At 40.0% G+C, this 72,089-nt stretch overlaps 1 protein-coding gene across 1 annotated transcript; it reads right to left on the minus strand.

Annotated features, from left to right (window-relative positions):
* Positions 1-5,395: 5,395 nt before the first annotated feature.
* On the minus strand, positions 5,396-52,783 carry Nt5e (5'-nucleotidase ecto). Its single transcript, XM_026411278.2, has 9 exons — positions 52,405-52,783; positions 34,689-34,911; positions 32,247-32,435; positions 13,712-13,909; positions 12,907-13,061; positions 11,310-11,415; positions 10,359-10,508; positions 8,848-9,048; positions 5,396-7,312 (listed from the first exon to the last, which is right to left on the minus strand). The coding sequence occupies exons 1-9, from the start codon at positions 52,741-52,743 to the stop codon at positions 7,149-7,151; spliced, it is 1,725 nt and encodes a 574-aa protein (XP_026267063.2). The 5' UTR covers positions 52,744-52,783; the 3' UTR covers positions 5,396-7,148.
* Between the last annotated feature and the right edge of the window lie 19,306 nt (positions 52,784-72,089).

The following is a 72,089-nucleotide window of genomic DNA, read 5'->3' on the forward strand; positions in this document are numbered from 1 at the left end:
CTTTTAAAAAAAAGGAAGGGGGAAAAAAAAGTACAAACTACAGAAAAGCAGTAATGGAGTTGGCTTCAGGACTTACTCAGCACTTAAATAGTATAGTATCAGGTTTCCCTGAGGACATATGCCTAGTACTTGTTTCAGCTTTGTTTTGTTGGCTGTCATTTCATATGTCTTCATGTGGGAAGGACAGTTACACACAGTGGTAGAATCACACAATGATACACGGGTGGGGGGGAGAGTTTGTGTCTCTCTGCATTTATAAACAAATAAAAGCTTGTTGAAGGATTCTTACTGTCTTGACAGGTCACCTGCCTATCCTTGGGCCAATAACTTGGACCAAGGATATAATCCTTAGGGCTTGGTCAGATTGTAATTAGTCAATCTGCCAGAACTATGTGGGCTAGGAGAGGCATAGTATCTCCTAAAGTAAGAGTGTGACTCTTCCCAGAGTGAGGGGAGAGAGTGGAGACTATTAATTTTTTCTTCCAAGGTTTCAAAAAATACTTATGAGGTGCTATGAATTTTTGGAAAGTTTTCTAATAGTTCTCTTATCTTTTAAAATATTTTAAAATTAAAAATGTGTACAAGTTTCATAGTGCTTTAATATAGACAAATAGTCACATGGATTTGTACTTGGGGAGAATATTAATTTAGTTATCTGTCTCTTCTACTCAGTTGTGAACACTCTTAAGTGCAGGGATGTGTATTATTCATCCTTGTATCTTCTGTTTATGGCTTAGCAGTACCTGGCAAAAGAAAGTGATAGATACAATAAGACTGTTTTGGGGATGTTAGCTAAGGGAAAATGTACAAGAAGATATTAGGAGGCAGGGGTGTGGTCCGTAATGGAGGTCTCTCACCTTTTGTATAGCTTTTACCAAAATGAAAGAAATGAAGAGACCATGGCACTCACCTCTAGCCATGGTCCTGAACCATTCTACAGGTAAGGTGATCAGTCAGTTCACCCTGGGATACCACTCACTCACCTTGGGATACCACTCGCTCGTGCTTGTCCTTCCAGGTACCAAAACCAGAGGAATAAAGAGGCATATCAGGAAAATAAGAGCAGCAGAAATGGATGATGGGAGAGAGAAAGGAAAAGGGACTGTTACGTATAACCACTGAAAAATTATGAGGGGGCTTAAAGACTGGTTGGAGGTTTGACTTATTTGTTTTCCAGTGTATACATGTTTCAAAACATCATGTTTTATACTATTAATATATACATTTTTAAATTTATCAATTAAAATTAAAAATTTAAAATACAAGTATGTTTTTATTTTATTTTACTTTTGGGGGGGTACCAGGGATTGAATTCAGGGGCACTCTACCACTGAGCCACATCCCCAGCACTATTTTATATTTTATTTAGAGACAAGTCTCACTTAGTTGCTTAGTGCCTCGCATTTGCTGAGGCTGGCTTTGAACTTGCAATCCTCCTGCCTCCACCTCCAGTTTGGTGGAATTACAGGCTTGTGTCATTGCACCTGGCCAAAAGTATATTTTTAGATAGAACAAGAAAACGTGTATGATACATCAAGCTCATTTCAAAACAATAGAGTACATGAAAGTGAGGGAAAAAATTAAAAACTTAAAAATGTCTAAAAAATAAAAGGTGGGTATTGGTCATTTTTGTTTGTTTTTTAACTCTATTTAATAATGCAAGGAAGGCAAGTGTAAAGAGATGTGGCTGTGTGGACCCTGACAAATATAAATTAGGTTAAGGTGGTCAGGGAAGCTGAACCTTAGGAGGGAATGGCATTTCTAAAGCACTGGGGTTTGTCAAATTACACTAAGTGCTCATTGGTACTCTTTGTCTTCATTTTCTGTATTAGAAGTTGAAAATATTCATATAGTCTTAATAATGATCTTTCACAAATGTGTATTCATGTCATTTTTACAGTGTATTAATACTTCTAATAAGCATTTTTCTCCCTCAAGTAGGTACGCCTGGCATTAAGCTTATGGCTAGTACCTGATGGACGTTAGCAGTTGTTTCAGCTTTAATATTGACTCATATCTTGATTTATTTCAAACTGGGTGACAATCTATTACAGGTGATAAAATTTAAGTATGGAAGTGTCTGTGTGATTCATTTTTCTATCCAAGAAATTATTTTCTAACATATTTAAAATGTGAATATTATTGGCTTCCACATGAGCTCTGTAACACCAGCCTCACTTACCTGCATTGTTATGGGCTTACCTTAATGGGACAGGGAGGAGTAGAGTTAAGTGTTGATAAGCTATTCAAGAAAGCAGTGGCCTGTATTCTCCATGCTGCAGTTCCAGAGAAACAGTGACAGGTTACATTGCTAGTTCCTTCATTATGACTTTATTCTACAGTAATGCCTGGGATCTCAGATTTTTTAACCTCATGTTTTCAGTTTTATCCAGAGATAGATTTTCAATGAGGAATAACATAAGGCTAGATGAAGAAAAGTTGAGCAGAGTAATAATATTATCTGTATTGTAGAAGAGCAGGAATGAGTATAAATATTTCTTAGTTACGACACAAAAGTTGCAATCGTGCAATCAAAGTTTAACAGTGTGATAAGTTATGTGAGGTTTTTCAGGAACATTATTTGTATTTATGCTAATATGTAGATTATGATATTTTAAATTTTTTTTAGTTGTAGTTGAACACAATACCTTCATTTTATTTATTTATTTTTATGTGGTGCTGAGGATTGAACCCAGCACCTTGCATGTGCTAGGCAAGTGCTTTATCATTAAGCCACAATTCTAACCCCAAGATTACAATTTTATCAGTAAAATAAAGTGTTTATTCTTCAAATTATTAAGTTTATTTACTTAATCTGTATGACTTAGTTTTTAGAAATCCAATTAAAAACAAGCTCAATTAAAATTTTTATTTTTATTACAAAATAATAATTTAAATATCCTAAAGGATAATTTTATTACTCAAACACAAATTATAGTTCTTTTTTTTTAACCAGATAAAAAAAAGGCATGTTTGGCATTCATGAAAATCTGGATGTCACACATATGAATATTTACATAGTTGGGGAGAAAGTTAAGAACTCAATAGTGTTTTCAAGGCAGAAGTTAATGTTTTTTGTTTTTATATCATTTTATACATATTTTTGTACATGAAAATTCTTTAGAGTATTCACATTCCAATTTTGATTGTCCAGAATTAGAACATCAGAAGCCCATGGTACTTCGAAGAGGGGCTGTTAGTTTCCACTATGGAAGCTAAAAGGCCAGAGTTAATTTGTCAGATGTCTACCTTATGAAAGGCATTCTGGGCCTGAATCAGGTTCAACTAGTTTAAATGTTTCCATCTGGATGGAAACAAGATAGCAAGGCACAAGGGCAGTCAAGGCCCCTCCTAGGTTTCCCTGCATTGGAGGTGAGCCCTGCAGCACTGTAACCTTGGTCCAGGACTTTCAGTGCAGGGGTGTGTGTATACCAGGACCATACCTGTGCCAGGATTTTAGCTATGACTCACTTCTTTTCTTGTTGGCTATTTTTTAGGCTGGCTGTCTATGCTTTTTGATGATTTTTGAAAACTAGCTAATATCCTGTCTCTGCTTACAGAGATTTGTGTTTGTTTTTGCATCTACCTGTCCAAATGAATAATAATTTTCATTGCTGTTTGCTGTTTTCAGTATGCCAGGCATCTTTGTCACAGGTGAATTCATTGTTTACATGCCCTAGCTAACTTATTGGTTAACTGAATTTTTTTTTGTGTGTGAATTGTTTAGGTTCTTAGATTCTCAGAAACATGACTCACTAGATATTTGAATTCCTCCAATTTGTTATTAAAGTCGAAAGCTCCTCTTCTTGACTGCATTAAATAAGAAAACTAGTTCCTTTTGTTTTTGCCGGAGTGGAGCCAAAGGAACCTAAAATGTATCCTGTTTTGCCAGTACACACACAAAAATTAAATATAACCTTTCATTTGCAAAATATTTAGGACACAGAATCCGTTGGTTGGTTCAGGAGTGTTGTAGCTGATCATTCTGGGAAGGATTATGGATTGAGTTGTGTCTATCCAAATGATGTGGAAAGTTCTATGGCAGGAGTTCAGTCTAACCCTAGCTACTGTGAATGTAACCTTAATTGGAAATAGGTTTATGCAGATAATGAAGATGAAGTCATTAGAGTGGGTCCTCATCCAGTCTGACTGATGACCTTATAAAAAGTGGAAGTTTGGGTAGAGACAGACATGAGGGAGGAGGATGTAAAGACATGGAGACAATAGGATCTATAAACCAAGGGTTCTTGGGGCTTCCAGATGCTGAGGGAGAGCCATGGAACAGATTCTGTCTGAGAGCTCTCAGGAGGAACCAACACCGCCAACTTGATCTCAGACTTCTAGGCTCCAGAACTGTGAGACAAAGTATTTGTCATTTAAACCATCCAGTTGTGGTCCTTTGTTGTAGCAGCCCAGGAAAATAATACTAATAAAGGAACATTTTCCTAATTTGGGCCAATAGTTATGGTTGCTTGCCAAACCATACATCCATCAAAAGTCATACTCCCCGAAGGAGCAACTTTTTCTAATTTAACAATCTAAACTTCCTTCTGAGACACCCACCTTACTTTTTTTGTGGCAAACTGCTGAATGAATGTTTTTTATCTGCAGTCAGAATGTTTGCATCACTACAAGATTCACTATTACTAATAACATTGTAGCATTAGGTGGTTGGGCCTTTGGGAGATGGGATAAATACCCACAAAAAGGACCCTTGAGTTGGCTTGCCTCTTCTATTATGTGAGAACACAGTGAGTGAGTGCCATCTGTGAAGCAGTAAATGAGCCCCTTACCAGACACCAAATCTGCCAGCACCTTGATCTTGGACTTCCCTGCCTCTAGAACTGTGAGAAATAAATTTCTGTTGTTGTTAAACTATTCATTCTATGGTATTTGTTATAGCAGTGCAAACAGATTAAGATAGCTACCAAATGTTTGTTTTTTAATTTTTATTAACTCTAAGTTGTTTTAATATGGCTGATAGAGGTGTTAACAAAGTCAGTCTACTGCATTACTGGAATTTTTGAGAAAGATTCTTAGGCATATGACCAGTTCATTTAAGTTAACTATAATCCACACCACTAGCTCAGACATTTTATTTTTAGGAAATCATGTACAGGCCTCAAAACCATTTCTTTATTAGATTCTGTAAACAAAACCAGAAAACACAGTAGTCTTCCTTTAAAAATTACTTTTCTCTCTTAGAAATGGCATGCATTTTTCTTCTCATTTTTGGAGTGGAAGGAGGGAAAGAAGGGTTATCAGATGGCGAAGAGCTTATGATAAGAAAAATGATACCAGTGAAAAATTTTCAAGAGTTTTTCTTCGATCTGTTGTCTTGGGTTACAGGTATCTGAGAAGAAATAACCACCAAAGACGAAGGAGCATATTTCAATTTTATTGTTTGGAATCTACAATTACAAAGTGGTCCAAGGTCATTTCTCATACCCCACTGCACAATACATATACACATATTTAGAAAACTTACAAAAATGTTCTTTACAAAAATGTGCTCTAATACTTATCGTAGTTTACTGGCCAAGCATAAAAAATATACCCCAAATGCACCTTTCTCTATTTTTTTTTGTACATTCTTATTGATATTTATTGATCTATAGCTAATCTTATATGCACAGAACTAAGGGCATTATTTTACTGCAACAAACTTTATAAAAAGGTTATAAAGTTTAAAAGTACTTAATATTTGTAAACACTGAGAAACAAACATACTCCCTCTCCAAATTTCCAGCTGTCCTGTGCTCACTATTTTTAAGGTGAAGGTTCCCATTGCTTGTTGAATTAATGATGCCATGCTAAGCAGGCTCACCTGCACCCACTACCACCTTAGGGAAGTATTTGTTCTTTCATCAGTATGGGTATTTGCTGAGCATCCAGTCTGGGGCCCCCTAACTGCAGATGTTCTCATATCTGGACTTGAGAGTGACTTACAGTGATTGTTTATTTTTTGAGGCAGAGTGACTTCAAATATCTTGTGTACACAATTTTTAAAATCAGTTGTCTTCCAGAACTCTGGATTTTCCATAATGTGTGTAGTGTGACTAGAGTAAGTACAGTGCTGGTATCTTGGGGAGGGACAGGTGCAGGTTTAGAATTAGTTTATTTTACAAAGTTCTCTTCTCATGACACTCATGTTAAGAAGAAAGAAGGAAAGAGCACAGAGGCAGAGCTGATGGAATCTCATAAAATTAATAACAGCCAATACTGTTTGTCAAGCACCATGCTGATCCTCTCTGGCAAATATTTATCTAACATCTAAATGCCCTTTATAAAGCTCTTTCTTTTCTGTAATCTAAGTCAGTCTTGGCATCCTGTTCTTCCCTCCCCTTTATCTCCTGTCCCTTGACTGCCTTTTGAAACCTCTGGTCTTTCCCATTACCTGCTTCACAGTTTGTTTGCTGACTCATCAAAGGTACATAGTGATGAGACAGAGAGTGCTATCCTGTGTTTACTCATTGAACTTGCTACTACAGCAGGAGGAAAAATGGGCGTGGGCTGGGGCCAGTTGAGACCAGAAGTAAAGACTTTTCATCCATGAACTTGGGGCCATTGATAGTCAGAAAGAGGAGACTATTGAGTATCAGACTGAACAGCAACTTGATGTAGTTGAAATAGCATTGGATTTTAGGTCCGGTCTTGGATGTGTCCCTTAGCCTCCATCAAGTCAACCCTTTTCTGAGCTTCTGTTTCCTCATGTGTCAAATGGGGAAAACCCCCCAAAGAAAGTAATGGGTATTAAATGAGACCATGTATTTAAAACTTCCTTATAAATTATTAAGTTCTATGTAAACATAAGTTGTTGGATGGATTAGAAATGGATATAAAGGAAAAAATAATTTTTATGGTTTAAAGTTCTATAGTTTAAATTTTTATTAATATTTGGATATGTAACTAAATATGGTTAGGTTTTTCCTGATAAAGCCCTATTTATTTTCTTTCTCTATCTGTTCACTAAGTTGCTGATCCTGAGTGATGATATCAGTCTCTTGTGTTCATAATGCTCTAAGCTTCAGCTTCTAGGAGCCCACGGGTAGGTCTGTGCTATCACAAAGCCAGGTCCTAAGAGGCAGGTCTGAAAATCTCTCAGAAAAAAAGTCAGTTTCACATTAATGGCAAGGAGATTTTGTTGACTATTGGTATAAAACAAGGATCACTGCCCAAAATGAAAGAAATATTAAAGAAGAACTTCCATGGCAATGACTTCCTGCAGAAAACTTGATCCGACCTTCAACTGCTGGATAAATTACTTTCATTTTTAAGATGTATTGAGAAACCACGTTGATATCTTGGTCACCTGGAAAAATACATATTTTTTTAATCTATAGAGAAAGTAATTATCAATTTACAGAGAAAAGGGATATAAAAATATATTTCTTTAAAAGCCCTTTGTAATTATAAAAGGGAAGTTAATTCCAGCAATAATATGTCATAGAAAAGAACACTGATGATTATAAATGCAAAGGATTTGGTGTTGATGTTCCAGATGTGAAATGTGCCTGTTGGTCAATGTTGGGTAACTGGGAGAAGGAGAGATATCTCAGATCTAAGATGTCTCAAGAGAGATCATGACATATCCTTTGAACAAAGGGCATTAGGGAACTGGGTCAGGAGCAAATAGTTGAGAAATAAAAGTGGTTTCCTTTTGCTTGCCTACTCAAAATTATTTTCACAGAATTGATGAGATGGTGGAGGTTTCATTTCCAAAAGAGGGAAGAAATAATAAAGAAATACTACTTTATAGCTATAACATACCCATGGAAACCCAAATTTATCTAGAAATGAGCACTCCCAAACGTAAAGAACTCTCTGAGTGGTTCTCACCCCTGGGTCATTACATTACAATTGCTGGAAGATTGTAATTTAACCTAGTTAAATTTGAATCTCTTAAGAGCTGGGTCTAGGGCATTGGTATTTAATTTAAAATGCTCCTCAAGCTACTCTAATGTGTAGAAAACCCTTAGGTCCCAGAGCTTCCTGGCCTTCTGTAATTCTTCCAACAGCCATCAGTGTGGAGCCCAGTAATGCACAGCCAACATCCTCTTTGTGTCATGTGAGGCTTTGAAGCCTGCCTTTCAATCTTCTATCAAGGAACAGATAGAAGGGGACACACCTTTTCTCCCACAAAGGTTGCCTCCTTTGGCCTGCCTCTGCTTTTACCCTCCATTTCCTACTCTCCTCAGAATAAACAACTAAAATGGCAAGCCCACCATAGTAAAGCTAAGGAGAAACCTGGGTGAACTTCCCAGAGAGGTAAAGAAGCTGTATGTGTGTCGTGAGTGTGCTGCTCTCTGCCCTAGGAAAAGGAAGGGGAAATGTGTTTTATGTCAGTGGACTTCAGGAACGTGGGATGGCTCTCAACTGGATTTCCAAGAATGGGGCTGGTGTATAAAGATACTCAATGAGAAAAATGTCATCTAACATCAGGTATGGGTTGTTCTTATAATTTCCTTTAATCCACTGTGCTGAAGAGAGGGACTTACCCATCCTCTCCTACTTGACCTGTTCACAGTGAAAGCTAATTAAAGAAAGAAAATTTAGATTATTTAATATGATGGTCTTCCATGTCAAATCTAAAGTTCCAGAGATGTGATAGTGGCTTAGAGGTAGTTAAAAGTTTAAAGCATTTCTGTTTTAAAAGTAGGTTTTCCCTGGGTTTGAATGGATATGTTTGCCTTCCTCAATGCAGTGATGCTGTTTTCCAACAAACAAAGCAAACCAAGAGGGAGTCAGCAACATAGCAAAGCACCACAAGTAGCTCCCCTTCCCAGCCCAGTTCTGTAGTTCCTGAGTACCTCTGGGATAAGGAGAGGAAGAGGCAGGTCTACTTACCAGAGTCATGTTTCAATAATTCATCCTTTATCATCTGGAATCCATCTCCACCAGTGGCCAAGTAGTTTGGGAGGGTCACCTTATATACCTCATCCATTTTAAGAGGCTCGTAACTGGGTACTCGACACTTAGTGCAAAGGACATCTAATTGGACCACTCTGTCCCCAGGTTTTCGGGAAAGATCATATACCACATGGATTCCTAGAAAATAAATGAATCTATATGTTTTCACGGGATCCAACCAGAGACTTTTATTAACTAAGAAGGGGATTTTGGCCTACATCTGGAATTTGGAACTAGGCTTCGTTCTCCATTAGTTCAAACTTAAGTGAAATTTCATCAAGGGAATGGATGTGACACTGCCGTTGCCCTTTCTTGGTTAGCTTCATCCTTGATACCCTCTAGGAGACGTGAGAACCACAGGAAGGGAAAATGGCTCTAGATTAGAATGGGCAGGGTTGATTCTGCAGGGAGAAACCACAACTCTTTCCTCACCCCCAGTTTTTAAATATTGAGTAATTGTTCCAGTAACTTGTGGCTTGGAAAATCAGAAACATATGAGAGGCACAGAGTATTCATAATAATTTTGAAGACTAAAATGTAATAAATAGGGATTGGGTGATTTTCACAAAAGAATGTAGCTACCCAGCACTTTGCCAAAACTATCAGACCTGCTGTTTCCTTAGCTCCCTCCTGGGAAAATGCCTGGATGTCAGGTTACCCTATAGACAGCGGGCCAGGACCCCATACTGCAGCTGCTCAATCCTGCAGCAACTTGTTCTGCAAAGGGAAGACTCGCCAAAGCAAGTCAAGTGGGGCCACTGTGACCTAAAGGCAAAAACTGGGTGCAAAATATGGTCTTGGAGTAAAATAAGATGATTAAGGATTAATTCACTGCTCTGTGAAATTAATTATTGGAGAAATCATTTCAGAAACCCTTAATGATATGACAAGCATTTATTTCTGTTCAATATTCAGTGTAATCCAAGAGAATAGTGAGACAGTTTTTCTCATTGCACTTGATACTTGAGGACTTGCCAGGTCATAGTAGGATTAGAGTCAGGTTCCAGTGCCTGTGCAGGCTTCCCCTCCCAGAAATCATCCTTATTAACACTGATTGACACTGCATTCCTATGAGCCTCCACATGGTTCCAGGCAATTAATGACTAGAATAGAGGAGAGTATTTTTTTAACAAAGAATATTGAATATTTAAACAACTAAGATTTTAATAGACCTTAAGGCAGCAGACCTGCTTCATGTTTAGTGGGTCAGTTCCTGTGGAGGGCCCATCTAAGATCCAATTCAGATTTAGCAAATATTGCCTATTGTTTGGGGGCTTTGATCCTAGCCTAATCTCAGTGGTCTAAGAGTCCATAACCATTGAAAAATGAGGTAAAGGTGTTGGGTGGGGAAACCCCAAACAAGCCTGGTCACAGAGGTCCTGTCTTGGTGAGCACAAAACTGAGCCAACCATCAAGAAATCCTGTATCACCTTGGATGGGTGACTTACCGCCCACCTGTAGGAACTCTCCTGTGGACTGGCCGTAGCGATACACGCTGTGCTCAAAAGCCTTCTTCAGGGTGGAGCCTTTTAATTGGACCAAGTCAAATGTGCCTCCAAAGGGCAACACAGCAGCCAGGTTCTCCCAGGTAATCGTGCCTGAAGGCAATCCCAGATGAGGGAAGAAGGAAAGTAGCTTGAGAAAACTCTTTACCCTAAGACAAATTTCTCAGGGTCAGCAGAGGAGGTTAGGGGGATATGAGGCTGTTAGAGCAACAACTATGGAAGGAATGGACTGAAAAGCCTTTATTCTACAGTCCACACTGAGCAGGGGTGGAGCTCACTAACAGCTGTGGCTCAGCCTTGGATATCCGGGTTTAGGGCTGTATCTCTAGTAGGTTGTTATCCTTTGCTCAGTTTCTCTGGACAGGCAGTATGTCCCTGCCACCTGTCTCTGTTTGACAATGAAATGAGCTCCGGGTCTTACACTAATAATGATTGGATTTGACAGTATATCAAGAGTGTCATGGATATATCTGTCTTGTCAATTTGTTTTACCATATGATATAATCTTGGATATCTGTAAATATGCTAAAATACCAACTTAAACCAATTGTATATCTTTTCTAGCACAAGAGACTGGTAGTTATATCTTTCTCTTTCCAGATGCCAAGGTGGAGGCTGTCAATAATTTGCATAAATCAGCAGCAATTAGTATTTAGCTTTGCAAGTCAGAAATGTAGACCAAGCTTGGGTTCTGCTAACCCTCACTGCTGTGTCTATGTGTGAATACATATGAGAATGCATGTGTGTATCTTTTGGACTCACAGCTAACCCAAACCAAGACACTGACATTTTGGTACATGGCCGACTGCACAGGTGAGCAGAGGAGTATCAGTGCAGGGACCTCGGAAGGGAAGTGGGTCAGAAAGCCAGGGATGCTGGTCCTGGAGAGCATACCATTGTTCTGTTCATCAATTGGTGACCGGATGCCACCTCCATTTAAAATGCACATGGACACATGATTCCAGAACATTTCATCTGGGTGTCTAAGGTTGTTGTTAATCTGCAATAATAGCAAAAATATTCATTAGTTGTTTTGAGTCTTCTTCCTCAGGATCAGTTCCAGGAATCTGGTTAGTTCTCCTGAGAAAATAAAACTGTTCTTTCCCTGCTTCTCTGTTCCCTAAGATTCCTCAACTGTCATTAGTCAGAACTAGTTTTATGCGCTATTAGTCATAAAACAATTATTAAACTACTTATCTTCAACTAGTTTATTTATCCTCTGTTAATCAGAAGCAAAAATATGATGTTGTGACCAGTCCCATTTTAGACTCTTAGGAATGGGAAGCTCTTGGCCCCCTCTCCTAAAACCCCTGTCCTTTCAGGCTGGTGGGCCTTAGCAAAATGGTCTCTCAAGGTGTAGCCCTGGTGTTGAGATGGCTCTAGTGTGGACTGGCCTGCAGTGCTGCTCCTCATAGTCTCCTTCAGGACAGGCAGGGACCTCAAGCCCGCTCCGTACAAGACTTCATGCCTATCAGAAACCAGCCTCCATGTGTATGTCCCCAGCCAGGTCCCAACCTGGCAATTTTGGAGACACAAAGAAAGTGTTCTAAAAAAGGAAAATCAGATCCATTGTGACTTTTATTTTATAAAATGTATGTTTAATTTTATAAAATATGTTTAGTTACAAGAAATAAAATGATTTAAAAAAAATACAGCCCAGAAAGTAAAAGTTCTCTTATATTTGCCCCTGCCTTTTTAACAGAGAGGTAAGCACGGCTAACAGACTGGGGTGCTTCTTTAGATTTTTCTCTAAACATGTACAAACTGGCTTCCCTATGGTTCTCATCTTTAAAAGCATGAATGTTGTCATTTACTTGGCAAACCTTTATTGGGTGTGATTATATTCTAGGCACAGGGCAGTGGGCACTACATGCTGATCCCTGACAAAGGAACAACCTCCTGGGTGCCCCTGTGAACCTGTGGGAGTGGTGTATCTGACCTGGGAGACCTCAGTTCAGCATGACTCCCAGGAAGCTACCAAGGCCAGTCTGCCCCCACACAAATGCTCCTCAGGGGTAATCTTGTTCCATTCATGGTAAAGGACTTATTATTATGATAATAATTGTGCTGTCATTTGGGGAAAGAGTTTTCAGAGACACAAGGTCAGGTTCTCTGGAGCCAAGTAAACAGATCAGAGAAAACCAGTCTTGCCAAGTTAGGGCCAAACAGATGTGTTTTATCTCTCTTCAGGTTGGCTGAGTTTATCTGTGTCTTTGGCTCATCTTACAGAAAGAAAATAATACCCCAAATTCAGACATTCAAGAAGGACACCTTAAAATAGAGGTTTTAATTTTTGTAAAGTAATTGTCACCCAATGTGGTCCAGGCACCTTGCCACCTTACTCAGTGCAAAATCAGCCAAGCTTTTGTCTTTTTTTTTTTTTTTGTAAAAGAAAGCCCCAATTCTGCAACTATCAGTTTGTCCCTAATTGCATCTTCCTTCCTCTCCCCATCTTCCTTCCCTCCCTTCTCTGCCCCTGCAGTGGACTCACCATAGCATCACAGATCAAGTTGCCCATGTTACACTCTTTACGGCGGCATGATTGAGTAGAGCCATCCAGATAGACAATCGTTCTCCCCAGTTCTTGGGTAGAATAATTATCCAATTTTATTCTCCATTTGTTAATGTCTGCTTTGATGCTTGCATCTAGAAGAATTGAAAAGAAGGATTGAAGGAGGGAGGGGGGTGAGGGAGGATGCCTGTAGTTAAAGCAGATCTCACAATGGGGAAATTCTGGAGGAGGAATCAGATTTTATCCAGCTTACCTACTGTGAGTACACATTTCTTAACCATATGTGTATACGTTTTGGGTTGGCCATGAAATTTCCTTAGGAACATCTATTTTGTTTCTGAGTCCCAGACAAAAAAATTAAGAAAGACACAACTTCATCTGATGAATAAAGAAACTGAGGACCACTGGACCTGGGCATCTTGCCCATGGCACACAGCCCCTTACTGGATGGGGTGCCAGGATTTGAGCCCTGCTCTTCACCAGTTGAAGCCCTTTGGTTTAATAATTAGCTCTTCTCTGAGCTGAGAGTAGCTTTTGCTTGTCAGAATCAAGCTTTTTAAAAGGCAGAAGAAGCCATGAAGTACAAAGTCTGATGTTGAAAGGACTTGAATAAGCAAATGGGGATTTTGGCCTTTGGGAGTTTTAAATTTCCTTATCTATAAAGGGTAAACTCAAGGAAGAAGCTAGATTTTTCTATTCTCCTGAAAACATTAAACAAAGAAAGGGTAAAATCTAGCCACCTATTTTTTTGAACTGGTGGAATATTCCTCTGAATTTTACATACCTTCAGGAATGCTGCTATTCAGAAGAATAGGATTTCCATGTGAAGTGATGACATCTCCCTTTTCATCAAACTCAACCTTCAAATAGCCTAGGTATTTGCCAAAAGCATAGGCCTGGACCACAGGAACCTTCCGCCCATCATCGGAGGTGACTATAAATGGGTACTTCCCAACAGGCACCTCTGTACAAGGTGCAGCGCCTGAAATAAAAGAGCCAAAGCTGATCAAGTTAGTCCTTGTATGCGGCTGGCTGCAGGCCAGCAGGCCCCTGGCAGATGACAGTGAGTTTTAAATTGATGATTCACCAGCTGCTGTTCCACATAGCTGTTCTTTCAGAGCCCTGCCTGGGTATTTGCCCATTTCTGAATGCCCCTTTTGGCACATGAATTTTTCCATTTTCAACTCACCAGGCATTTACTAAGCTCTTCCTAAGTCTAGGGCATTGTGCTGGGAGCTCTGGGGCCCCAAAGATGGAATATTGCTAAAATGATCCTACCTCCTTTCTGGCTCTGGCTCCATTCCCCCTAGCTAGATAGATGAGCCACACCACCTCACTTTACTGCACTTTCTTTGCCTGTAAAGTGGGCAAAATAATAATTCTTATTTCAAGAATCATTGAGGGCTGTTGAGACTCAAAATATCAAAGCTTCCTAGCATGGTGCCTGGCGGCATAGTGGATACACAACACAGTTCTTTCCCTTAGAAAGTGATGGCAATTTCTAGAAACTCTGGGCACAGGATCAAGAGCTTAGAATCATTCATGGAAGATGAGCAGAAATGGCAAAGACCATCTTGGGTTTTGTTAAATTCTCCATCCCCTCAGATGCTGTTTGGAAGAGCCGTGTTCAGTAAGTGCTGTACTCTTTCTTTCCCAGCTAAACCCTCACACCTATTATATTTTGTAGGTGTTTTGTCTCAAAGGGGGACCAAGGAGAGCTTGGAAGCTGTCAATCACCAGAGGCTTCCTACACATGGACTTGCAGGAGGGTAAGTGTGGCCATGTAGGGAGCTTGGGGTGCCCAGCATCTCATCGCTTGGCACATTTAAATTCTTTAACTACACCCCTCCTTAATGCACATGGTAGTTCATATCTTACCTCCACAGAAGTAATGACATAGCTGGATCTTCTTGGAGACTATAAAGATACCCTTGACCCCACTGCTGTTTCTGTTACCTTCCTTATCACACCCACGACTAGTCTTTCCTACTAGATGTTTACAGAGGGTCTAGAGAACTTCAGCATATGTTGGTTACACACATGCCCCAGTTCTGAGAATGGGCCATGTGCCAAGCCCTGGGCTATATCTCATTTAGTCCTCCAACTTTCCCATGAAGCAGGTCCTATAATAAGCAGGTCACAGACGAGAAAACTGTCATAGGTGAAGAGCTCAGTGTCACACAACTGGTATGTGATAGGAAGCTGATTGAAAACCAGAGCTATCAGACACTATATCTTATGTTTTCTCCATAACCCAACACAGCCTACCATGTGTTATTTGTATAAAGTCTGCAAGTTGATTGCCAAATGTCACTTACAAAATCACAAGCAAACCCAGCTTTGCACCTTCGTGTCCCCAGCTCTTTTTCTTCACCTAAGACACACTGGCGTGGCAGCCCCCTTCCAGGGTAATAACCATGGGGCACATGGTTATACTCTGTCTACACAGAGCCACATCTTTGTCTCTGGAAACCTGACTCATCTTCTGGGCAGGAGTGAAACTGTCCACCAGATCCTGTTCCAGTCATCTAGCTAATAACTACTCCAGGAACCAAACAGAGAAGTGGTGGAGCTGTGGACTGACATCTGGAGTTGGGAAAACAGGCGTATGGTAGGAAAGTGCAGTGTTTGAAGGAACCTCAAGGCATCCTGCCCTGGGAGCCTGTGATCTGCACAACTGTCTTGGTATCACATGGTAACAGACAGAGGTACCAAGGGACAGACAATTGCAAATTACCAGCACCTCACTAACAAGAAACAGCTGTTGCTAACTTCGAAGTCCTGTTATCTTGCTTCCTCTGTGAAGAAAAGATGAATCAAGAAAAGTCTTGGAACTTTACTTTTAAAAAAAGGCGCCCAACTGGAGATCAGTGAGAACCTCGTTCCATTTCCTCAAAGCGGACAGGAAGATGTTGGCTGTGACAGTAGCAGGTGACCTGATGTATGGGAGAGGAGAAGGGAAGATGAAAATTTTAATTGTCCTCATTCTGTTTGTCCTGTTTTCCTTTAGGTCAAAGCTGGGGTCTGCTCTGTATTTCAGGGGGTCAGGGGGTTGGTCTTTCCTTTTCTGAAGGCAGGTATTTAGAAAGGTGTAGTTCCCCAAACTTCCACAAGGTGGCGGAGAACGCCCCTTCCAAGAGGGAAAAAGTGTAGTTGTTAAAATCAGTCTGGCAGTTTCCTGGAAACCCCAAAGAATGGCAAGCCTGACTATTTTTTAGTCTTTATTTTTCTGTCTTCCATAGAAGTATCTGAACTTAAACAGAATGTAAAAGTTATGAATCTGAAATTTGGTCAAGTACCTCATCAGCTCATCATGCAAACAGGAGTTAGCAAACCCAGCTCCCATCGGACTGGCAACATTCTCTAGTTACAAAAGACCCTGATGTTCCTCTTATTAGAAAAAAATATGTTCCCTCAGTATCTTAAAAAGACCTAATCAGGAATAAGGAGGATGCTTCCTGTGTGGCTGAGGCAATAGCAGGTCTAGTTTGGCTAATCTCAGACTCCTCCATAGCAGAGCCCTGTCTGCTTCGTACATTTGACAATCTCAGAAAACTACTGGCAGAGAAAACAATCCAGGGCTTCACATTTTCCACACCATTCCATGCCATTCTGCCAAGGATTCTTACATCCAAAATACTCTGTCTACACAGAGCCACATCTTTGTCTTTGGAAACCTGACTCATCTTCTGGGCAGGAGTGAAACTGTCCACCAGATCCTGTTCCAGTCATCTAGCTAATAACTCCTCCAGGAACCAAACAGAGAAGTGGTGGAGCAGTGGACTGATATCTGGAGTTGGGAAAACAGGCATATGGTAGCAAAGTGCAGTGTTTGAAGGAACCTCAAGGCATCCTGCCCTGGGAACCTGTGATCTGCACAACTGTCCTGGTATCACGTGGTAACAGAGGTACCAAGGGGCAGACCTTTGATGTGGTTTTCAACTGCCTGAATTATAAGATGATTTAAGGAAGTCTGTGCTATTGTAGCAGAATGATTTGGGGAGACATTTTAAAACAAAATTATTTCCTCTAATTCCCTTGGAAAGATATTTTTCTTACATTGATTTTCTCCTCTCACAACCTTTCCCTAATCTATTCCCTCATCTTTAATATTCCTTACTTATGGTACTCTAAATTCTTTAAAAAAAAAAAAAAAAAGCCCTCTCCTGTCCTCAGCTCAAGAGGTAACATCAAAAAAGAAAATGCAGATGCTGATTCCAGGAGGTCAAGATTCCCTTTGATGTGTTAAGGAGGCAGTGGAGACTCTCACTGAGAGGCTGAGGGGTTCTTGGGAAGAAGATGAATTCTACGAATTTCCCGTCTTTTTTTTTTTAATTTAAGTTGTTGATAGACCTTTATTTATTTATATGCGGTGCTGAGAATTGAACCCAGTGCCTCATACATGCCAGGCAAGTGCGCTACTGCTGAGCCCCAGCCCCAGCCCAAATTTCCAGCCTTTTGTCCACTTTTCCCCTCTCCTCAAAGTTGTCCATTCCCTTGAGCCCATGAAGATGGAGATTTGAGACAGGGAGGTCTCCTCTGTCCTCCTCCAGGCTGGCTTTGAGTCAAACCTGTTTCTCATCAGCACTCACCCCCTGGGTTGTAGGGGAGCATGACTAGTGTGACCTGTGTGATCTGCGATGAAGCCTTCCTCCTGCACACTGTGGCTTTGACACATGTGAGAACCAACTCGATGACTTCTGAATTGGGGCCCTCATAAAAAGGACTGGATAAAAACAATGGTAATCAACCTATTTCAAATCATTGTTTCTAAGAGCCTCAAGCTTCTCTTTTACACACCTCAGAAGGGCTCACTCCCATCACACACTGCTTTCCCATTACACACCGCTTTCATCAGTCTCCTTGCCATCATCTCCCCACCTAAGCCAGAGTCTTGGCCACTCTTATCTCCTGACAGGGCTACTGCCAGCGCTTCCTCGCTGGCCTCTTCTTTGCTTCTTTCTAATCCAGTCCCCACACAGTAGCCTGAGTGATCCTTCTAAAACACACATATGATCATGTACAACCTGGTTCAGATATTCCCTACTGGCCACAGGAAAAACACTGACCATAATACGAATACCATAAACTGTAAGGCCTAGACAGGGTGGCCTTTTCTTATTTCACAGCTTCTTCTAGAACATTGACTCTGCCCTTCAGCAATCTTGTCCTCTTCCTATTCCTGGACCATACCCAACTGCCCAAGAGCCTTCACACAGAAAGTAAGACTGGAGCCAGAGGCCCATGGGTGAATTAGTCACTTCTTTTCCCTTCAACTTATTAATCATGGGGAAGATGGAAAAAAGTAACAATACTCAACCTTACAGGGTTATTTGGTGGATTAAAGAAGATAATGCAGCAGGAGAAGCCTGACTCAAGGTAAGTGCTCAATAAAGACTAATGATGATTATTCACCCTTGGGGTTTGTCTTTCTGATCATGGTCCTAATGTCAGTTCCTCAGGGAAACACTCACTGGTAATTCTCTTGGTCAGATTCTCCTAGGGTAGGCTCTCACAGCATTTCTTTTTTTGCCATGCTGGGGATTGAACCCATGCCAGGTAAGCGCTCTACCACTGAGCCACACCCCTAGCATCTTGTACTTCTCTCTTCACAGCATACTTTGTAATCACATATACCACAATTTATTTAATTATTTGCATAATTATGCATTAAAAATGTGACCAAGGTCAGTATCCCCTTCAAGATAGGTTCCATGAGGGCAGTGGAAACAGTGTCCCCAGGGTTTGCCTAGCACATAGTATGTGTTCAGTAAGTATTTGTTGAATGATTGCTATGATTTGAATGTCTCCCCTGAAGTTCCTATGTTGGAAACGTAAGCCCCAAGGCAACAGTGTTGAGAGGTGGGACCTTTAAGAGGTGATCAGGGCATGAAGGCTGGCCCTCCTGTGGCTGGAGCTTGTTATATAAGTGAGTGCAGCTGCTCTTGCTCCCTCCTGCACATTCTGTTACCGTGTAATGTCTTCTACCAGGTTAGGATGTAGCAAGAAAGCCCTCAGCAGGTGGAGCCCCTCAGTCTTGGACTTTCCAGCCTCCAGAATCCTGAGCCAAATAAACTTCTATTCTTTATAAATTATCCGCTCTATGTCTTCTGTTATAGTAGCACAAAATGGACCAAGACAATGACTAGACTTAAGTACCAAATGCTTTTCCATAGATTAAACAAGCATTTTGTTGTTGTTGTTGTTGGTGGTGGTGGTGGTTGTGGTGGAGGGGGGTGTATGTTGGCAGTGCTGGGGATTAAACCCAAGTTCTCATGCATCCTAACATTGGAGATTTTTATGCTTCTTTCCCTGTGATAAAATCCATGTGTAGGAGTTATCAATGCCTGAGTACCAACCCTGCTCCTTAACCCCTCTCAGTTCAATTTTCTCAACTCATGGAGTCTGGGGGTGGAGGACTAGTGAAGAGGAGCCTGAGTCAGGGGTTGGAAAACTAGAAAGGGTTTGGTGCTACCTCAATCTCCCCTCTTGATTTTGGGAGATCAGCCTCTTGGGACTAATTTTGTTTCCTAAATTTATAAAACAAAATGTTTGATTGATGGCTTCAAATAACAATGCTTTAACTTTTTCTCTTTTAAAGTTATGAGTATCTTTCACACACAAGAAACCCTCTGTGCCAAAGCAAGCCATTGAGCAGGAGAGCTGAACTGCTCAGGCCAAAGCTACTGCTGGGGGCCAGAGTCCAGCTCTAGGTTCCCTGCCACACAGGAGCATTGGGGCCTCTGAGACCAGCTCCTCTTGGGCTCTTGTTACCCAGCTGCCACTTCTGCTATGTCTCACCTAGGAGCAGATCCAGGTGTTAAAGAGGCAGCCCTCTGTCATCATCACAACCCATGAAAGAGGCTCCAGCAACTAGTGTCAGTCACTGTCTCTTTAGCCATCTCTGTACCACATTGTCCCATCTCCTTCAGGGACTTCAAGGGATCATGAACTACTTATTACTCATAACAAAACTATGTTACTAATACACATCTCAATTTACTGCTCAAATTTTTACCCTGGCCTTTCAAATACAACTGGGAGGTCACAAAGATATTATGCATTTTCCAGCAGTACCCAGAATGGGTACAGACCCCTCATGAAATGCAATTCAGGCTGTTTGCATGTCCCAAAGCCTGCCTGACAGGGTCAAAGCAGGCAAAACTGTTCCCCCATCAGGTAGGAACAGTCAGGCAACGCAGCTCATCCCTCACTCAGCCAGACCTTGCCGAGCTCCAAGGAGCTCCCAAAGTTCTGGATTTCCACTCCCTGGCAGGGCCAGGCCTATGGTATGTACTTCATCTTTATGAGGCCAGGAGGCTACTCAGTGGAGACAGAACAGAGAAATAGTGCAAAGCCGCCTCTTTCTGCTACCCTTTTGTCTCCATATGGAACAGTAGTATTCCATGGCACAGTAGTATTTCAGATACCTGATTTCCCATTCTCTCTTTACATTATAGAGCAGAGGTCTATATAACAAGTGAAAAAAAAATTAAACCACAGCAACACAGATCTCCTCTGGCTCCATCACTAAGGCCTGTTCACATGCAGAATTTAAACGAAAGGGAAGAAAGACAGAGATTGAGCTTCATCTTCACAGCCAGTTCCATTTATTATCAATGCTCTTTTCAGAAGTAGTAACTTTTTGTCAAGATTAAAAAGGTTAGTGTGACTATAAATTCATGTTTTTTTTTTTAAAGTGAAAATACACATTAGTCAGAGAAAGTATTCCCAGAGTGGCTTTCTATAGTATGAAATGCTGTGTTAGTCACTGAGAGGGCTTAAGGGCTAATTCCAGTCCTGCAGGTGAGCAAAGGGGTGTGGTACACACCCTCTAACTAGCAGAACCCCAGAACCCAGAGAACATCTGGGATGGAGGGCACAGCTCTGACTACACATTATGGCTGACTACTGGGATATTCTCTTACTGATAAACAGTTACCAATCTCCACCCACAAATGTTTTTGGTCTGGGAAGAAATTAATAGCCTAAAAGCAAGTAAATGAGAGAAGCATCATTAGGCTGCTTGGTTTAAACCAGTATACCCCCAGTTTCTTATCGTTTAAAAGGAAGAAGATTCATTTAGAAAATTCGGGTCAGATTTTCAAATTTGGGAGAACTTTTTAAAAAAAATTTAATAACAATATAGTAGTTCAGGTTTGGGATTAATGGTTAAATTTACAGGTTTTAGAGAGTTTTTTAAAAAATTTTATTATAAAAAATAAAACTAGCATTACAAAACATTTGGTAAATGAAGCAAAAAATTATTCATAGGCTCAATTGCCCTTAAAATTTCACAATCTTAAGAAAAAAAAAGTGTGCCACATTAGATTGGATAGAGAGAAAGGATGGGAAAGGAGGGGAGGAGTAGGGAGGATGGGAAGGGCAGCAGAAGAATAGACAATATGATTGATGTATGTACATTCCATTTATGTATTATATGTCAAATTACATTCTACTGTCATGTATGACTAAAAAAAATAAATAAAAATTTTAAAAAAATTCACAATCTTAAAAATACATGAGTAGCAATAAGAGGGAAATTGGTGGCAGAATATATTTTAGGGAGAAATCATTCATTTAGTAAAATACTTAGAACATGTGTATTAGTCAGGCTTCTCTTAGTTCCTATAACAATTTTCAGAAGTAGCTACATAGCTGTTTCCATCTTTTGAAAAAGAAAGCTCAAGCTCAGGGTATTTAACAAGTTCAAGGTCAGATGACTAGCAGTGAGGAGCCAAGGAGGGAACTGTCTGCAGAGGTCAAAGTCCCCAAGTTGTTTTCCTACAAAGTCAAAGGAATGCTAACTTTTGCAGAAAATCACCAGGCAGCAAAACTAAGGAATCATCAACTCCCATCTTCTGGATATCCAGTGTCTGTCCCATGGTCCCAGGATTTCACAATGGTTGTCATCAACTTTCCTCATACCTCAGCCCTGCCAGTGGGTCTTAACTATCATTTGTTTTACAGTCAATCTTTTTAGATTTTGGCTTTGAATAGTCTCATTTCATCTGAGAAAGCAAGGTTGGTGTTAATGTGCCTACAAAAATCTCTGGCTTTGCTCTGTAAAGGAAGCAAATACTGAGGCTGGGCTAGGACTGCAGGTCTACTGAATGCCCTGAATGGGTGACCAATGGAACAAGGAAGTCCCAGTGCTTATCTCATTCAAAAAGACTGAGGGAAATCATCTTTGAAGCTTTAGCCACACCTCTGCTCTTTGCTGATACTCCAGCTTACTTAATAAACCACAGATGTCAGCAGTCCCTATCAAATGCCCAAAGGAAACAGTTCTTTGTTGGACAATATTTCCTTGTCCTGTGAATACGGTTTTCTAAAAATAATATGTTTTCTAATTTTGTTGTTTGCAAGCATTGTTTATCTGCCTGTGAATTTCCACCGCTGGAGTTTCGATAATCATGCTTTTTATAACAAAAGTCTTTTGCCCTCCCCACTTATCCTAATGCAGCAGGGAAGCATCTGCTCCTTATAGAGTCAAGAGCATGCAGCAGGTTCTTCTAGTCTGTCTTCTTTATAATTACAACGTCAACTCCTTTTGTTTACAGAACAAAATTCTGTAGTTATCAATGTAATTTCTGCTCTTTAAATGAAAAAAATTTGAGTTTCATATTCAACAAATGTGCTTCTGAATCCAGAAGTGATGAATATTAGATAATTAATTTTAAAAACCTAACAATCGAATTTTTAAAAATTAAACTTTGAAAGGCTCTCTGTTAACATTCATTTGGCAACAATACTGGACACCTGCCTCCTGTGTGTCCATCATGGCATGATTAAGAATATAATGATTCTAAATTGGCGGCACCAATTTGCAGTCCCACCAGCAATGTACAAGTGTACCCTTTTCCCCACATCCTCGCCAGCACTTGTTGTTGTTTGACTTCATAATGGCTGCCAATCTTACTGGAGTGAGATGGTATCTTAGGGTGGTTTTGATTTGCATTTCTCTGACTGCTAGAGATGGTGAGCATTTTTTCATGTACTTGTTGATTGATTGTATGTCCTCCTCTGAGAAGTGTCTGTTCAGTTCCTTGGCCCATTTGTTGATTGGGTTATTTGTTTTCTTATTGTTTAATTTTTTGAGTTCTTTGTATACTCTGGATATTAGGGCTCTATCTGAAGTGTGAGGAGTAAAGATTTGTTCCCAGGATGTAGGCTCCCTATTTACCTCTCTTATTGTTTCTCTTGCTGAGAAGAAACTTTTTAGTTTGAGTAAGTCCCATTTGTTGATTCTAGTTATTAACTCTTGTGCTATGGGTGTCCTATTAAGGAATTTGGAGCCTGACCCCACAATATGTAGATCGGAGCCAACTTTTTCTTCTATCAGACGCAGTGTCTCTGATTTGATATCAAGCTCCTTGATCCATTTTGAGTTAACTTTTGTGCATGGCGAGAGAAAGGGATTCAGTTTCATTTTGTTGCATATGGATTTCCAGCTTTCCCAGCACCATTTGTTGAAGATGCTATCCTTCCTCCATTGCATGCTTTTAGTCCCTTTATCAAATATAAGATAGTTGTAATTTTGTGGATTGGTCTCTGTGTCCTCTATTCTGTATCATTTGTCCACCCGCCTGGAGATTTCTTGGAAAGCTGGGAATGGAACCACCATTTGACCCAGCTATTCCCCTTCTCGGTCTATTCCCTAAAGACCTAAAAAGAGCATAGTACAGGGACACTGCTACATCGATGTTCATAGCAGCACAATTCACAATAGCAAGACTGTGGAACCAACCTAGATGCCCTTCAATAGATGAATGGATAAAAAAATGTGGCATTTATACACAATAGAGTATCTCTACATTAAAAAATGACAAAATCATGGAATTTGCAGGGAAATGGATGGCATTAGAGCAGATTATGCTAAGTGAAGCTAGCCAATCCCTAAAAAACAAATGCCAAATGTCTTCTTTGATATAAGGAGAGTAACCAAGAACAGAGTAGGGAGGAAGAGCATGAGAAGAAGATTAACATTAAACAGGGACGAGAGGTGGGAGGGAAAGGGAGAGAGAAGGGAAATTGCATGGAAATGGAAGGAGACCCTCATGGTTATACAAAATTACATACAAGAGGAAGTGGGGGGAAAGGGAAAAAAATTTAAAAAATGAATTACAGTAGAGGGGGGAGAGTGAGAAGATGGGAGGGGAGGGGAGGGGGATAGTAGAGGATAGGAAAGGCAGCAGAATACAACAGACACTAGTATGGAAATATGCAAATCAGTGGATGTGTAACAGATGTGATTCTGCAATCTGTATGCGGGGTAAAAATGGGAGTTCATAACCCACTTGAATCAAAGTGTGAAATATGATATGTCAAGAACTATGTAATGTTTTGAACAACCAACAATAAAAATTAAAAAAAAAACAATAAAATTCCTCTCGAAAACTTAAAAAAAGAATATAATGATTCTACTGTCATGTATAACTAATTATAACAAATAAAAATAAATATTAAAAAATTTTTCCTATGGAAGACCCCCCCCCCAAAAAAAAAGAATATAATGAATGCTTCCAGGCTAGGAAGGAGAGATGAGAAGACTGCTGGATTGACAGGGAAAGAGGAGTTCAAGACTGAAGGATTTGCAAATGCTAAAGCCCAACTCTGGAGAACTCTAGAAATAGGAGGGCAAAAGAGTTGGAGAGTGGAGTTTTGGAGCAACATTGGCAATGACCAATTTTCAGTCCTTTGCTTCAGAAGTGAAATTTTTACAATGGAGTATAGGGGACAGTCACTGGGTAAGAGAATCAAGGAAACATGAATCTCATGAATGCATCAGCCATCTATATGGACACCCCACCAGAAGGGAGGCAGGAGCTGGAAAGGAGAAGACAGAAAAGCCAGTGCTTAGTTGTTGGTGATGTGAGAGTGTGCTTAGAGGCCATTAGCTGATAGTGATAAGAAGGGGACAGGATATGAGCCTCAGAGGGGTTAGAGGAGAATTAAGTTCATTGAAGTAGCCTAAGGAAGTTACAAATTGTTCTACCAAAAATTTTATCTCCTCAAATCTTGAAAAGTAAACAATCAAGCTCTATGCATGGATGAGTTTCTAGAGGGGAAGCCATTAACAGCACTAACAATTCTAACCACCTCTGTAGATACAGAAACTGACCCTAGGCCACAGTTCACCAGATTGATTAGTAGAACCAAAACTTTAGTTAAAATATTGGTGGCAATCAGGAAGACAGCATCTTATGAGTTCCTTGAAGAGTTTCCAGGGGAACAGATTCCCTTGGTGTACCTGCTGCAGGTTTCAACTTGCACTCCCTTTACTACATTTTTCTCCAAAGGCCTCTGGGGTCCACTGAAGGACTCCAAGATTTAAGCTCCTTTAGAGAAAGCATTTGCATTCTGGCCTTGTCATTGCAGCCTTAACATTATGTAAGCTTGGCGGGGGTGGGGGTGGCGGGGGGGGGGATTCCTCTTCTCTCTGATGTGAGATGGTCAGGCAATGGCCAGGTGATTTTAGCAGAGGAGGACAGTTGAAGGAACCTTGAATGACTTTCAGCATTTGAAGAGAAGCAGGTCATGAGCTGTATTAGTCATACATCGTTGAGAGCTGAGATTTTTAAAAATAGGGCTAGCTACAATACAATAAAACTAGTACGTGGTGATGGATATTTAAAAATTAAATAATAGAACAAAAAATAGTGGAGGGCCATCTAGGTACTTGGGAAAATTTTCTTTCCGGCTTGTGTGTGCATGTGTGCATGCACATGTACATTGAGATGGTTCTTAACAAGAATTAAATTTCTGAGGGATGTATTAATTTGGCTATATTAACTAAACATGATTAACAGATTCATTATCTTAACTTCCTGTGAATTCCATAAAATGATTTGGAGGAGTTTTTTTTTTTTTTTTTTAAGGCTGGGAAAATGTATTTAAATGGGCAAAAATGCCCTAGCATTGCCTTTCATTGTTAGGTTCCATCCTCAAAACCAGTGTTGAACAGAAGAGTTTCAGAACAAGTTTAATCTTGGTAAGCCATTAAGAAATGTGAAATCAATGACTAAGACTCAGTCATGCCAGTTTTCTCAGAAACTGTAATTATTTACTTCAAGATTTAGAGATAAACCAAGTATAATTTTTATCCTCAAATCTCTCTTTCATCCTATGTTGTAGGATTTCTTTGGCTGGGATAACAATGACAAGAGCAGGAGGGTAGGCTGCAGGATTCATGGGAGGCAGGTGTGTCACATAGCCCTTTCAGAGCAGCAGAGCTCGCTATAAACTGCCGCTTGCCTTAGGCTGTCCTATTGGTGCTCTAAATGGCATTAAATAAGATGGCATGGAGATAAGACAGGGACCCAGGGATGACTTCAGCATATGAAGGAGGGGTGAGACTCCTTGGATGGTTCATGGTCTGCTTCATGCTTCATTTAAAGCTGAGGCTTTTTCTTTTTTTAAAGCTGAGTTTTTCAAAAATATTCATTAGCTACAATCCAAGGAAATTAATTTAATGAGTAGTAACTAATATTTTTAAAAAACTGAAACCAGAGAACAGAAAATCAGATTGCATTCTGTGAAAGTTTCATATCACTTACGTGTGTGAATGTGTGTCTTTGTATGTGAATGCACATGCACAATATGTACATGTGTGTGTTGGGTCTTTCTGTAAAATGTCATTCTTTTTATGGATCACAGACAAAAATGTTTTAGAATACTTCTCTAATGTGAAGAGACAGGAGACATAACCAGCTCCTGCATGTCCTAGGAATCTGACAGTGTCTCAGAAAAACTGAGAAAAGCCTTGGGGAAGGGTGTTTCAAACAAAAATGTTATTAGTGGTGCATATTAATTGCACAAGATAATTATTTCATTTTGAAATCTCCAAACATGTGTATAACATGTTTTGATGGTATCCACCCTGTTACTCTCTCTGCCAAACCCTTCCCTACTAGCCCTCCTAATACTTTTATCTTTCCCCATCCCTTAGCTTCCATAGAAGAGAGAAAATATGCAATATTTGTCTTTTTGTGTCTTGCTTTTGCTTTACATGAGCATCTCCAGTTCCATCAGTTTTCCTGCAAATGACATGATTTTATTCTTCATAGCTGAATAACACTCAATTGTGTATATATGCCACATTCTATTTATCCATTCATCTGCTGATGGACATCTAGGCTAGTTTCATAGCTTGTTTATTGTGAATAGTGCTGCAATTGTGTGGGTATGCTGACTTTGAGTGCCTCAGGTATATACCCAGGTTTGGTATAGCTGGATCATATGGTAGTTCTATATTTGTTTGCAGGGGGGGGGACCCCTAACCTGTTTTCCATAGTGGCTGTACTAAGTTACAGTCCTACCCACAGTGTGTAAGTATTCCTTTCTTCCCCTCTCCTACTCTTCCAGCTTCACCAGAATTTGTTATTTTTTTCTTGCTAATTGCAATCCTGATGGGGGTGAGATAGAATTGCAATATAGTTTTGATGTGCATTTCCTTGACAGCTGAAGATGTTGTACATTTTTTCATATATTTATTGTCCACTTGTACTTCTTCTCGGAAGTGTCTGTTCAAATTGTTTACTCATTTATTGATTGGATTACTTGGGTTTTTTTTGGTGTTGAATTTTTTTAGTTCTTTACATATTATGGATATTAATCTTCTGTCAGATGAATAGCTTGCAAATATTTTCTCCCATCCTGTAGGCTCTCTCTTCACTGTTGATTATTACCTTCACTGTGCAGAAGTTTTTTTAATTTGAAGTGGTCTTATTTGTCAATTCTTGCTCTTGTTTACTCTTATTACATGGGAGTCTTATTCAGGGAATCATTGTCTATACCAGTCTACTGAATTATTTCCTCTGTGTTTTCCTATAGCAGTTTTCAAAGTTTCAGGTCTTACATTAAGGTCTTTGATCCATTTGAGTTGATTTTTGTATAGAGTGAGAGATAGAGGTCTAGTTTCAATCTCTACATGTGGCTATCCAGTTCTCCTGGCACCATTTGTTGAAGAGGCTGTCTGTCCTTTCTCTAATGTATGTTTTTGGCTCTTTGTTAAGAATCAGATAGCTGTAGATGAATGGATTTATTCTCGGATCTTCTATTCTATCTCATTGGTCTATATGTCTATTTTTTATGCCAATAAATGCTGTTTGTGCTATATTTTGAAATCAGGCATTGCAGTGATGCCTCCAGTATTGTTGTTTTTGCTAAGGATTATTTGGCTATTCTGGATCTTTTGGGTTTCAATATGAATTTTAGAATTTTTTCTAGTTATATGAAGAATGTTTTGGGCATTTTGATGAGGGTTATGCTGAATCTGTATATCACTCTGGATAGTAGGGTCATTTTAACAATATTAATACTCCAAATTTGTGAATGTAGGCAATCTTTCCATATTCTAGTGTCTTCTCCAATCTCTTTCTTTAGAGTTTTATAATTGTCATTGTAGATGTCTTTCACTATCTTAGTTGGGTTTATTCCTAATTTTTTTTAAAGGCTATTGTGAATGGGATTATTTTGCTGATTTCTTTTTCAGAAAGTTCATTATTGCTGTGTAGGAAAATGATATATTTGCATATTGATTTTTTATCCTGCTACTTTGTTGAATTTATCAGTTCTAAGAGATGTTTGGTGTACTCTAGAGTTTTCTAGAAACAGACTGATATCATCTGCAAACAAGAGATAATTTTACTTCTTGTTTTTCTACTTTTCTACTTTTTATTTTATATATATATATATATTTTATTTATTTTTCTTTCTTGATTTCTCTGGCTAAAGCTTTCAGTGCTATACTGAATAAGAGTGATAAGAGTGGACACCTTGTTTCATTTCTGATTTTAGAGTAAATGCTTTCAGTTTTTCCCCCATTCAGTGTGATTTTGACTGTAGATTTGCTATAGATAGGATTTATTAGGTTTAAATATGATCCTTCTTTACCTACCTTATTCAGGGCTTCTAGTATGAAAGGATGTTGAATTTAATAAAGGCTTTTTCTGCATCTATTGAGATGATCATGTGATTTTTATCCTTCATTCTAATTATGTGCTGTGTTGTATGCATTGAATTGTGTATGGTGAACCAAACTTGCATCCCTGAAATGAAGCCAACTTGATTATGGTATATGATCTTTTTAATATGATACTAATTGAACTTAAAGTATTTCATTGAGGATGTTTGGATCTGTGTTTATCAAGAATATTGGTCCATAGTTTTCTTTTTTGTTGTTGCTGTGTCCTTACCAGGTTTTGGTAGCAGAGTAATAGTAGTTTCATAGAATGAGTTTGTAAGAGCTGTGTGGAAGTATTAGCCCTGTTCTGAGGCTTCTGTGGTTAAATGTGGTTTGCCCCCTCATGGTTCATGTGCTAGAAGCTTGGTCCCTAGTGCAGCAATGCTGAAATGTGGTGGAACCTTTAAGAAGTGGAGCCTAAGCCAAGTGTGGTTCAAGGACAATGGTAGCAACTCAGCAAGATTCTATTCTCAAACATCTGGAGATGTAGCTCAGTGGTAAAGTGCCCCTGGGCTAAATCTCCAATACTGGAAGAGGAAGAGAAAGAGAAAGGGGAAGAAGAAAGAGAAGGGGAAGAAGAAGTAGAGCCTAGTGAGAGGGAATGAAGTCATTGGGGCATCATTTTTGGAAGAGATTAATGCAGCTGTTGTAAGGCACCAGATAGTTCTGGAGAAGTGGGTTCTTAGAAAGCGAGGCCACCCCACTACTTGGCCTCTTCTGCATAGGGCCATTTCCCTTTTTCCTTCTCTGCCATGTTATGATACAACCAAAAGGACCTTGTCAGAGGCCAAACTGATAAGGTTGGCTTATCTTGGATTTTGAGCCTCCAAAACTGTACATAAAATAAATTTCTTTTTTTTTATAAAGTTTCCAGCTTGAGGTCTTTCATGATACAAGTGGAAAAAGACTAAGACAGATGCTATTTACCTACATCCATTCATTACATGTATTAAAATCCCAACAAGCCTTTATATGGGTACTCTTTTTACCACCCTTATTCTACAGATGAGGGAAAAGAGGCACAAGCAGGATTCCACCATTAGATAGTGGTGGGGTTAGTAGGACTTCAGAGTCATAACTTCTGCCCAGGGACCTGCTGGGATTTTCCCTGGTCTTGAATCTCTTAGTCTATGTAATACTTCTGGAGCTACTAAAGTGACTCTTAGATGGTATGATGGTACCTACCCCAAGAAGTTCCTATCACTGCCAGGTTCAGTGGCACATGACTATAATATCAGCAACTCAGCAGACTGAGGCAGGAGGATTGCAAGTTCAAGGCCAGCCTGGGCAACTTAGTGAGATCCTCTCTCAAAATAAAAAATAAAGAGCCAGGAATGTAGCTCAGTAGTAGAGTAGCCCTGGGTTCAATCTCCAACACCAGAAAAAAGAAAAAAGTTCACAGCACTGTCTATCACCATCTCTGTCACACTTACTGATTGCCTGCCATGTGCCTGGGGCTAGTCTCACCATTTAATACACTTCTTTTCCTGTGTAACAATATTTATCCTTCTTACAAACAATGTAAGTGCCAAGTCTATTTTAGTCCAGTCTATTTTTAAAAAAGCTACGTGTCATAAGCTACCAAATTGCTTTTAAAACCACTAATGGGTAAAGCTCAGTTTGAAATTATTCTTTAACTGTAACTACAAAAAGATAAAATAATACATGTGAAGGGGTTGACTTAGCACAACATGAATATTGGCATTATGTTCTTAAGTGAAGGCCAGTCCTAATTTGTGAGTCCTAATTTTAATTGACATATTTTTACTGGTAAGCAAAAAATCACATCCATTTCACTGCATCCAGGGCATAGCTACATACAGTTTAAAAAGCACTCTCATATCCCACCTCACATGATTTTCACCACAATGCTGCACCTCAAAAGTTATCATCCCCATTTTGAAGCTAAGGTAATCAGGAATGAGGATTTCTGACTCAATATTGTCTGTCTGTCCCTCCCTTGACTCCCTCCCCTCCCCTCTCTTCCTCTCCCTCATTTTCTGATTGCAAAAGTAACATATCCAGAATCTGAAAAAACTTACAAGTACTATAAAAAATAAAAATTATTGTCTTGATGATAACCACATTTAACATTTTCTGATATTTCCTATTATTTGAATATTTTGAGTTTTGCAAAATTATAAAAGCAGGATGCCTTTATATAGTCCACCTAAGTCTCTCCAAGGGGAGACCAGCTGCTGATGAACATGCTGTTTACTAGCCAGACCTCCTCTTCCTCCTTTTCTTGTGTGCTCTTCAAAGATCAATGTAATTCAAGGTACAGGTGGGAAAGACGGAACCAGCAGATTCAAACATTTTGGGAGACCATAGGTTCAAAATGGAAAAAAAAACAAAACAAAACAAAAGTTTTTATAACTAGAATTTCTGAGTAAAAAGCTGGGACAGTTAGGTCAGTGGTGAGAACACATCTCCCTCTGAGCACTAGGAGCCACAAAGGGTTTCCAATTTTAACATGGCAGTTGATAACTTGGTCTGTTCATTTGAGGATGATGTCAGCACTAGAGCATTATTGATATATGCACTGAATAGAGACCTCAGTCCTGGCATTCAGGAGAGCAAGAACCCAAACCCAGAGTTTCAGTCTCTGCTACCTGTGCAACCTACAAATCCAATTCTGTCACCATCAGCAATACAAGCCCTACTTACATTATTTTGTTTATGCTTAACATTTTAAAAAAATTTTTTTAGTTGTTAATAGACCTTTATTTATTTTATGTGGTGCTAAGAATCGAACCCAGTGCCTCATACATGCCAGGCAAGTGCACTACTGCTGAGCCCCAGCCCCTAACATTTTTTAATAAGGATAAAAGCGGAGAAATCCCATGAAAATAGAAGGGAGACCAGTAGAATAGAGGAAGGGGATGGAAGAGAGGGAAAGAGGAGATACTAGGGAACAAAACTGACCAAGTGATATTGTTCTACATGTTCACGTATGAATATGTAAAGCTGAATCCCATTGTATTAATTATAATGTACCAATAAAAAATTTTTAAAAATTTATATGACATATTGACTTTAGATATAAGTCTATCCATAAACTGACTTTTGCATGGGGTTTGGTAATCTTTTTATATGTGTGTTTTGTATGTATTTATACATAAATAAATGGAATTAATAATCATAAAACCAATAAATTCTTGGAATGCCTCTGAGTAAAAATGCCTACATACCTATTCCATATCTACTGCATATACACAATGTATTATAGATTATAAAATACATATTGCATATTAGATAACAATAGAAATAAAAAATAGCAGTTATGAAGGCCAAAAAGACAAAGTAACTTATCTGGACATCCTGGCCTATGCAAGTCTTTTGAAACAGTTACCTGTGTAGAGAAAAGTATTGGAGTGTCCTCCCACCACGACATCCACACCCTTCACTTTCTGAGCGATGAGTTTATCCATTTCAAAACCAGAGTGCCCCAGTGCAATAATTTTGTTCACATTTAGAGTTTTTAGCTTATCTACTTCAGGTTGCAATGCAGCAATTTCATCTTCAAATACTAAATTCGCTCCTAAGAGACAAAATAAATAGTTTTGATTATATTCTTATTTTACATACTAACATGCTAAGTATATACATCTTAATTTATTTTATTGTTTTATTTCTCTGTTTAGTGGTACTGAGGGATTGAACTCAGGGCTTGCTCTACCATTGAGCTATAATCCCAGCCCTTTTTATATTTTCATTTTGAGACAGGGTCTCATTCAATTAACTAGATTGGCTTCAAACTGGTGATCCTCCTGTCTCAGCCTCCTAAATTGCTGGAATTACAGGTGTGTACCACTGTGCCTAGTGGACAACTTAATTTGTTAAATCTCTTCAATTAAGACTAAAATGTATTTATACATTACTGACAAATCCCGTAGGAAGCTAAAAAAAAACTTCAAATCCACATTCCCAGTTACTTTTACTTAATGTTGCATTAGTTTAAAATTGAGCTCAATCCCAAACTATGAGGAGAGCACAGACATGGTTTGTTTATCTCTTTTTATATGTAAACTTCCATAATGTCAATGCAGAAATGTCTGAGCATATAAACCTGATGTATATAGAAGCAGCTCCATGGCTGTGTTTGGAAACTTGGGATAATTAGCCTTCAAACATAAATCTATCAGCAAGCAGTCCTTGGATGCTAATTTTAACATGGCAGTTGATAACTTGGTCTATTCATTTAAGGATGATGTCAGCACTAGAGCATTACTGACATATGCATTGAACAGGGATCTCATCTAAACATTGCTGGCACTGGAAGTGTGTACATTCTTCACTTGCTGCTTATGCCTACACTCGGTGGTAATAAACAATCTCTTGTTGGTAAGTATGGGTCTGGCTGCTCAACCTGGTGCACTTTGGCTTCAAGATGACCAGTTCCTTAGTCTCTGTAGCTGAACCTCAACAAGTTCTGAGTTATTTGGCTCTGACTAGCATGAAGGTCACTGAAAATGCTGACACACTGCCCTAATGTTGAACCCAGTTCTCTGCTGCAAGGCAGTCCTCTAGTTGATCCAGACTCCTTACCCTAATTTCTAAGAACCAGCACTAAAATTAAAATGCCAAATTGAGAAAAAAAAGATTATGAAGTAAAAGAACATCCCATAAAGAAGTTTCAAAATGAAAGTCTGCAAATTCCAGCTTGAAAAATGTTTTTCTCCAAAGAGCAACAAGACTATTAAAAATGCATCCCTTGTTACATCTCCTTACACTGTGATGTTCAGGAGTTTCCATATGCTTCTGTGGAGTCCTAACGCCATGTCAATTCTACATGTGCAAATTATCATTGAAGATAAACGACACTACTGACATCATAACCAGACAATCTGAAAATTAGCCACTCAAAGTTGGTTTGGACTTGCTGTGTTTTCATAACTTATAAGCAACATTTAAAAATCAAGAGTTGCATCTGGGTGTGGTGGTGCACACCTGAAATCCCAGTAGCTCGGTGGGGAGGTGGGTGTTGCTGAGGCAGGAGGATTTCGAGTTCAAAGCTGGCCTCAGCAAAATCTAGGTAATAAGCAACTCAGTGAGGTCCATCTCTAAATAAAATACAAAATAGGGCTGGGGATGTGACTCAGTGATTTAGTGCCCCTTAGTTCAAACCTCAGTACCCACCTACCCCCACCCCCCCCCAAAAAAAAATCAAGAGTTGCAACAGCTTTGCCACCATAGTCTAACATGAGAAGCCTGCTTCTTGTTGATTACCCTAAGAAGCCCAAGGTTCTTTGGTCAGCCCTCTCTTAAGTCTCTCTCTGGGAGTCCCTTTAAAATGACAAGGTATATGCTCCTGCCCACACCTGCCCTCTCCTTCCTGCTCCATTTTCTCCACTGCCTTACCATTTTATGACACATTAAACATCTTCCTTATTATCTCACAGGCAGAATTACATTGCAGGAATTCCATTGCCTAATTAAAATAATTAAATGTGCTAGAAATACAAATTATATATCTGTAGATGCCTGGGTCACTAGGACTAGAAAAATTTGGCTTGATTAGGGGCCAGAGATCTATAGGAACAGCCCCTGCCAGACTTCACTTCTAGTTTTGAATGCACTGAATTAAACAAAGATACTTTCTATGTCAACAAAGCGTTCACTGAGCAGAAGGCATTATGTCTTTAAGAAGTAACTTAGAACATAGACTCAATGTCATCCTAAGTGCATCATTTGCCCAGTTGTTCTTATTTTTCCTACAATCCATAAAAATACTACCAAGGTCTGATTTAACCCATCTATTTTCAAGCCACATGTGCATAAAAGTAGAAAGTACCTGGATTTGAAAGAAAAGGGGTTTCTTTTGAAGTGTATCCAACAATTCCCACGGATTCACCACCAACAGAAAGTATTTTATATGGCAAATAAAGTCCTGCTATTTGAGATGCCAATGGCCCCTTTGCCTTAATGTTTGCACTAAGAATTGGAAAGTTGACCTCCTTGAGGAGTGGATTCATTAGTCCTTCTACGCCATTATCAAATTCGTGATTTCCCAGTGCCTAGATAAAAGGGGGAAAAAAACCAAAAAGAATTAGGTATTCTGGAATTTCCAATAAAAACATACTTTAAAAATATTATAGCCTAGTGGTTCCCCAAACTACCTAGGTTCTATGAGACAGACCCAGCAGCCAGATACTTCCAAGATTTCACTCAGGGATCCTGGAATGGACCAGGGACACTCAGATCATGAGCAAGTCTATCATTGCTCCCCCAGGTCTCAGCCCATCAATGAAGGTGCCATCAAAGTGCCCAAGGGTCACTGGAGAGCTAGTTGAAGCTGTCTCGCCAGTGCCTGATCTGAGGGGGCTCCAGAGTCTGCCTATGCCTGTCTCTGCCCTGCCTTTTCGTGTTCTGTTTTCTCTCATAGAACCACATTTCAGACCTAGCCCTTAACACGAACAGGACTCATCAAGAGGCAACTCAAAGGAATTGTCAGCAGAGACCCGTAGCCTCCTTCCTGGTCACACCTCTCAGGCCTTCATTCCCCCAGGTTCCCACAGCTGCTTCTTCCCAGGGACTTCCATGGTCCTCTAGTTCTGGGAAGGAAGCAGGATCCAGCATCCCCACACTTTACTGTGTGCCACTGGCTTCTTCCTTCCATCAGCTCTAGGCCACCCTTTCTTCCGTTCTCAGCAGCTTCACCTTGAGAATGAACTTCATGCTGAAATGACCATGTGACCTTCAGCAGGTTCTGGACCCACGCTGAGCACAAGGCTTCACAGGGAGCAGGGATGATTTCAAGCACCCTCTCCATACAGGGTCACATTCATGAAACATGACATGCCTCCTGCCTTTCCCAGAGCACTCAACACTCTCCTCCACTGCCTGCTGGATACACCCATCTCCCCTGGGCACTCACATGCTTGCTCAGACTATTCTGCTGACTTAGTACTCAAACCAGACAATCTCAAACTTTATAAATATCACATCCAAGTTTGCTTGTCTTTGGGTGTCAGCTGGGCAGAGCCTGGAGGCACTGGCTGGCTAGCAATCCCTTAAGCTAACAAGGCCAGAGTATATTCTTTTCAGCCTCACCCATTTCTTCCTAGCAAATTTCACACCCCACAATGGTATGTTTGTAGAGTTATTCTTTTACATCTGTCTCCTGGCTGGACCGGGTGCTGAGCCACCGTGGTCCACCCTCTCTGTCCTGCTCAGCACTATAGTCCCCTCTTGTGGCATGCAGGCATCCAATGACTACCAGTGACTTAAAGGGTTGTGCAGACATTCCCATGGGTGTATGTTTCTGCAGAGAAAGCAACACAACATCTGTACATTCCCACACAGCTGCCTCCCCTAGTAAATTCTGAATTTTTGAACTTGCCTTTTCCCTCATCTCTGATGACCTACTGATTTTTATTTCTCTTACTCTTACCTAATTAAGTTCCTTTCTAAAAACTGATCTAGACTTAAGGTTCTCCTAGCATTAGGAAATTGGTTTTGGGGGGAGGGTTGTTTGTTTATTTTTTTCTTCTGGTGCTCTCTTTGCACAGAAAATTTTCTCCCCATGGTGGAATAAATCTTCTTTGTTATAGTATAGTAATTATGTTGCTTAACTGTATGGTTGTTCTGTTTGCAGTGAATGTTTCTACTGTTCTTCATAAAAGATTATCCAACCTGTGAGTAACATTATATTCCTAGCATTTGAAATGGCTGAAGTTACACTTTTCACTTGTTTGTTACTTATTTAATGACTTCTCCTCACCACCCTACTAGAGTACAAGTCTCCTGGAAATAATGACTTTGATTGTCTTTTTCCTCCTAAACTCGTGGGGAGAGGAGCCCTGATCCATGGTGCTCCATGATGTGGACAGAAAGACTAAATGATCTCATTCACATTCACACCTTCAACCTCCAAAGTAAATTCTCCAGTCAGATTTTTTTTTTCCAATTTCTGGATTTGTATGTCAACTGACTATTTCCCCTCAGTGACTCCAAAGTACCCCAAACTTGCCAAGATCAAAGCCCCTTCTGGGTCCAAGATGCCATTGTGCACCCAGTCAACAAAGCCATAAAGCCTGGAGCAACTCATCTCTCCTTCTCCCTCCTCTCTTTCACCTCCTATCTGCTTCCTTCCCCTGCCCTAAATGCTCCTGTTTCTGTCCATCCCATTGCTCCTGCCTCACTGTAGTCAGTGCCTTTTCCCCCTGGTCTAAGGCAATGACGTCCTCGCTGGACTTTCAGCCATCCCCATTCCCTTCTCTAAACCACTCTTATTGCTGCTAGAATAATCTTTCTAAACTGCAAATCTGAGTTTGTTGATTTTCATCTGAAGGTCCTACAGAGGCACCTGTAGGATGAAATCCAACATCCAGAGGCTCAGAGGCTCTCTGAGCTCTGGTCTCGCCTTCCCCTGCAGGCTATCTCTAACACCTGCCTCCTAATGTGTGAGGCAACCAGGCAGAGCTGCTTTACTACTTATGAACAGTGAGTGGCCTGGGGCACATTCTGGCAGTTTCTTCTGAATGGGTAATGAATGAATAAAACGAAAGTGGTAATTAAAGTGAACTAGCATTCACTAGACACTTGCTGCATGCCAGCATAATGAAAAGTGATCTGGGCTGGGGGTGTGTCTCAGTGGTGGAGCACTTGCCTAGTAGGCAGGAGGACCTGGGTTCAATCTTCAGCACTAAAACAACAACAATAACAAAAGGTTTTCTACAGAAAGGCTGGTTTTGTGTGAGGTTGGTACTGCTATTGCCAGGCTCATTTTACAGATGAAGAAATTGAGACTTAGAGAAGTTAAAGGAACTGTTGGAGGTCACACAATTGTAAGTGGTGGAGCTGGGGCTAGAACCACTTCTGTTCCATTCCATTTATGAACCTCCATACTTGTCCAGAAAGGGCTTTGCCTAAGGCCCGGCACACAGAAATAGCAAGGTTGGTTGGTTGGTTTGTTTCCTAACAGCTTATAGTTTTCCATGCTTTCTTATCTTTGTCCCTTTGTATATATAACAGATAAATGACAATGGATAGGCAGGATAAGCTATTCCTTCTTCATGTTGTGCCTTGTTAAACCTTTGACTCCTAAAATCTGATGATGCCACTAGGAGACAGACTTCCCAAGAAGCTTTCCTGGAGGCTCTGAGTTTGATGTCTTTCTCTCTTCAACCCCATCCCTCTGCAGCCCAGCAGACTTCTCACTCACCCACTGAGTAGTCTGACACCCACCAGTCCCTGGAGCACAGGAGAGTGTATTGTTCAATGGCCAATGAACAGAATAGTCTATGTGTCTTTTCTTTCTCCTACAATTTTATAATTTTTCCACAAAGATTAATGCAGCAGAAAATTCCCTCTATAAATATTTATTTTCTTTAGACACTTGTATTTTTATTTCTTCACTTTGACTTTCTCCTACCTGTGTTTACTCTCTTGCACTTATTAGAACTTAATGATTCATAAGGTCTTCAGAAGGAGGATCATGCCACTCACCTAGTTATATCAAGTCCCCCCAAAGTGCAGGCACACAGCAGGTACTCAAGAAAAGGTTTAAATAGATGGATCTACTTATTCATTGATATTATTTTATTAATAACACGGAAATATACCAGAAAAAAGATCACCTAAAAGAAGAACATAAAGCAATAAAAACCCAACATACAGAGTAGATATAGTCAGTATGCACTAAGGATTAGTTCAAAGACCCTAAAGGATATCAAAATCCCTCATAGAAAAGTCCCTTCTAGGGCTGGGGATGTGGCTCAAGTGGTGGCATGCTCGCCTGGCATGCGTGCGGCCCGGGTTCGATCCTCAGCACCACATACAAAGATGTTGTGTCCGCCAAAAAGTAAAAAATAAATATTAAAAAATTCTCTCTCTCTCTCTCTCTCTTTTTAAAAAAGAAATAAAGAAAGAAAAGTTCCTTCTATAAAATGGCATTGTATTTGCACATAAACTATGCACATCCTCCCATAAATCATCTCTGAATTACTTATATTACCTATTAGAGGGCAAATGTTATTCAATAGTTGTTATCATTTAGAGAACCATGGCCAGATAAATATCTGTACATATTCAGACACAATTTTTTCCCAAATATTTTTAAGAGGCTGTTGATTGAATCTATGAATTTGGAACCCACAGCTAGAAAGGGCTGACTGTACTCTTGTTCCTCCTTTTTTGGTCTTCTCTAAAAAATGCTCACCCAACTTTATTCATGTGTGCTTGTAAATTTTTTATAGCTAAATTGTACTTGCTATTTATTGTTTAACCGTCATGTTAGGCAATGGATTTCCATGATCTTAAATCATATTCTCTTTCTCCTCACCCTTGTCTTTTGCTTTCCAAACATTGCATTTCTAATACTGACTCATTCATTCATTAACCCTATTTTATCCCTATAACAACCTTGTATATTTTTACTACCAACATTAAATTTAACCAAATGCACTTTCCTGAAATTTAAGAGTGGAGCCTAGCAAAATGGCCTTCAGTATCTCCAACACCAGAATCACAGAAATACAACATGAGCATCTGCTCCAGGCCTGGCTCTTTGCCCCCACCACTTTCTTATTACAGGACAAAGCTTAAAACACTATAGAAAAAGAAAAAGAAAAACAAACAAACAAACAAAAAACCCCCTGGTGCTCTTACATGAAAGAAACTTTCCCTACTCTCCATTGAGCCCAGCTGAACACTATCTTGCCATGTAAAGTCAAAGGGGAGGGGAGGGGAAAGGGGATAGGAAGGGGATAGGAGGGGCAACAGAATACAACAGACACTAGTGTGGCAGTATGTATAAACGTGGCTGTATAATCAACGTGATCCTGCAATCTGTACATGGGGGAATAATAAGAATTCATACCCCATTTGAAACAAATGTATGATATATGATATGTCAAGATCAATGTAATGTTTTGAGCAACCAATAAATTTCTGATGTTTAAAAAAATAAAATACAGATATTAAACTAACATTATAATACAAAGTAACATAATTAATGAAATACTGTTAAGTTACCCTAGAATTCATGAATTAAAACCAATGTATTTTTCTTCATTAAAAAAAAAAAAAAAACGTAAGCTAGGTGCATTGGCCCATGCCTGTAATCCCAGCAGTTTGGAGGCTGAGGCAGGAGGATGGTGAGTTCAAAGCCAGCCTCAGCAACTTAGTGAGGCCCTAAATAATGCAGGGAGACCCTGTCTCTAAACAAAATATAAAAAGGGCTGGAGATGTGGCTCTGTAGTTAAGCACCCCCAGATTTAATCCCTAGTACCAAAAAAAGAAAAAAAAATGTAACTGTGAAGAACAAAATATTCGATACTTTTGTGACTCAAAATCCTCTTGTTAAATGAAAAGTCTGATGTTTCTAACACCTTCTGCAGATATTTGTTAAAATTTACACTGAATATAGATAATTTATGAAAGTTCTTCAGCTTTGGAAAAAACTTCTGTTGACCAAGAGTAAGACCTAGCAGGTCATATGATTCACCAATAGAGGAATGAGGCTATTTTAAGACTTCTGATGCCAAGTTTCTTGTTTTGGTTATTAAAAAAAAAAAAAACCTGCAATTAGGAATAAAGGACAACTTGTGTTTAAAGTTTGGCTTTTAATCCACATGAGTTCTGTTACAGGCAAAAATCTACTTTCCTTTTAGGAGTAACCCACGTCCTTACTTGGAAAAAAACAGGTAATTATGAGGTGATCACATCTCCACTTATTTGTTTCCAATACACTATATACTAAAAATAATTCAAAATAGCATTCAAAGCTGGGTCTGAAATCCCAGCTGAGACAGGAGGATTGCAAGTTTGAGGCCAATCTTAACAACTTGGCAAGACCTTCAGCACCTTAGTTCAAAGTGCCCTTGGGTTCAGTTCAGTTCCCATTAACCCCCATCCCCCAAAGCATTCCATTATCTTTTGGATGCCAAATTAAATGAGAGATACCTGACTCTCTGAACTTTTTTCCTGTCCATGGCAGATACCAATTGATTGAGCTAGTCTTTCCCATGGAGTTTAGAAGGAGCCTCACAATCCTTTCCTATCTAGACAATGCAGGGAGCAAATATCAATCAACTAGAAATGGCACTTGAGGTAAAATTATTTTCTATCCATTCACTAAGAAAATAATTGTTATCTATTTCCTGGCTTTTAATAACAGTAAAATAGATCTTTAGCAAGTAAAAAAAAAAAAAATACTAGAGGCAACACTTTTAAACAAACAAACAAAAAGTCTTTCTGACTTGATCCCATGGATGGGATGTACAACCAAAGGCAGCAGTCATGTTGAAACTCTGTTGCCAGACCACACTGTCCTCTGATTCAGTGGGTCAGACATCTATGGTTTTTCTTTACCACGGTCTGCTCAGGTGGAGCTGCCATTTATCCATCTATTCTTTTCACCTACAAATAAAGTCTCACATTGTTATCGAGGAAATGGACAGGAAGAAATGGTGAGAACCAGCTCAGGGTGTGAATAAGAGAAACAAACACACTTATGGTGAGAACAGGTCGGAGCTGGTGGCTGATGCAGGATGAGGATCAAGGCCTGAGCCCTGACGCTGGTTGGAACGGCCTGCAAAAGGGGACACAGGTCGGTGGCCACTGGATTGCTTTCCATGGAAGACTTTTATTATTCTGGAATATTTTAGAGAAATCTTCTGACTTCATCAGTTACAGGTGTTGATCCCCAAACCTCTCTATTATTAAATAATTAAACAATACATTAATTCATCCCCCAAGCCTATTTAAAATGTATCTAAAAGAAAATCCACAGTGAATATTCATTGAATGAATGAAGAAGTAAATAAGTAACTGGTAGGGAGAAAAAATAAGTAAAAAGAAACAATTCTGGAGTTATTAGGCTGTAAGCCTCTGGTCTAGGTGGTCTTATCTGTGAGATCCAAAATTCTACACAATATCATTTTCTATGTGTGTTGTAATGAGAAAAAAAGGGTTACAAAACATAGTCATTCTTGTCTCAGGTACCACGCAGAGTTCTACTTTGAAAGCCTTTGATAAGGAAGCATAATAACCACAGAAAAATGAAAAATAATTTTAGCAGGAAACTGAACCATAAAAGGCAAGCAAGCCACAAAGCCCCTAAAGCTGAGCAAACCTCAAAGGCCGAGAAGCAGTTAGACTGTCTCAGACAGCCTGCTTTCTCAGCTGGGCAACGTATGTCCCCAAACAAATATAGGTGTGAGGAGGGCTCAGCGACCTAGCTCTGAGGAGTTCCTGATACAGCCCCGTTGGTCTGTTTGCCTGGATCTGTAGCAAAACTTTCATTCCAAGTGTTACCAGAATTTTAAATTTTTTTTCCAAATGTTGGGAAGACTCCCCTCTTCACGTTTGGCCTCCCAGCTCGAAACAAAGCAAAGTGGGTCACAGACATTATGAAAACATGCAGGCCTGGGAGGGGACATGGGAATAGACACCTGATACCCTCTCTCTTTTCTTGTTTCAGGAGATTCTTTATGGAGTTGACTGCAGCAATTTTGTAGTCACTGCTCCTTTCCTCCATTGTCATCATAGCTCCCCACCCCACTCTGTGCACTGGCCAGAGTCCCCCTGTCAGGTCAACCACTGGCAGAGAATACTTATCACAGTGATCCCATGGGGGAGACACTCAAGACTCATATCATTCCAGGTGTTGGAAACATGGAGAAAGAGAGAAGTATTGAGAAGCCCTATCCTTTAATATCCTCCCACCCCATAGCCAAAAAGGCCAGATGCCTCTCATCCTGCCTCACCCCACAGTGGTCTCCTTCTCTATCACATTCCTACTGCCTGCTCTGCTGTGTCACCCCTCCCCTGGAACACTCTTGAGTCATCTAGCCAGTCCATCAGCCACAGATCCACCCAGCTCGAATCCCATCACCACAGGACACCAGAATGAGCCTCTCAAAACATGCTCTGCCTGCCTCTAACTCCTGCTTTAGGTCACCCCAGGGCTGCCTGCTTCCCGCCAAAATAAGTCCCAACTCCTTGGATAACACACAGACACTCCCTGATTTCCCAGAAATGTTCTGAGCTGCATCATTTTTTTTCTGCCTAAACTTCAGGTGCCCTCAGTTCCAGAAACACTAAATCCTCCTGATGCACTGAGATGCTTCCTGGAGACCTCCACGGTACATCCACGGCACATCTCTTGGGTGCATCCACCGTGCCTTGCACCCTCATCCCTAATAGCACCTGTCCGGGCTGTAGTCATCTGTTCACACATCAACTGTCCCTGGACCCCTGGTGACACCAGACAAACAGCTGGCACCAGTCGCCAACAGATGTTTACTGAATGAGTAACAAAACCACTCACTCCACCCGCTCCATTTTACTCTATGATTTGCTGTGTGAGGCATTAAACCTTTTCAGATGGCAGGATATGAAATAAACTTAGTAAATGGCCATATCTCTGTGGTAAAATGAGAGAAACCAAGTTGCTAGGAAACAGGTGAAAAGCTTAGCCGACTACATCCCAATTCGCAGCCTGACCTCCCAGCAACCCCTCTCTGGACCATTGCCCGGGTTCTCTTGTTTTCATTCCCCATGTTTAAACTTGCAACTTACCTTCATATTTCTACTAATATCCTGCTAGCACTTTCTAGTGAATGGAGAATATTTGGGGGGGGGGGCGGAAATAGCTTGTTGAACTGTTCTGTGTGCACTGCTGGTGTGTGTGTGTATGTGAACATCACTTTGATTTCACAGTGGAAGTTAGCAAGAAGATGAAATTTTGTCAAAGTCTTTTTTTTTAAATAAATCTGGTAAGGTGACCAATTAATTGTTCTATCAAAGGACACCCATATCTGAATCAGAAAGGGGACATTTCATAGCCTTGGTCTTTTGTTCCCAGAGGACTATAAAAATTTTAAATAAAGGAATTTCAAAAAATAAAATTTTTTTCAAAGGCAAAAAGAAATATTAGCAGTTCAGACTGCTACCACAGGTGAGTTCCGTCTAGTTTGTGTATTAACTCGTTCAATCCTTATAAGGTGTAAGGTGCATGCTATTAGTTCCTCTTTTTATAGATGGGGAATTGAGGCGCAGAGCTCCTACAACTGGCAAGTGGCAGAGCTAAAATTTGAGCAAAGGTAAGTGAGGGTTTAGCAGCCAGTATCTTAACTACTCTGCCAAATTTGCTGCTAATGTATGTGCATGGAAGAGATAGGAATCACTTATCTTCTCACTAGTTTCTCACAAGGTTCTAAGAAGGCAAGTAACAATGCCACAGCACTTGTCCTCAGGAAGCTAGAAGGGCAGACAGGGATCTAGCATAACTTTAGCACAACCCCCGCCCCCTCCACCCACATATACATAATCCATGGGAACTGTTGGAAGAAATATGTGTGAGGATGAAAGCACGTGCTGCTCATCAAGCTCAGAGGACAAGCTTCAACAACATGTGGTTGCTCAGGGAAGGTTCACAGGCAAATCACACCAATGGTAGAAACAACGGAGGGAAAGAAAATGAATGAGGGAATGAAGATAAGAAGATTAAGCATGTCAGGAAACAAAGAAGACTTGATTTAAGAGCTGTGGAGTATGCATGATATAGAAGAAGAATTTTTTTTTAATCTACAGAAATCAATTGTGATAATGTCAAAAAGCTATATGTGAGAAACCTGAGGCACATTTATTTGGCTAGTCACTTATATACCAGCTCATCTGTTCAGGACTGGAGGCCGAAGTCAGCCCTATAATGTAAGGCTTAAGGAGAGAGTCTAGACTGTTACACAATAGGGCTCACTTGCCAGTCACTCAGGGGCACTCAACAGCATCTTTAAGATGGAAGGATTCCAAATTATATTTGTTTGATTGATGTATTACTTGCACTCTTTTTTGGGGGGTGGGGGGCGTGCTGGGGATTGAACTCAGGGGCACTCAACCACTGAGCCACATCCCCTATTTTGTATTTTATTTTGACAGGGTCTCACTGAGTTGCTTAGTGCCTCACTTTTGCTGAGGCTGGCTTTGAACTCTCGATCTTCCTGCCTTCGCCTCCCAAGCTGCTGGGATTACTGGCGTGCACCACTGAGCCCAGTCACTGTGGATTATTTCTGATGCTGGGCTGCCCTCATGCCCACAGTTCTGGGTCAGGGTGTGTTGCCCTGGAATGGCAGAAAAGATCTTGGGCTCAACCTAGTTTACCTGCTCACCAATACTTGCTGTAAAATTGAACCAACAAATACTGAACAGAAAGCATTTCATGTTTTCTGTATCTATTGAAAAGAACCGATATAGAATATACAAAATGTGCACATCATTGTTACATTTAGAAATTTTGCTCAACTAAATCAGGTCCCCACAGGTTTAACTACCTTTCTGAAGGATTAGAGGATTCCAGCTAATGTTCAGATGTCATTCATTAATCAATTATTCAAGTGAGAGAAAAGAAGTGTTAAGATAATTTTCAAATTCTAGTTATGTGGCTGAAGGAAGTAAAACACTAAAGGAATTTACACAGCTCTCAGATGTATTTGTGAGTGAAGTACAGAAAGTTCCCAGTACAATATTTATTTGGTTCTTTCCCATTTTTAGTTAATAAAACACAGATGCTAGGACAAGGACAAGATGAACTGAGAAAGTGCCTTTGCTCTCCCACCCCACCCACCTGAGCCCAGTCTCATCCAACCCCAGAGTCTGGGACTCAGAAGGGAACAAAAGAAGCAGAGGCCTGTGGTCACAGCCCCTGTTGGGATCTGTTCCCATCTCTGAGGCGTGGAAACCACAAACTTCTAGACACTGGCAACTTCTAAAGTTTGAGCTTTGGGGGAATAATTACTTCCCATTCTTAAAAGCAAAAAAAAAATCCCATTACATGGGTTTGATTCTTGACACTGAGGAAAACCAAAACAAAATTGAAAACCAAAAGCCAATCAAACAAAAAATGATTGCCACGAATAACTGTTTGTCAAGCTTTCCAAACAAGCATTGCTAATTTGCCTTCCTCCAAACAGGACTTTGTTATTGAAATAATTCTAAGAGTTTCCTTCATATGAGAGACCTTGCAACACTTGAATGTAAAGTGACTTCTTTTGTAGGGATTAGTTATTTGAGAAGAAGAAACTTGCTCCCTGATGATTTGGGCACAGATGGTAAAGATGAGGCCCCCATGTTTATCTTCTATGGACCAGACTTTTACCTCAAGCATTCCCATGTGTAAGTGTTAGAATTCAATCACTTATGCTATGCTGTTTCCCTGTCTCCTTCAAAGTTTTTACCCAGCCTCCGTGTAGTTATCAAGGACTCAAATGGGTGTTGCAGCATCTACTATAATTTGAACAATGGGTTTCACCCTAACAGGTCTTATTCACCATCCTTAGCACTTAGCACAAAGCCTGGCACATGGTAGTGCTGAATGAAGATCTGTGACTGAATGAATAAATGAGTCTCAAAGACCAAAGGCTGGAAACTGGGCTGCTTCTCCTCCTGTTCCTTACGCCATCATTTTTGCTATTAACACTGCATAGAGAGCGTGCACCACTGCGCTAGACTGTTCTCTCTCTCTCTCTCTCTCTCTCTCTCTCTCTCTCTCTCTCTCTCTCAATCTCTCTCTTTCTCTTTCTTTCTTTCTTTCTTTTTCTTTTTCTATTTGAAGAAGGTGGGGATACAGCTATTTTCTTGTGGAGAGAGTTTGTGTCTTCTCCCAGGTACCTCCAGTTGTTCCCTGTTTCCAAATGAGGGGTCCCAGAAAGCTCTCTAATCCTCTAATCATTTGGTCTTTCTAGTGACTGGCCCCATCTTGAGGGTCTCCATGGCTCTACCCTAAGTAATCTCATTAGCTTAAACCCAGGTATTATCAAAGGAGCTCACTGTGAACACCAAGAACTCTTAGGAAATTTCTTAGGTGTTATGAGCTCTGTGACAGGATAGTCATATTTTATTGTATCAGTCACCCTCTACTCAGAAACCCCACTGTTTACCATAACAAGAGAGGTCTAACTTCTCAGGTGGCCAGTAAGACTTAGACAACCTCACCTCCCTTGATTTCTGCCACACCACTCTAGTCTAGGCTGGTTCATCTTGCAGACTCCTGCCTGGACACCTGTGGCTCATACTGCTGCCCCTTCAGGAATGGAAACATCTCACTGAAACAAAGTTCTTTAGGATTCCAGGTGTTCAGACATGTACAGAGCCTCTGAGACAAGCAAATACAACGTATGTGAAAAACTACTGGCCTCCAGAGGGGACTGGCATAGCTAAAGATCATAGATTTCCTTCCTTCCTTCCTTCCGGAACTGGGATTAAGCCTAGGAGGGCTTTACCACTGAGCTACATCCCCAATCTTATTTATTTATTTGTTTATCTGAATTTTGAGACACAGTCTCATCAAGTTGCTTGAGGCCTTGCTAATTTGCTGAGGCTGGCCTTGAACTTTAGACCATCTTGTCTCAGTCTCCTGAGTTGCTGTGATACAGGTGTAAGCCACTGTAATCAGCATAGATTTATTTCTTAAAAGGCCAAGAGAACAGTAACAATCTCTGAATTTCCAGTGAATAGTGCTGGAGGTGCAAACTTCAAATTAGCAAACTACTATACAAACTTTCAAACACACCAACCAGAAGGAAAAAAAGATGAATTAAACTACACCAAATGAAGGATTTTCTTTTTAATGGAAGACATCATGATAGATATGGCATAATTGGAAGATAATTACAATGTCTAATACTGATCATAAATAATAACTAGAACTGCTAAAAATTAAGAAAAATAAAGCAAACATCATTTTTTTTTCTTTTACAATACAGGCAATTGAATGCAGGGCCTCACTCATGGTTGGAAAGCAATAAGCTACATCTTCAGCCTGCTCCAAAGTCCTGCTAAATTGCAGAGGCTGGCCTTTGAACTTGTGATCCTCTTTCCTTAGCCTTCCAAGTAGCTAGGATTACAGGTGAGCACCACCATGTCTGGCTAAGCAAGACTTATCTAAAGAAAAAGACTAGAAGATGTGAACAATTAGGGAAGAGAAAACCTAAAAAGTCAACCAACATATCTAAAGTTGTCCCAGTTCATTAGTTATTAGAAAAACACAAGATAAAAAATTTGAAACAGGAAAACTGAATTATGCTATGAAAAATGAATAAATATATAGGTATTTACATGTTTTGCTTGGGTTGCAGGGTAGGCAGGAACTCCAGTCATTCAGAAAGGAAATGTGGAAGTCCCGAGTCAAGTACTATATACATGTGCTCTGTGACCAGCAACTTTGCTTTTGGGTACGGATCTCAAAGAAATCAAAGATATCTTGCAGGAAGATATTTGAAGCAGCCTAATTTGTGAGTCAGGTAAGGTAGGATAGAAGATATTTTAAAATAGGTAGAAAAGAGTCATAGAGCAAGGAAAGGAAAAATATTTTTTGATTTAAAGTTCCACATACTACTTTTCCAGGCCTATCTCTCCCCAAACCAGACTCTCTCCCAGTCCTGTCACTCCCAAATTTTGGGGAAATCTGTAAATCTCAAGGTTAGCATAAATTTACCAATTTATGATAATTATCTTGTGCACTGTTAATTAGCCCCCCCCCAAAAAAAAGGCAAAGAGAAATATGCTATTTTGAGGAACTGCCAATTTAGGTGCCTTTCCAGTGTTATTATTGATCAGATAATGGAGACTATATCAGTCTAAGGATCTGCACAGTGAACAGACTGTCAGAAACTGTCTTGTGATCAGACTGATGTCATCCTTAAATACCTTTTCATGCCCACCCATCATCCAGTTGCCTTTAAAAAAAGAGCTGGAGACTCCCAAAACCCATTTCTCACCTTCAAGATGGCCTGCATTCTCTCTCTTGAACGTATATTCTTGGCTTTCCTAAATAGATCTCTGTGTCTCTAGGGACACATGCTGAAATTCTTTTCTATCATGTGTGTCAAGGATCCCCTGATCCTGGGTCAAATACTCCTCACTCTCCAAGGAACTCCTTGCTACTCTCTCCTGGAGATAATCTTTTCTCTGGTGATTCAGGGAAACTATCTCTAGACTGGCATTGGCTGCAGTGGCTGGGTAAAATACATGACCACCATGGAGCACTGCACACAGTGTTATATAAGGTACTGGCAAATGCCAAGTGATGTGTGTGAATTACAAAAACAAGTTAGGAGAATAGAAACAGAATAAGACAAGAGGACTGTTTATTTACATAATTTTAAAATATAAGCACATAAAGGTTCTACAAGTACACACAGAAACAAAGCCATATAAATCAAACACATTAGACTGGCTGCCTATTTAGGAAGTGGGAATTGCAGCCAAAGACCTATTCAGTCTAACTGTTCCCTGAGTGTGTTAAAGGCAGGGGACATGGTCCCCAACCTGGATGCAGGGTCAAGCACTTGGGAGCAGAAAGTGGGCTCAGCAGCCAGAGCCTCAGAAGCGGGAACCAGGTAAATAAAAAGCCCCTTCTGGGAAGCCATCAAGACCCACGGATAGTTATCTTCCTTATAGACCATGGGCAAGAATCTCACCTCTGTGAGTTCCTTCAGTTTTGTGCTTTGAGGAGATTTCATAAGGCACTCAACGAGTAAATATTAAGAATAGTTAGACAGTGGGATTTAGGAAAGATGGTGGAGGGGAGGCAAGTGGTGGTTTGTGCCAGACTGTCAGAACCAGATAAACTGACAGATCCAAATTCAAACCTTCTATTCCTCACAACTTTGTCTCCCAGGGCATATGGAACTAACCTTTAGAGAGTGCTTACTGTGAGCCACAGGAGGATAGGGCCTTTGACATTTATTCTCAGGTACTTCTCACAGAAATCTTACATGGTAGGGATTATCATTTCTGTTTTAACAGTTGAGGAACAAGAGGCTCGGTGATGTAACTAGGCTAATGTATACCACTGGTACATCCTCTGTCTTCCACATTCCTCATGGATCTGCTAAGACAGCCACACCAACTAGCAAAGTCTGTCACCCTTCCCCTAGTGTTCGGCCAAGTAGCTGAGTCCATGGGATCCCCAGGCTTGCCCTGAGGCCTCCACAGCTATCAGAACTATTCCAGCTGCTTGCAGAGGGCCATGGCAGATCTTCCTCTAGGGCACTTCTGGGACTAAGCTAGATTCCAGGGGCTTTATCTTCCACAACCTCCAGTGCTTAGATGTGGCTTTTCTAAACCAGATCCCATGTACAGGAAACTGAAAATGCCCTTCATAGCCTTTTTCCACCCTGATCCGAAACTCCAGTCTCTTGATAATTGAGACATAGCAGGTGGCTACAATGGAGAAATGTTTGTAGCAGAATACAACAAATTCCCTGAAGGTTATTATAATATAGCAAGATAACAGTAAAAACAAAACAAAACAAAACAAAAACAAACAAAAAACAACAACTCAAAGATGGAATACAGCAGAGCTGTATCACATGATGTAGCAATACAAGAACTGGGATTTTGCTGGGTATGGTGGTGAATGTCTATAATCTTGGAGGCTCAGGAAAGTGAGGCAGGAATATTGCAAAGTTCAAAGCCAGCCTCAGCAACTGAGTGAGGACCTAAGCAATTTATCGGGACCCCTGGGTCTCAAAATAAAAAGGGGTGGGGTTGTGGCTCAGTGGCTAAGCATCCCTGGGTTCAATCTCTGGTATAAAAAAGAAAAAGAAAAAAAGAAAAGAACTGGGATTTTATGCAGGTCAAATCATTTTTATCAAACATCCATAAACTGTGCAGAGTAAGTCCTGATGGAAAGCTATCAGGAATATGGCCATGAACCTTGCCATTCAACCTCCTCCCCACTTTACTCCCTGCCAATGTTGTATAAGGAGTCTGTTTCCTCAGGCCCCAGTCCAATTACTTTGAACAATATTGAAAGAAACTAATTTCATTCCACAAAAAGTATTTTAAACATTCACAAAATAGATGAGATGCAACTTGTAGCAGATCACTCTAGATTCACCTGTCTTGTCATCAACATTTGATATGATGATCAACATCATGAGCTCAATATGGTTTAAAAAGTGAAATATTCTTATTAGGAAAACTAGGAAGCTTTCAATTTTTTTTTCACCAAAGGGAGCTTACACAACTGAGGAGGAAAAAGCTGTTTTCTGTGATTGATGTGTGAAATCAAAATAAACTCATTTAAGGTTTATTCTACTCCTCTGGAAGGAAGTGGAGACTTAAACTAGTAACAATTCAATTATATAAACATTTAAGTTGGCATTATTGTTTGCAAAGCATCTGGAAGATCTAGCTGTGGAAATAGAAAGACAAAGAGACCAGAGAGTTCTTGACAAAGATGCTGGTGAGCACCCGGCTCCCAACTCTGGAAATTTAGGGACCTGTTTGAATGGCTGCAGCTTTGGGTATCCCCAATAATCTCTAAACCAACAATCAGAACAAAGGGAACTCTTTCCCCTTCCCTCATCTCTCCAAAATAAGCTTTCTTCTTGGGGTGGGGGTATGACTAAACAACTATGCCCTCTATCATCTTTTCCTGTCCTCCCTTTTCCAAGTATCCAGAAGTTCTCCTGACCTCTGAGCTCTTCTTGTGTAAAGTGTACTTACCGTCAGCCTTCTGCGTCCCAGCCTGGACCACACCTTCCCTTCCCTTCCATACATGACTTCACAAATTCCTGGGAATTTTGCTCTGTTCTTCCTCTTCCAAAACTCTTAAGTTGTCTTGTTCCTAGCTTGTTGTTTGTTTTTAACAGTGTGGTGGATTTCTTTCATTGTAGACTAACATGAGGTTAAACTTGGCCCATGGCTTGATTTAAAACAGCCATCACCATACATACATCTCAGTTACCCCTATCTATTACTGTGTAACCCCCTTCCTGTCCCTTTTCTAGAATTTGGCCCAACAAACAAAGCATCACATTTTACAAAATATTTGGGAGGGTGGACTAAACTCTTTACATGTTTTGAGAGCCACTTGTCTCTTAAGTTGGGCTCTCTTCCTAAATCTCTGCTGTCAAACTGATTTTATTAAAATCTCAAAGAGTTTCAGCATTTTGGTCCTCTCTTAAGTTTCTTTCTTTTGAACCTACACTGCAGTGTGTCTGATAAATAACAAACATTCCTAGAGACCATATTCTATACAGACAATGCTTTGAGGCTGTAGGCTGAGACACAGGGAGTAAATAACGTGCTTCAGGTCACAGAGAAAGTAGCTGAGCCGGAAATCTACTCAAGGCTGTGAGTTTATTATGCTCAAGCTTCAGGGTCAAAGGACCGGGTGTCCATTCTTATTATTTTCCTCTTGGTGCTGGTGACCTGCATCATTTACTTAGCTTTGACTCTCAGCTTCCCTTTCAATAAAATTGAGATAAGACATTATTTGAAAAATTCAGCAGTAAATGAGAGAAATGCGTGAGGGCCCTATTCAGCCCTCAGTCCTCAACAACTGTCAAAGCCCTACAGGCAGACAGGGATCCCGCTCCTATAAATAACCCCATCTCATACTGAGGGCCCAAACATCAGTTTAAGACTTTTAAGTCTGAAGTCTTATACCCAATCTACACACTGCTCAGAGTCTAGCTCTTGCCACGCAGTGCCACCGGCTCCTTGTCCATCTGGCAACTCTCTGGGTCTGGGACTCCTAACCTGGGAGCTCTTACCATGGCATCATAGCGCAGAGCGTTCATAAAGTGCGCCACTTCGGAGCCCTTGTACACAGTAAACCAGATGGTGCCCTGGTACTGGTCCCCAGCGTCCAGCAATAGCACGTTGGGTTCGGTTTGGCGGATCTGCTGCACCTTGGTGAAGAGCCTCGCCACACCGCCCACACAAAGGCTGGCGTTGCGGCACTTGCCGGAGTCCTTGCTGGTCTGCTCCAGCCGGCTGTGCACGTCGTTGGTGTGCAGGATGGTGAGCTCCCAGGCGCCAGCTACGGGCCACAGCAGTGCGTCCAGCGCGAGGAGCAGCAGCACAGTCGCTGGCGCAGCCCCGGGATCCATGGCTGCGACGCGTAGAGCCAACGCGACTGCGTGCTGGCCGGGCGAGTGCCGGCGAGTGCAGGCCAGTAGCCGGGGCCGGGCTAGGCGCCCTGGCTGAAGGGGCGGGGCCGGGGCGGGTCCTCCTAATGCTCCGAGGCCCACCGGGAGGGCTAGACGCACGCCCGCGCAGTCACCCGATCCGACCCTGGCACCTGGAGCCCGGGGCGCCGCCAGGGGCTGGCAAGAGTTGCCTAAAGGAACAGTGAGGAAGTTGTTCCGGGCGGTGAGCGGGCACCGGCAGCGATCCCGGGAGCCTGGGCACCGGCAACCCCACTGCTGGTGGTTTTCTGTTTCCCCGGTGCGCGGAAGGAATTGGAACGGTTCGCCCAGTGTGGGGATCCTCACTGATCCTCGCCTCTTGGGGGTTTCCTCTACGAGAATGTATGATTTCTGTTGGACTTGTGGTTGCAAGAGCTATCACTTTGAAGAGCAAAAAGAGAGAAAAGAAGGGGCGGAAAGAAAGATGAGCCAGTCGGTGCGCGTGCGGTGGGGACGCAGAGTAAGGAGCGAGGCAGGAAAGAGGAGCGCTTTGCAATTTGGGCTGCGGAAGCCCAAAGTTCCTTTTAAGATGTGACGCCCTGTGTAATTCTGAGAGCTCAGCAAGTCTAAAGTGCTTAGATTTGCAGTCTCTCAGAAGCTAAGAAATCACTGGGATGCAGTCCCTGGTTTATTTGCGATTAAAATCTCAGTGATAAGACAGCACAGCGATGCTTGGACAGCTCCGGAAAGCTAATCGGATCCTGCGGGCGTGGGGCATGGGTTTGGGGTAGTGAAGGAATTCTAGGGCAGATCTTTGGGCACTCTGCTGTCCTCCATTGCTTTTCTGATAATCTCTTTTTTCTGTTCTATTTTTGAGGTTTTAAGGATGGGGTGTGTGTGTGTGTGTGTGTGTGTGTGGCGGGAGGCAATAATAGGAATACATATAACAAACATTTCATTATTATTGAATTAAAATTGCTGCAGGATGTCCCTCTGGATGTCTCTGGATTGATTCCAGGGCTCGAATTAAATATAACCAACACTCTAGCAGCTTTGGGAAGAAATGGGAATGAGAATTAGTTTGTGTCCCCATTAGGTATTCTTCACACTCCTCCAAAATGCATCAAGCTAGTCCTGTTGTTTAAAAGATTTTTTAAATAGTGCGAAAATGCACATAATATAAAATTTGCTATTTAACCATTGTAAGTGTACAGTTCAGTGGCATTAGATCACGGGCACTGATCTTCAAAACTTTTTCATCTTCCCAGAATGAGATTTTGTAGCCATTAAACAATGATTCCTCATTTCCTCTTCCCTAACACCTGGCAACCGGTGTTCTACTTTCCGTCTCTGTGCGTTTGACTATTCTAAGTACCTCCTGTAAATGCGAGTATACACTATTTGTCCTTTCGTAACTGGCTTGTTTCACTGAGCCGAATGTTTTCAAGGTTCATCCATATTGTACACAGTAAGTAACAATTGCCTTTTTTTTTTTTTACAGCTGAATTATGTTTCATTCTATGTAATACCACATTTTGTTTGTCCATTCTTCAGGTGATGGATACCTTTGGCTCTTGTGAATAAAGCTGCTATGAAAATAATGTACAAATATCTATTCAAGTTCCTTCCTTTACTTCTTTTGGTTATACACTCAGAAGTGAATTGTTGGATCCCAGGATAATTCTTAAGTTTAATTTTTGAGGAAACAGCACATTTTCTTCTACAGTATCTGCACCATTTTACATTTTTGCCAGTAATACACAAAAGTTCCCCTTTCTCCACTTATTTTCATCTGGTTTTCTTAAATGATAGCCATCCTGAGGGATATGGAGTGGCATCACATTGTGATTTTGATTGGCATTTCTCTAATAATTACACACACTTCTCCAAAATGTATCAAGCTAGGGTTGAGCATCTTTTCATGTGCTTATTGTTCTTTTGTGTTTTCTTTGTGGAACTGTCTATTCATGTCCTTTGCCTATGTTTTAATTGGATTGTAGAAATTCTTTATATGCTCTGGATAATAGCATATACCTGATTTGAAAATATTTTCTCCCATTCAATGGGTTGTTTTTTTTTTTTTTACTCTGTTGATAATGTCATTTGATAACAAAGATTTTTTTTTTTTTTGGTAGTTCTGGGAATTGGACCCAGGTCCTTCTGCATGCCAAGCATGTGCTCTTTGACTAAGCTACATCCTGGTCCCAACATTTAATTTTAATGAAGTCTGATTTATCATTTTTTCCCTTTTGTTGCTCATGCTTTTGGTGTTACGTCCAAAAACTCATGGCAAATATGATGTCATAAAACTTTCCTCCTATATTTTCTCCTATGAGTTTTATAGTTTAAACTTTTACATTTTTTATTTCATTCTACTTTTTTAATGGTATAAAATAAAATTCCAGGTTTATTCTTTTGCATGTGGGTTTCCAGATTTCCCAGTACTATTTGTAGAAAAGATGTCCCTTGCAAGTTGGTTTTAAGACATGGGGTTTGAAGCTCAGAGAATGTGAATATTTGCTCCGGAAAAGCCATATAGATTGGGAGCAGCAGAGTCTGCTCAAGATCCTTCCTTCCGAAACACCCTATAAAGCCATGCTTTGCAAGTTTTGCTCTGCTCTCCCCCGCCTCCTTCAAATTTACTAGAATGGGAGTAGGAAAACTGGAAAAAATTATAACCTCAAAATATTTTTTACTTATATGAGAGTTGCAAAGAAGTATAAAGAGTTCCTATTTTAGTCAGCCTTTTCAATGCTATGACTAAAAGACTGACCAGCCCAATAGTAGTGGAGAAAAGGTTTATTAGAGGGCTCATGGTTTCAGAGATCTTAGACCATAGAAGGCCGGCTCAGTTCCTCTGGGCTTGAAGTGAGGCTGAACATCATGTCGGAAGCATGTGGCAGAGGGAAACAGCTCATAAGAGATCAGGAAGCAGAGAGAGATACTCCATTTTCCAGATATATACACAAAAGCCACGCCCCAATTCCCACTTCTTCCAGCCACACCCTACCATTTTAGTTAATCCCACCCGGGATTACACTAATTAGGCTAAGGCTATAACCCAATCATTTCTCCTCCAAACCTTCTTACATTTTTTTCACATGTGAGCTTTCAGGGGATAACATATCTAAACCCTAACAGTTCCCACACATTTTTCATCCACATTCCCTTATGTTAATTCACATAACTATTGAAACCAAAAAAGAAATTAACGTCAATATACAGAGCTAGCAACTACACTCCTGATTTAATTTGGATCCACTAGCCTTTCCTTTAATGTCCTTTTTCTGTTTCAGGACACAATCCAGAATACCACTTTGCATTGAGTTTTTATGTATTCTGAGTCTTTAATCTGTGATACTTTTGCAGTGTTTCTTTTGTCTTCTGTGACCCTGAAACTTTTGAAGGGTACTAAATTTTGTGGACTGTCCCTTAGTTGAAGTTTATTTGATGTTTTCTCATGATTACATAGCAGCTGTGGATTTTTAGCAAAACTAGACATGCATGAAGTGCCTTCCCATCTTGCATTATATCAAAATGACATCACTGAACATTTTTTTTTTAATCCAAGCACTACAATAAATTCTGAAATCCTGTGTGGGGATGCTACTAGATTTCTGCTTCAAAATCATTCCTAAAGGGGCTGGGGCTATAGCTCAGTGGTAGAGCGCCTGCCCCAAACGTGTGAGGCACTGGGTTCAGTCCTCAGTACCACATAAAAATAAATAAAGATATTGAGTCCAAAATCATTCCTAAAGCCATTTGTTTGCATGCAGAGCTAAGATGGCCTTTGATTATTCATTGGTCAAAGTTTACGCTTCACACCCCGGGCTTTTTTATAGATTCTCTGTTTAGTCAACTCCACCTTCTACTGTTCCTCCCACAATTATTCCTCTTTACTTCCCTTTATGCCACTATTCCAGCCACCTCAGGCCAAAGCCCAGCCTTCCTTTATGTTCTAGTTCAGGTCAACATGAAATATCTTTGACTCCTCCAAACAACAGTGAGTTTTCTCTGGTTTAAATCCCTGATCTAGTCCTACAATCTTAACATTATTGTGGCTTTTACTTTTTCCCCAGTTGTTTAATGTATTGAAAGGGTAAAGTTTCTAAGCTGGAAAGCTTGAATTAAAATGTAAAAGATTAGGTATTATTAAATTCCTCTGTTACACCCAGATTCCTGAGATAGTTAAGACAACGCCCTACTGGCCATTTAGCCTAGGGCCCTGTGCAGTTTGTCACAGGGCCCGAACCAATCAGTTTGAATGTGTATCCCGCTTAGGAGTGACCAATCACCCCTGCCCGACCTGTTCCCGCCAATGAATGTGCCAATCATGTCTCAGAGTTGTTGTTCAATTTTCCCGCGCCTCATGATGATTTGTTCTGATGTATGCAAAGCCCACCTCCCTCTCCAGAAAGTATACTTAAGCTCTGCTTGATCTCTGCTCTGGGCTCTGGGCTGCTCTCCCTTCTTGAGTGAGCACGGAGCCCCAGCGCACTGGAATGGATCCCCAATAAATCCCCTTTTGCCAATTGCATGGAGCCAGTCTCTTGTGTGGTCTCTTTCTCCGACGCTCCGCCGGACCCTTACATTATGTGCTTAGTCTTGCCTCTAAATTATGGAAACGGAGTAGCTGCTTCAGTAGTGCAAGTCAAGTGGTGCTATCCTAAAATCTGCTTGAAAGAAGATGAGTAATAATAAAAAAAACAGGGAACCTTCTTGGACTCCAGCTATCTCAGAGCTGATAGTGCTGCAGATAATGCCAGGCTGTGTATGTGAAACACTCACAGGGTCACAGGAGATTCCCCAAGTAAAGTAGAACCCTTGTCTAGCAGGAGGCCCTAGATTTAATCTCCCAGACTGCAAAGGAAATAGAAAGGTATCCTGTCAATTGTCATTACATTGGGGATAACACAAAAACTTTGAGGACAGAGCCTTTCAGTATTTAAATATTATTACTTGATTCAGCAAAGATTTTGTTCACATCAATGATAAATAGCATATGTAGTGCTAAAGCTAAAAGAGGTTTGAATTAATTAATTAATTTAATTTTTGTTATTTTTATTATTCGTGGAACTGGGGATTGAACCCAAGGGCACTCTACCACTGAGCCACATTTCCAGCCTTTTAACTAATTAATTTTTAAAAATAATTTAGAGACAGCATCTTGATAAGTTTTCCAGGCTGTCCAAATCTTGGGATTCTTCTGCCTTCATCTCCCAAGTAGCAGAGATTACAAGTGTGTGCCATTGTGCCCAGCAAGACATATTATTTTAATTTATATTATTTGTGGTGGAATGGCAAATACTTTAACAACAACAACAAAAATATCAAGTTGATTAAAATGAATTTTTAACTTATCAGAAAACAGGTGGGTTTATAAATATATTTGTCAAATTGTAGTTGAATTGCACCAGAGATTGGCTATGGATACAAAAGTTCTTCAAAAATTAATGAAGTATTCTATTAGAATGAATCAGTTATATGGAATGCAAATAAAGAGTATTTTATATTTCATTATTATTTGTAAATTATGTGCAATAGTTCTATCAGTAAAACTCATAATAAATATGTGACTGTGTAAATGCATGCATATTTTCTTGAAAGTCAGTTGTTAAATATTTACCAGTATACTACTGGAGCTATCTAAAGGGTAATATGTTTGAGTGGTGTGTGTGTGTGTGTGTGTGTGTGTGTGTGTGTGTGTGTGTGATGAGAACCCATTTTAAATCTTATCACAAAGTCTTAAATAAAAATTAAATTATCTTTAAATATGAGATAATGGATTCATTTAGGTGAACTGAATTAAAAATCTGAGGTCAGTCTTTTTTTTTTTTTTTTTTTTTTTTTTAGAAAAAGGAAAAAGAAGTTTTATTGTTTTGCAAGCAAATGAGAAACTCAGGGGTCTCCTATCCCAAAGGCTGAGATTCTGCCCATCAGCAGGACTAGAGGGCTTTTAAAGAGGTGATTCAAAGGCTATATATTCCACAGGTTCTCTGTTGGAGTTGCAATTCACTTGTTAATTTGGGAGATGGTCATTTCTGAGATCTTCTGGTACCATCCCCAAAGTCTGGATTACCTCACTGCTATGGGGGCGGGATGTGTACTCAAAGATTGATAAATCTGCCTAAAATGCAGAAGAAAGTAATCCTGATTCCTCTGAGATTAGTGAGGGAGAAAGATTAGGGAGAAACAGGGAGAGAGGCAGAGAAACAAACATGTCCATTTAAAAAATAAATTGGCAGTGGCAGAGCAGCAAGAGTTATATCCAAAGCATAAAGTGGACCACTGTTACATTTCCCCATTGTCAATTTCTATATTCCATTTCTATGGAAAAATGGACAAAGACATCTCTGATCTGCTTCCTGCTGAAAGAAGGCAAAATTGGGGGACAGTTAAGGGCATTCTGCATCAGAGCAGTTCAGAGGTCCACAGTGGCAGATGGCAGGTAACTGGACAAGGCATCCATGGGGTGGGGGATCATGCTAAAACAACAATAAACAAGACAGCAAAGCATTACTTTTTTGTAAACAATTAGTAAACAAAGTGATTAATATTGCAGCCAGTCTCTGAAAACCATGAAGACAATAATTCATAATCATATCAGTGAAAAACAGATCAAGTTTATCAATGTAGGAGATTAGGAATATTTATGGGTCTATGAGATCAGGCTCAAATCAACTCAAGACAAACTTGCAACTCTAGAGTCCTTTGTGATTATTATTATTAGGCACTCCCATACAAAAACCCTTCCTTTGCTAGGTGTGGTGGTGCATGCCTATAATCCCAGTGGCTTGGGAGTCTGAGGCAGGAGGATTGTGAGTTCAAATCTAGCCTCAGCAACTTAGTGAGGCCCTGAGCAACTTAGTGAGACCGTGTCTCTAAATAAAATGTAAAAAAGGGCTGAGAATATGGCTCAGTGATAGGGCTGACACACAAATACATCTTAAGTTACATTTAAAAAACCATTGTTTTTCCTTCCAAATACCCATGTAGGACTGTGTTTAGGCTATACTCTTCTGCCAGACGTTTAAGACCAAGTTGGTTAAAACTGACCTTGTTCCTATCTACTCTTAAGAGTAAGCTGAGATTTTTCAGAGATCACTCTTGAGAGCATGAGTAAAGCCTCTTGACTCCTTTACCAGTGGTGCCATTTGCCAAGATGGATCCAGGTCTTTTTGCTCATACATGGCTTCTTTTTGGAAGCATCAGGAACATTTCACACCCTGATGATGGCTCTCCTATTTGCAGAATGTATACTGGTTGGCTTCTTGTTCTCTAGGGTCCACTCCTTCTCTCTGTTTAGCAGATCAGATGACTCACCAGAGTTGTGGGGCTCCAGGAGTGGTCCCATTGTCTGAGACCAGTTTTGAGATGAATACATGGTGGAACTCTTTGCCACAGGCATCCTGGCACACTGGGGTTACTTGATAAAGGGATGATATTTATGTGATTTTTGTTTTATTTGTGAAAAGCTTAGTGTAACATTTAACCTGGCTATAATTGGCTCAGGATCATTCAGTCCTACAGACAAGTTTTGTACACAGTTGAATTCTAACACTTATGATATACTGTTAAGGTCTTTGCAAAAACATGAGGGAGAGATATTACCATTCTTCCTCCACCTGTTTTTTGGTTTGTTTTGCTTTGTTTTTGTAGTAAGAGCTCTTTAAATCTACTCTTGGTGATTTTCAAGCATACAGCACATTGTTATCAACTATAGTTACCATTTTGTACACTAGATCTCTTGATTTGTTTCTACTGTCTATCTAAAATTTTGTATCCTTTGATCAACATGTCTACAATCCCTCCATTCCCAGCCCTTGGTAACCACCATTCTCTCTGCTTCTGAGTTCCTTCCTTCTTTCATTTTTTCTTTCCATCCTTCCTTTCTTTTTTTCAGATTCCACAGATAAGTGAGATCATATGATATTTATCTTTCTGTGCCTGGCTTATTTAAATTAACATAATATTTACTTCCCAGTTCTTCCACATTGTCAAAAGTGACAATACTTTCTTCTTTTATAAGGCAGAAACATGTTCCATTATGTATTTCATTTGTTGATGGATGCTTAGGTTAATTTCTTATCTTGATTATTGTGAATAATGATGTGATATCATTCCCTTTTTGTAGGAATGAAACCGAGGTTCAACATGTTAAATAAGTTGCCCAAGATGGGCAGTTTTTTAATATACATATTTGCAACTCTATTTCACAAAAATGTACTCTGACCACTAAAAATATTTAGGTCTTGTTGTCTGTTTTACTGCTACCCAACAAGCATCTATTCACCTGGGATTTTTGGGGTAGCTACAGAAGCTCAGAGTTCTCTTTTCCAGCTTATTTTTCATGGTCTCTTTGTGTCCATAGATGGTTGTTAGATATATTAACCTCTTACATAACTTAAAAGTAATAGAGTGGGTTGGGCCCAAGCCAATCCAGGACACACCAAATGTACACGTTCAAGGGCTGGAGAATGTGCCCAGAGGAGGCAGCCCCAGCAAACTTTTACCTGAAGGCAGATAAAACTATCATGAAACTGTATCGATGTGAAATATGGTCATGGGTATGAAACTGCATGGGTGAGCCATGCCTTATAGGGCCTTGTGGGTCAATGTTAGGAGTTGAGACTTGCTGTGTCAAAGGAGTGAAAAGAGCAGAGAGGAAGGCAGAAGGGCATGCCAGCTGGCAGAGAAGAATATATATATATATATATGATGGTTACCAAGGGCTGGGGATGGAGGGATTGTAGACATGTTGATCAAAGGATACAAAATTTTAGATAGACAGTAGAAACAAATCAAGAGATCTAGTGTACAAAATGGTAACTATAGTTGATAACAATGTGCTGCATGTTTGAAAATCACCAAGAGTAGATTTAAAGAGCTCTTACTACAAAAAAAAAAAAATGTGGGGAAAGAATGGTAATATCTCTCCCTCATGTTTTTGCAAAGACCTTAACAGTATATCATAAGTGTTAGAATTCAACTGTGTACAATATATATATTAAACCACAGAAGAGGATGTATTTTGTCTTCTCCAACAGCTCAGAGATGGACAAAGCTCCCAAGTCCTTGGCAGCAGAGGAAAGATAAAGAGGAGGGCAAAAAAGTGATCCCTCAGGAGGGTCTGCGGGCAGCTTCCCTCCAATTTGTGTTGTTCCTGATGCAACCGGGTCATACCAAAAAGTTATGGACAGAGATCATAGAAAGTCTCGATTCATATACTTGATGATTTTTTAGCCAGCATATCTGTGATTGAAATTATAAAAATAATATGAACTAAACTGTTTTAAGTCAATGATTTTTCTCCCCACTCGAGTTTTAAGTACAAGAAGAAAATTTACGTGAGGCCTGATAAGAAGATACACCAGCCAAGGAATTGATAAGAAGCTTGGGCCTGTAGACTGACCCTTTCTTTGGTGATATGCTCATTTTTCCATTTTTGAGTGCTGTTGCTTTTTTTGTTTTTGGTTAAAAATATTTTTTCTGAGTTTGAGAATTTTGTGTTAAATATCTTTTAAATTTCAAAACATGACTTTTAAAACTCTCTATTAAGTTGTTAAAGATGGGCAGAGGATGATGGCAAATAAACTGTTGGATCGAAACTGATCCACTGTGATTTTCCCAATCTTTTAAATGAGAGGAGATCCTTCTGTTAATAGATAAACACAGCTACTTTTTAAAACCAAGAGGAATTACACAAAAATTTTCAGATATATTCATAATGTTGACATTGATATTGTAAAGTGGCCTTCCCTTTGGGAGTTGTCCTTGGAAAACTTACATTTTTCTTCCCCTTTTTCTGCCTAGCATTTTAAAATCTGAAGAAAAGCTGCACCTATATCATTAAAACATTAACTGATAAATAATCTTACTTTAAATTCACAGAATCCAGAACATCTAACAACCTTCAGGTAACATCGAATGTGCATTGGCTTCTTTATTCCTTAATTATATGCATCAGCTAACACAAAATGACTATGATATTTAACTTGCAGAAAGTAATGTGTTTGTAACTAGCTGTAGGAGGTCAAGGTTGATTGCACCGCACTGGCTGGAGGGAAGGAAAGGAGACACACACCTGAATGAGGAAGAACCCACTTAGCACAAAACCTTCCTGCCCCTTGGCCCCTGCTCTTCCTTTTCCTTAGTATAAAAGCTCCTGTGCCCCTGACGAAGCTTGGAGGACAATATCCCTTCATTTTCTCAAGATGCCAATTCTTGAATAAAACTCATTTTCTTTCCTCTTTCCTGAGCAGCAAGCAGCTAGACTTGGGGTCTTGGGTCTAGTAAGAGTTGCCTTTTTTTTTTTTTAACTTAGGTTGTGGGAAAAAGTAAGTAATTTTTATCCTAATTTTGTAAGGAAAAAATCAGCGTGAGATAGTCAATTTAGAAGAAATCAATAAATGTAGTTGGGATGACATGCTGTAACTAGATTGGAATTTTCAATAGGCAATCATTTTTACATGACAATTCTGTTCAGTTCTTCCACTAAAATAGCTCAGGAACAACGTGACTCCATGACACACCTCAGTGTTCCTAACTGTGGCAATACTATTTTCCACTAAAAGAAGCCAAGGATACTTGGAGAAATGGCCAATTCTGTCTTGAGGCTGTATTCCATCAGGGTAACAAGCAAGAATGTAGGCAATTTCCTGACTTAAATCACTGCTAGTGGATCAGGTATTTTGTATTAAAACAATCAACTAATGGTCTTGCAATTACTATCCTGAGAAACTCAGATCATAATCAGTTTCATGATTATCCATAATGATTCCAACACTGGGAGGGCACACTGTGGTCATGATTAAAAACTCAAGTCTTTATTCTAATTTCCTTTTTTTAAAAAAAACCCTGAGCTGTCAAGGATACAAGGTTAATTTATAATTCCATTTACCAGCAATGAGCAATTAAAATTTGAAATTAGAAACACAATGCTTTTTACATTAGGACTTCCCAGAAATGAAATTCCTAGATATAATCCTAACAAAAACGTATGAGACTTACATAGGGAAAGCTACAAAACTGAGGAAAGAAATCAAAAAGGGAGGTTTAACATAGCAGATTAGAGATCCTCAGCATTTGCTTGCTTTTTCCACAAGTGAGAATCAAAACAACAGGAGTGTAGTTGCTTGTTGAGGTGGGTGAACTGGAGAGAGCTGGAAGGCAATAGTTGAGAGACAAGGACTTGGAGATACCTAGAAATTTCCGATAGTGGAAGAGTGGGAGCAGTGGAGTGCTCCAGCCCTGACCATGGAGCAGCTTGGTGGGTGAGGTAGCTGGGGGTCTAGGTGAGGGAGGGAGAGCCCTAGTGAGCTCCACTAGCACAGGATTCAGCATCCTACAGAGCATGGTCTAAACTGCAAAGAGTCCTGAAATCTGCACAGTGAACTGTTTCTGGAGTTCTCCGCATGTTTCAGTGTGTTCTCCTGGAGCCATTCTGAGAAGGGCCTTATTGTCCAAGCTTACTGCTCTTCGAGTCACAGTCCCCTGCCCTTTCCTATTTCTGGGACCCCTGAGACCATGTCATTGTACTGGGTTAGCAGTGGTTGCATGGAGGGTCAGTTTTCCTCAGGGGAGAGACTGTGGCGTGACCCACTGAAGATTCCATGGGGTAGGAAACCAGATGCAGAGTGTCATGGAAAGAACTTCCCTTCAAAACTTGTTGTTCAGGAATAAAGCTGACAAAACTGGAGGGTGTGAAAGTTGTGTGATTTTTTTGGGTGGGACCCATGTCTGGTAGCACCAGAACTATGCAGGTCCCCTGGCCCCCGATGTTGTTTTGTGACACCATGGCTATTCTCTGCCTGAAGGTTGGCTGGAAATACAGTGTAGAGCCAGCATTAGCCTCAAACTTGGAAATCACAGCCCCCAAATCTCCAGAGAATCTTTGGGGGGCGGGGGCGGTTCTGAATTCTGCACTAACTTGCTGACATTCTGCAGCACAGGTCCTCTGGGGTTAGGCTGGCCCTGGAAGTGTGCAGCCCTCAAAACTCCAGAGAGAATCTTTGCTAGGCCAGTTGAGCATTCCACACGAAGTTGTTGACATGCTGAAGCTCTGGCACTTTCCCTGCCCTAAGAGAGCACAGTCCCAAAAGCTCCAGGGAAAATCTGTCCTTGGGAGCTCTGCTTTCTGCACTTTGTCCTTCTGATGAGTAAAGCAGCTGAGAGGAATTCCAACTGACTCACTGTCACAGCACTCCCAACAGTTTCTAGGTAAACACCACAAAAGAAAAGGGTTGGGGGGAACCCAGGCTTTGCTCTTGCCATGAAATCCACAGCTTAAGATTCAGAGAGAAGCTTTGATTGGTGTAGATATCCGCTCAAGTACCTGGGACAGGAGAACTTATTTTCTATTAATACTTTTCTTGTTGATGTTGTTTTTCTTTTTTCTTTTTCCTCTCTCCTCTTTTTATTTTTTCTTCCTTTTTTTTGTTTCTAATTTTTTTTTACCTGCTTTCCCTTTTTCCTTTTCTCCTCTTAATTTAAATTTTTAGTTATTTTTCTTCTTGGTTTTTTCCTTAAAAATTCATTTCTATCATCGTTTTAACTTTTAAATTTTTCCTATATCATTTCCCCTTATCTTTTTGGTAGTTGCTGATGTTACTGTTTTTATTTTCTATCTGTTTTTTCCCTTTCCTGTGTGGATGCTGGAGGTTGAGCCCGGGATTTTGTGCACAGTGGACAGGTGCTTTGCTGCTGCTGATCTACACCCCCAGCACAACTGAGAGGAATTGCGTCTTGTTTTGTCCTGCTCAAACCTTGGTAAATACTTCAACTTAAAGAAAACTGGGGACAAAAGTCCCCATCTGATGACCCATCCCCAAGGTGTATGGCTAGTGGGGATTTGATGGCCTGTTTCTGGACATTCATCACCATAGTATCCACAGAAAGAAATAACACAACTGGTATGGACATTGTACCTATGAAGGTCCTCAATACTGTTCACTCCACACCCCATCAGATTGCACATTGATGACAAAACTGAAAGTGAGTGTCATGGAGGGAAGACTGTGACCCTGGTATCGCCTCCCTCTGTGGAACACTAGGATCTGTACCATTGCCTAAACAGAAGATAAAAGCTTCATGTCCTCCACAATGGTTGAAACAGCCAGTACCAGAATTGCTTTTAAGTAACAAAGTCAATTACCAATAACATCTGAAAATCCCCTATCATCTCATAGGGGCTTCCATTCCCATTGTATGGGCTTCCATCCACAGAGGGTGTACCCCATTTACTCTGCTATCTATGCCATACCTGCCTGAAATACCAGAGGGACCTCAATCTTATGAGACTTAATGAGAAAGTGGGCCCCTCAGGCTCTGATGTGATATGCACTGTGTTAAAAACCCAGTACTGGGGTGAGGGGGCTGGGGTTGTGGCTCAGTGGTAGAGCGCTTGCCTAGCACTTGTGAGTCCCTGGGTTCGATCCTTAGCACCACATAAAAATAAATAAATAAAATAAAGTTATTGACAACTACAACTAAAAAAAAAATTATCAAAAAACAAAACAACAACAACAAAAAAAACCAATCCCAGTATTCACAGTGAGAGAAGCCACAGAGACACCACACTATGAAGTCCATTTGGAATTAAACTCAACTAAACAACAAACTAGGGTTAGGTGAAGGCTGCTTGCTAAGAAAGACCTCACATAAAACTGGAAGAGATACTCATGCTAACACATTCATAAATCTCAACATAGAAAAACAAGAAATATGGAAAAACAAGGCAATATGATACCTCTTAAAATTCATAACTTCACAGTAGCAGATGCCAAAAATATCAAAAGTAGACAAAATACTGGATAAAGAAGCTAAAAAAATATTTTTAAAGCAATCATTTAAATCCAAGAGAACACAAATAGGGATAGAATGGATTAAGGAAGATAACACAAGATGTGAGTAAGCATTTGAATAAAGAGAGTTTTTGAAAAAGAACCAAATATAAATTTTGGAAATGAAAAGTTCAATAAATCAGACCAAAAAAGGACTCTTTGTACTCCATTGGTGGAAATTAGAACTGCCACTATGGAAAACGTTATGGAGGTTCCTCAAAAAATGAAAAACAGAACTACAACATGATCCATCTATACCATCCCTTGTATGTATCTGAAGGAAATGAAGTCAGCATACAAAAGCATGTGTGCCTATGTTTATTGTGACACTATTCACAATAGCCAATACCTTGTTATTGTGAGCATATCCTTCAGTGGATGAATGGATTAAAAAAATTACACACACACACACATAATAGAGTATAATTCAGCCATAGAGAAGAATGAAATTGTGTCATTTGCAGGAAAATGGATGAAACTGGGAAATATTAAGAAAAAATACTAAAAATATGACATGAAATTAGAAGGGGGACTATTAGTAACGGGGAAGAGGATGGGCTGAGAAGAGGAGAGGGAATGGAAAGAGATAGAAGAAGGGAGGGTGGACATGATAGATGCATGTCTGGAAATGTCACAGTGAAACCCTTTTATTTGTATAATTAATAAGGAAGAAGTAAATTAATAAATATTTCATGTTTATGGATAGGAAGACAAAACATTTCAAGATGTCTTTTCTTTTTACTTGATGTATAAGATTCAGTGTGATTCTAATTAAAATACCCATAAAATTATTTTGTGGATCTGGATAAACTGATTCCAAAGCTTACATGGACATGTAAAGGCCTAGAATATACAATATTGAAGGAGAAGAAGAAAGTCAGAAGGCCAACAACACCTGACTTGAAGACTTACTGTACAGCTACTGCTGTGGTTTGGTTGTGGTTTATCTATCAAAGTTCATGTGCTGAAGCTTGGGTCCCACTGTGGCAGGGTTGAGTGGTGAAACATTCAATGGATGGGGCCTCCTGTAGGGTAATAGGTCATGGGGGCTCCACCTTTATAAATGGGTGGTTGCTTTCTGGTGGGATTATATCTGATCTGAGGGGACTGAATTAGTTCCCATGAGAAGGGGAGAAGCCTGGCATTTTATCTACATCCATCCTCTGCATGCTCTCCTACCATTGTGAGGTCATCTATGACGCTTTCGCCAGACCCAAGCAGGTGACAGCACCATGCTCTTAAATCTCCAGAATTGTGGTCTAAACAAACCTCTTTTTTTTTTTTTTATAAAGTACACAGCCTCAGGTTTTTTTATGATATAGGTACACAAAGTGGACTAAAACAGCTGCAATAATCAAGAAAGCATGATATTGTCAAAAGAATAGACAAATGGGTCAATGGAACAGAATAGAGAGCCCAGAAATAGATGCAGATAAATATGGATGGTCTTTGTTTACAATAGTTTTATTTACAACTTTTCAACTTAACAATAGTACAAAGGAAATACACATTTAGCAGGCACTGTATTTTAAATTTTGACTTTTTCCAGATTAGTGAGATGTGTGTGGTTTGACACCCTCTGAAGGAGCTGGACAGCAGCAGCAAGTTGTAGCTCCCCGTCAGTCGCATGACCCTGAGATTAACTCTATGAAGTCCTGTGCAGCTGAGCTATGATGTTCGGTAGGTTAAGTGTATTAAATCCATTTTTGACTTCCATGGTTTATTGGTAACCTTATTGTAAGCTGAGGAACATCTGAACGGTCAATTGATCCTTGGCAAAAGAGCAAACAATACAATGCATAAAAGGTAGTCTTCAACAAATGGTGTTGGAACTGGCTATCCACAGGAAAACAGTGACCTGTATCTTCCCTCTTTACTCAAATTAACACAAAACAGAAGAGAGATCTAAGTGTAAAAAAACAAAAAAAAAACAAAACAAAAAAAACTAAACCTGGGCATGGTGGTAACTTGCTGGTAATCCCAGCAAGTCAGGAGGACTGCAAGTTTGAGTACAGCCTTAGCAACTGAGTGAGAACCTGTCTCAATATAGAAAGGAAAAACAAGAAGGGCTGGGGATGTAGCTCAGTTGTAGAGGACCCCCAACTTCAATCCCTAGTACCAGGGGTGGGGGAGGGGAAGAGAAAGAAGAGGGAGAGAGAAAAGAAAAACTATAAAACCTAGAGGATAATGTAGAAGAAAAGCTAATAACCTACTTGTGGTGATGATACAATTCCAAAGACATGATCTGTGAAAGAATCAATAAGCTGGACTTCATTAAAATTAAAACCTGTGAAATACATTATCAAGAGAATGAGTAAATAAGCCACAGACTGAGAAAACCCCTGTAAAAGCCACACTTTTTGTGTGTGTGGTCCTGGAGATTGAACCCAGGGTGTTGTGCATGCTAGGCAAGTGCTCTGCTACTGAGCTACATTCCCAGCCCTATTTATTTATTTATTTATTTATTTATTTATTTATTTATTGGTACCAGGGATTGAACTCAGGGGCACTCTGCCACTAAGCCACATCCCCAGCCCTAATTTGTATTACAGGTGTGCGCCACTGTGCCCGGCTATCCCTTTTTATTTCATTTTGACACAAAGCCTCACTAAGTTCCCCAGGCTGGCCTCCAACTCATGATTCTCTTGTCCTAGTTTCCCAAGTAGCTAGGATTGCACCACTGTGCCTAGCTTAGAAAGTCCTTTTGATAAAGAACTGTTATCCAGAACATATGAAGAGCCATGAAAACAACTCAACAATAATAATACAACATTATTAAAAAGTGGTCAAAAGATCCAAGAGATACTTCACCAAATAAGATATATAGATAGCAAATAACCACAAAATATACTCCACATCATTCATTCTCAGGGAAATGCAAATTTAAACAGCAAAGAGATATCACTAGACACCTGTTAGAATGGTCCAGATCCAGAATAAGGGCAACATCATTGCTAGTGAGGATGTAGAACTGCAGGAGTTCCCTTTCATTGACAGTAGAAATATCAAATGGCTTAGTCACTTTGGAAGACAGTTTGGCATTTCTTATAAAACTAAACATATTCTCATCATAAGACCCAACAATTGCACTCCTTGATATTTACTCAAATGGATTAAAATCGTATTTCTACACAAAAACCTGCATATGGATGTTTATAGCATTTTTATGAACATTGTCAAAATTGGAAGAAATCCAGAGGCCCTTTAGCAGGTGAATAGATAAAGAAACTGTGGCTCATTCAGATGATAGAGTATTATTCAGTGTGAAAAAGAAGCAAACTATCAAGTTGTGAAAAGACATGGAGAAACCTTAAGTGTGTTTTACTACGTGAAAGAAACTAATCTGAAAAGGGTGAAATTTGTTTGATTCCAAACAGATGACATTCTGGAAATGGCAAAACCATGGAGATAGTGAAAGGACCAGTGGTTGCCAGGGATTGAGAGGGAGGGAAGGATGAATTGAATATGCAGAGCACTGAGGATTTTTAGGGCAATGAAACTACTTTGTATATTTTAGTGGTGGATATATGTAATTGTCTATTTGTCCAGACCCATAGCATGTACAACACTAAGAATAAACCCTAATTTATATTATGGACTTTAGGTGATCATAATATAAAAGTATATGTTCCTCAGCTGTTACAGGGCTGGGGATGGGGCTCAGATGAAGAGTTCCAGTTTAGCAAATGAGGCCCTGGTTTCCACCTCCAGCACTGGAAATGGAGGAAACACTGTTACAAGTTACCACTCTGGCAGTGGATATTGATAATAGGGGAAGGTGTGTGTGTGTGTGTGTGTGTGTGTGTGTTTGCAAGGGGGCAAATACACCTATGGGAAATCTCTGCACTTTCTGTTCAATTTTGCTGTGCTTCTAAAATGGCTCTTACAAATAGTCTTATTAAGTTACAAGGATGCCAATTCCTGTGTGTTCTCTCTCTCTCTCTCTCTTTTTTAAACCCTTCTTCATATTCTTATTCAAGAAACCATGTTGTTTTCCAGTAGCATCCATAATGGTGACTCCAGGATTTTTAATAGATTCATTTTCTCCGTATAATTACAAATCACTGGCAGGTAATACAACTCAAAAAATAATCCTTTATTTATTTTTTTTCCAAAGTAAAAAATGAGTTTTCTTCTTTTTCTTAGAAAAAGCAAACCTGCTCATAGTTCCAAGTGCTTATCGGGCTTTCAAGTTTCTGAGTGGCAAAGAAGTGCTCTCCTTCAAGTTCTTATCTCTTGACAAAATCTTTTAAATATGCAGTGATTCAGAGATCGGAGTCTGATAAGTACTTTGCCTCTCTGGTTGTGGGAAAACCTTAAGTAATGAGGAGCCACTGCTGTGCTGCAAGCAGTGAGTGACAAGGACCAATGAGCACTGACAGACAGTGGGGAGGTTCCTTTATCATAAAGTAGTAAAACAAGACACACAGCCTCGCACCATGGGAGGCCCTTCTGTACAAAGAGCACAACCTGTTTCTTTTCAAGTTCTTGTTTGGCAATCTTCTTCTTTCTTCTCTCCTCTTTCTTTCCCTTTCTCCCTTTCTTCTCCCTCTCTCTCCCTTTCTTCTCCCTCTCTCTCCCTTTCTTCTCTCTCTCTCTCTTCCTTTCTCCTCTCTCTCTCTCTCTTCCTTTCTTTCAAAAACATTTCTGAAACATTGACAGTCTTTTAATTTCTTAAAAAAACTACAAAAAAAAAAAAAGAATTTTTCTTTGTTGGAAGCAGGAAACAGAAAACAAGACAAGAAGATGGGTATTTTAAGGAGTTTCAACCAGTTATATACTAAAGGAAGAAACTCGAGCTCCCAATTCTTCAACGATATGCTTCAAAACGATCACACAATTGACCAAGAACCATTCTTAGTCTTTTCCCCAGTAAATATCAGGCGATTTCAGAAGCCTTACGCCTCGGAGCTGGGACACTATATGAATGGTTTAGAAGTCAAAGAATCATAGGTGGGTCACACTGCCTAGCAAATTTATAACTTTTTGCAACAGACTTATTATTTAAAAATAAATTTACAGGTTACAGGCTGCTGTTGCAGAAAAATGAGGATTCTACCTGCTCTGGAAGTATCAGTTCAGTGCCCAGGTCCAGGTTATATTTCCAACAATGCCTGTGGATCCCTTTGCCAATGTTTACAGAGTGTTTGCATTTTTGCTTTCACCTTTGGGCCACTCCCTTGCTTTCTACAAAGACATGTTTCTGGAGATTTTGTCAGGCAGTAGGCTGTCCTCTTCACAACAACTCTGGAGTTTTTTCCTCAGGTTATGATATTAATTATTCATATTCCATTTCTTGTCTCTAAGCAGAGCTGCCTTTTACTCTGAACCACCATTTTATTTTTTATCAGAAAACTAGAAATTTGGAACAGGGTAAACATTTGTGGAAAAACCATAGTTACATATTTCTTTCTATGTTTTAAAGAAAAGAACACATATGACACATATATTTTTTAAACTATAGGAAATATGAGAAAAGGCAAGCCT

The sequence above is a fragment of the Urocitellus parryii genome, chromosome 8 (assembly GCF_045843805.1).
Source record: "Urocitellus parryii isolate mUroPar1 chromosome 8, mUroPar1.hap1, whole genome shotgun sequence".
NCBI lineage: Eukaryota > Metazoa > Chordata > Mammalia > Rodentia > Sciuridae > Urocitellus > Urocitellus parryii.

What these genes read in the sequence shown, in the direction of transcription:
- Nt5e (XM_026411278.2), bottom strand. Translation starts at nt 52,743, where the DNA reads ATGGATCCCGGGGCTGCGCCAGCGACTGTGCTGCTGCTCCTCGCGCTG. An exon ending in ACTTGATCTGTGATGCTATG is followed by an intron (nt 11,416 to 12,906) that starts GTGAGTCCACTG and finishes CTATTATTGCAG; the next exon opens with ATTAACAACAACCTTAGACA. An exon ending in ATTATTGAAACATGACTCTG is followed by an intron (nt 7,313 to 8,847) that starts GTAAGTAGACCT and finishes GTATTTTTCCAG; the next exon opens with GTGACCAAGATATCAACGTG.